Here is a 72,089-nt window from a genome sequence, read left to right as displayed (position 1 = left end):
AGAAAATCATATCTTTTAATCCGTAACTCGGATTAAAATATTTTCAACATGAAAGTTGCTCAGAACGACGAGACGAATCCAGATACGCAGTCCGTTCGTCCACCACACGTCCCTAGTATAGTGAACCTGCAACATTTCACCTCCGGTTCATCTGTCCGAAAACGTGAAACACCGGGGATATTTTCCCGGATGTTTCCCCCCTTCACCGGTATCGCTTACTACCGCGTTAGGGCATACCTAGCACCGCGTTTTGCCTCCTTATGTTTTGTGATGCTTTGTTTGCTCCGTATTTACTGTTTCTTCCCCCTCTTCTCTCCGGTAGACTATGAGACCGACACTGGTGCTGCCCAGTTCGACTACGGAGTTGACGACCCCTCCTACTTGCTAGAGCAACCAGGCAAGCCCCCCCCCTTGATCACCAGATATCGCCTATTCTTTCTCTATACTGCTTGCATTAGAGTAGTGTAGCATGTTACTGCTTTCCGTTAATCCCATCCTGATGCATAGCCTGTCATTGTTGCTACAGTTGTTACCCTTACCTGCTATCCTACTGCTTAGTATAGGATGCTAGTGTTCCATCAGTGGCCCTACACTCTTGTTCGTCTGCCATGCTATACTACTGGGCCGTGATCACTTCGGGAGGTGATCACAGGTATATATTATATACTATATACATGACACATGTGGTGACTAAAGTCGGGTCGGCTCGTTGAGTACCCGCAAGTGATTCTGAAGAGGGGGCTGAAAGGACAGGTGGCTCCATCCCGGTAGAGGTGGGCCTGGGTTCCTGACGGCCCCCGACTGTTACTTTATGGCGGAGCGACAGGGCAGGTTGAGACCACCTAGGAGAGAGGTGGGCCTGGCCCTGGTCGGCGTTCGCGGATACATAACACGCTTAACGAGTTCTTGGTATTTGATCTGAGTCTGGCCATTTGGTCTATACGCACTAACCATCTACGTGGGAGTAGTTATGGGTATCCCGACGTCGTGGTATCAGCCGAAGCTCTTTTGACGTCAGCAACTGAGTGGCGCGCGCCGCATTGGACCGTAAGCTCGCGCTTGTATTAAGGAGGCTAGGTCTGCTTCCGGCCGCGTACGCAACGTGCAGGTGTGCATAGGGCGATGGGCCCAGACCCCTGCGCGCATAGGATTAGACCGGCGTGCTGACCTCTCTGTTGAGCCTAGGTGGGGCTGCGACGTGTTGATCTTACGAGGCCGGGCATGACCCAGAAAAGTGTGTCCGGCCAAATGGGATCGAGCGTGTTGGGTTATGTGGTGCACCCCTGCAGGGAAGTTTATCTATTCGAATAGCCGTGTCCCTCGGTAAAAGGACGACCCGGAGTTGTACCTTGACCTTATGACAACTAGAACCGGATACTGAATAAAATACACCCTTCCAAGTGCCAGATACAACCCGGTGATCGCTCTCTAACAGGGCGACGAGGAGGGGATCGCCGGGTAGGATTATGCTATGCGATGCTACTTGGAGGACTTCAATCTACTCTCTTCTACATGCTGCAAGATGGAGATGTCTAGAAGCGTAGTCTTCGACAGGACTAGCTATCCCCCTTTTATTCTGGCATTCTGCAGTTCAGTCCACTGATATGGCCCTTTACACATATACCCATGCATATGTAGTGTAGCTCCTTGCTTGCGAGTACTTTGGATGAGTACTCACGGTTGCTTTTCTCCCTCTTTTCCCTTTTTCTATACCGGATTGTCGCAACCAGATGCTGGAGTCCAGGAGCTAGAGATCCCGAGGATGATTCTACATGGAGTTCGGCTTCGAGGAGTAGTTAGGAGGTCCCAGGCAGGAGGCCTTGCCTTTTCGATCGTTGCTACTTTTGTGCTAGCCTTCTTAAGGCAAACTTGTTTAACTTATGTCTGTTCTCAGATATTGTTGCTTCCGCTGACTCGTCTGTGATCGAGCACTTGTATTCGAGCCCTCGAGGCCCCTGGCTTGTATTATGATGCTTGTATGACTTATTTATGTTGTAGAGTTGTGTTGTGATATCTTCCCGTGAGTCCCTAATCTTGATCGTACACATTTGCGTGCATGATTAGTGTACGGTCAAATCGGGGGCGTCACAAGTTGGTATCAGAGGCGACTGCCTGTAGGAATCCCCCTTTCCAACTCCTTGGTCGAAGTCGAGTCTAGTCATTGAAAAACTTTTAATAACATGACTGTGTGGCTTACGGGCCCACGTCACCATTGGGTGGTATTAGGATCTTTTACTCCTTGTCTATGCTCTGGGACTCTGATCTCTCTTCTATTCGGGTTAAGTGAGTTTTGCTAAATCTAACATTAGGATCTCGTTATCGCTTTCACCCGAAGAGCCCCTTATTACTGATGATCGTCTGCTGCACGTGAAGACCCTGAAGATACTCTCCGCTGATAACCCGAGAACTTGTGTTCATCGCTTTTAGAATTCCCTTTCATCGATGAACTCCTATGGATAACCACGTATACTCGCAATTCATACAATGTTTCCCAGTTGATCTTGTTACTACAAGATACCCCGTAATGCTCTCTGTTGTTCCAAGAATCCTTTGAGCTTACTGCTATGCTGTTCTTTGACACCTGAATACCCCTACGGATAATTCTTGCACTTACCGAGTATCCGCTCATCCCCAGTTGAATTCAAGTATATCACAAAAGTGTTCAGAATACCATTCGATCTTCCGAAAATCCTCAGGAGCCTATTGCTCTTGAAATTCTTGCTTACTAGCATTATGATTAATCCCATAAGTCTCGAAATCTTATTGGCACCCTTTGTCATTATCTTTTTGAGTCCATTGATTCAATATGTTGCGAATGCTCGCAATCCTCAATCAGATCCTAGAATTCATCCTTCCGGCTCAGACATCATTTTTAACATGAGCTGGTATCGACCAATCGAATTGACATCAATTGTACCCCTAAGGCTATTCAACTTATCCATCCTTAATCAGAGCGTTTGCTTCTGATCCCTTGATTTGGAAATCATAATTCCTTTGCATTTGAACTTTGAGTTAGTCAGTTGTTTCTATAATCAGATCTCCTTGCATTCTTCTTCCTCTGGTTGAGTACCGATGCTCACATCAGATCCCTTGTGGACCATCGGTTCCTTTGTTGGATTTTATCCAACAGTGTCCTTCATATTGAATAACCTTGTGAGCCTTTCCATGGGTATATAATGCATTTGGTAAATTGTATCATCTGTTTTTGAACAATGCTCTTCTTTCGAGCTTGTAATATTTACTCCGAAGTTTGTGGTATATGTTCCTAAGATGCCTTGATGGGTTGAACCTATGCCTTTCATAATATGTGTGAACTCGAAAATTTTCATGAGTCATACTCTTCTGGTATTTTGCCAGATAAAATTTCAACACTACAACTTCTTTGAAAAATGAGAAGTGAATGAAAGGTTATGCATTGGAGAAGTGGGAGTCGACCTTGAACTTTGCGTTCATGCCCATGGACACGGTGTAGATCTTATCATTAAAGTTTTTCTTAAATTAATTATTCCCTTGGTATAAGTTCGTCTTATATATGGGATCTGACATTTTGCAATCGTGGTTCCAACCATGTTCTCTTTTAAATACCATTTCTCGTGCAAGTTTAAGCACTTGTCTTCTGCAGAGCAATACCCCAGTCCAACCTCTACTTTGGTTTGTCGTCGAGTATTACCCCCCTGGTATCTCGAGATTATCACGGAACTGCATAACTTATTATGAGTTCTCCATCAAGTATTACATTCTCATTGATTCCAATTTTTCACGGGCTCCGAGTTATTAAACACTCAAGGACATCGATAATTGAATCGAATCCGCACTACGGTTCAACAACTTTTAGTAATGTTCCTTACCTACGAGTTTGTACCCGATCGCGTCATTCCTAGCCTGTTTGGCTATATCATTATCTTGATGATTTTAACTGTGCTACCTGGTCCTTATTCCCGAAGCACCACTTTCGACGATGAGCTAAGCTTACGTCGATTTTCCTCGTCATATCGTTTCACCTCGAACAACAAACTTGCCCCGAGTTTGTGTAGTATCCGTGGCTCCAATAATCTTTTGTTGCATCAGTCCTTTTGCTTGATGCAGTCGCTGATCAATTGCTTCTTCGTGGATCCCCTCGACAACACAATGTCGTGATCACCATCAACATTCTGAGCTCTTCCAAGATATCTATCGAATTCTGGATGAGAAATACCATCCTTGCCCTCGATGATTTGTTTTATCATCGACCATTTTATTGCCTTCCATTCAACACAAACTTGTGCGTGTTTTGTGTTGTACCTTGATTTCCCTGCTATCTAGCTTATGATATGTTCTACCCTGGAGTATTACCAAATTTTACGTCAAGTATGTCGTAAGAATTTCACCACCTCGTATGACATCTCGGTACAGTGATACTTCTCCCCATCACCATTCTTTCTTGGTCCCCGTGTTGTTTCTAAAAGGAATACCGACCAATGGTCTGTGATGTGTAAATTCTAAACTTCTAGCAACCCTATTGCTTTGAAGTTATTGGTCCATAGCTTCATTCTACGTCTATGGCTTAATGAATCATCATTCGAACATTGATTGTGCTACCTAGCCCATATTTCGGGTGCACATTTCAACCAATGTTTAACTGTGTATGTTTTCCTCGAGCATACATCATTAAGTCATTCGATCTAGTTAATGTTATCTCCTTGTTCACCTAGCGATGGAAATCCACCTTTTGGAAATCTCAATGGATTGTCGCTGAGTCAATCAGTCACCTCCTCACCTCTCCTTGATTTAATGATGAACCTTTGTTCGGAACTCGCTTCCATAGTTCATCTCCCGAGAATCTTCGATGTCGTTTCGACAATTTGTGTTGCACCTTTCTTCTCAGGCATCCTGAGTCTGAGGTATCCAAACACCGCTCATATCTGAATCTCGGTCATATATGATGGTTGGAACATTTTTCCAAGAGTTATAACACTAGTCTATTATGACCCAGTAAGGTGGTGATACCCAGCACACCTGGCGGGAGGACCTATTGTTATAAGTTTTCCTTTTTAGCAAGGTTAGCTATTCTTCCATGAGGAAATTGTAAGACTTACTCTATAAGTTGTTCCTGATGGATCCCTTTTGTTTCCAAAGTCTGATCTTCACCTGTTGACCATGTCAATGCTATCTCGAAGCATGTCTATGGTACTCCGATTTTCAACAGGAACATTTGAAGCCCAATGCTAAATATTTCCTGCTCAATTATCCAAACACCGTTGTATGGGTAATGTCATGAAATTTCTCTCCCCTACCTAAAGAGTTTTCTACATTATATCCTGTCATGAATATCATGCTCAGCTTGTCCTTGGGAAGGATATACCCTTGAAATATGTGTTTAAACACATTTTCCTTTCCATTCTTCTGTTTAATCTGATAATCATAATTTCCTTTCCATTGTTTGGTTTAACCTTTCTGTTGATCTATATGATCTAAGCAGTAATATTCTCCTGCTTATGTAAGCACCTCGGTGTACAACTCTGTCAGTAAGACCCTGTTACTATTGTTGGTGACATTTCGGTAACCATCGATGGACGAGAACTTTGCCTAATGGTCCGCCTCGTTTCAACGAGCAGGAAAATGGTTCTCTTCTTCCCTCGCCCTTGGTACCGACGATGTGGCTGACATATAACTGACAGGCTACCCTCTGACATGCCTTGCTATCATGATCGTGCAAGATGTCACCGTCCTTCCTACTTTTAACCCACATGGTGTGCCCATAACCCACAGTTCCACAGGATCGAAACCTGACTCTTCTTTACAACCCGGATTCTAATGTATCCTGTGCACCTAGCTTCGTATGTGATTCAAGAGCTAAAATCTATATCATTATTCATCCTGGAATCAAACACCATGTTATTCTCGTTGCTCTGAACCCTTTTCACTCTTCGTTTCAGGCAACGAACGATTGCATGCCCGCTCGAAACTTCTCATGCTACCTTCATACTTTGCTCTCGATATTTTCTTAAGTTTCAATTCGAGAGTTACTTTCCACCTTCCCCCGATTTTATCAACCAGATAGTTAACCTTTCGGAGGTCCGTTTTTCCGAAGTTACCCCTTGTCCGTCATATGTACAATGAAAACTCCGAAGAAAGGATCACGACTTCATCATGATGACCTGAAGCAGAGAATTAAAGACATCAACAAAAGGGATCAACCTCTTCGAAAGGGCAGCCAAGACTGAGAAGACTCGTTAGGTTTTCGCTACCAACACTTTCCTCCCTTACTCCACCGCTTAAATCTCGGGACGAGATTTCTTGTAGTGGAGGAGAATTGTGACGCCCGGATAATCAAGCTACAGTAACCTCTGCTAATGATGCCACGTCACGTCGATTACTGTTGCTAATCTCGCGTTAGTTCAAAACCGATTCAAAATTCAAAATTCAAAAACAAGTCAAACAATTAAAGTTTTCAAAGGTCAAAACTAAAATATTCCAGGTGTGACAAATAATACCTAGATAATAATGGTGGAGAAACCAACATCCTTAAAAATGTTTGAATGTCCTAACATAAATAAAACAGTGGCAAAACAATTAATTAAATGCCTTTTATCATTTATAAAATATCAAACTATTTTAGTTAGGAGTGAGACTTTTTGTGGCAGTGGGTTAAACCATAACACTAATTTAGAAACTATTTTCCTAATTTATAAAACTAAGATAAATAGAAAACAAAATAGAAAACTACTAAAAAGAAAAGAAAATGCAACACAGAAAACAAAACAAAGCTATAAAAAAGAGAGAGCGAACCCCCCCACTGGGCTCCAGCCCAGCAGGCCACAGCCCCACTGGGCCAAACCACCAGGCCCAGCCGGCCACTCCCCCCCACTCCCCTTATCCACTCACCCGAAACCCTAAACTACCCCACGCACCCACTCCCCCCCCCACATCGGCCTCTCCTCCCCGATCTGGATAGGGATCGCCCCGATCCCGCCCCCCCCCCCCCCCCCGCGACCTCGACGACGGCGCCCGTCGCCGGCGCCACCTCGCCCCGACGCCGCCCCTTCGTCGTCCTCCTCCCCGAGCCCACAGACCCCGATCCCGCGTCGCCGCCCGGAGGCCCTCGCCGTCGCGCTCGCCCCGCCGCCCGGATCGCCGTCGCCACCGTAGCTCCCCGCCGGCCAGCATCCTCTACGCCGCCGTCCCCGCCATCCCCCTCGACCCCCGCTGCCACGAGCCCTACACCCCCCCCCCCCCGTGAGCGCTCCCCTCTCCTCTACCCCTGCCCCGGCTCGGCCGCTCCGCGCGCTCCTCCGTTGCGCCCCGCCGCGGCCAGCGCCCTCCTCCTCTCCCCTCTTCCCCTGTCACCGCGCGCCCGAGGCCGTGCTCGCTCGCGGCCTCCCCGCGCTCGTCGCGCCTCCTCTGGATGGCCATCGCGCCCGAGCCGTTCCCCGTCGTCGCCTCGCCGTACACGGCCGCCCGACCGCGCCCTGGCGCCCGTGCCTCGTCCCGGCCGTCTGGCTCGACCACGGCCACTCCCCTATGGCCCGCAGCCCCGCTCCGGCGCCGCCCTGCTTGTCTCCCGCCGGCGTCTCCCTCCGGTGACCGCCCGGCCTTGCTGGCCTCGACCGCCACGGTGCCCCTGGGCGTGCGCCCGATTGGGTCGCGCCCGAAACCGTCGCCCGCACCCATTAAGCCCTGGGCCACTGGACAACGGGGCCCAGCCCACTGGAACATTTTATAAAAATATATATATATATATAATAAATAAATAAACAATAATAATAATAATAAATAATTAATTAATTAATAAAAATTAATAAATAAAATAAAAATAAAATTAATTAAGTTAATTAATCTTATTTAAATTAATCTAATTAGATAATTAATTTAATTAAACAGTAATTATTTAGCTAAACCCTAATTAACCTAAACGGAGAATGACAGGTGGGTCCCACTGGACCCACATGTCAGTTTGACTTAGTCAACCCCAGTTGACTGCTGATGTCAACATGACATCATGCTGATGTCATAAATCCATTTTCGAATTAATTTAAATAATTAATTAAATTCCAGAAATTAATAAAATCTTTAGAAAATCATATCTTTTAATCCATAACTCGGATTAAAATATTTTCAACATGAAAGTTGCTCAGAACGACGAGACGAATCCAGATACGCAGTCCGTTCGTCCACCACACGTCCCTAGCATAGTGAACCTGCAACATTTCACCTCCGGTTCATCTGTCCGAAAACGTGAAACACCGGGGATATTTTCCCGGATGTTTCCCCCCTTCACCGGTATCGCTTACTACCACGTTAGGGCATACCTAGCACCGCGTTTTGCCTCCTTATGTTTTGTGATGCTTTGTTTGCTCCGTATTTACTGTTTCTTCCCCCTCTTCTCTCCGGTAGACTACGAGACCGACACTGGTGCTGCCCAGTTCGACTACGGAGTTGACGACCCCTCCTACTTGCTAGAGCAACCAGGCAAGCCCCCCCCCTTGATCACCAGATATCGCCTATTCTTTCTCTATACTGCTTGCATTAGAGTAGTGTAGCATGTTACTGCTTTCCGTTAATCCCATCCTGATGCATAGCCTGTCATTGTTGCTACAGTTGTTACCCTTACCTGCTATCCTACTGCTTAGTATAGGATGCTAGTGTTCCATCAGTGGCCCTACACTCTTGTTCGTCTGCCATGCTATACTACTGGGCCATGATCACTTCGGGAGGTGATCACGGGTATATATTATATACTATATACATGACACATGTGGTGACTAAAGTCGGGTCGGCTCGTTGAGTACCCGCAAGTGATTCTGAAGAGGGGGCTGAAAGGACAGGTGGCTCCATCCCGGTAGAGGTGGGCCTGGGTTCCTGACGGCCCCCGACTGTTACTTTATGGCGGAGCGACAGGGCAGGTTGAGACCACCTAGGAGAGAGGTGGGCCTGGCCCTGGTCGGCGTTCGCGGATACATAACACGCTTAACGAGTTCTTGGTATTTGATCTGAGTCTGGCCATTTGGTCTATACGCACTAACCATCTACGTGGGAGTAGTTATGGGTATCCCGACGTCGTGGTATCAGCCGAAGCTCTTTTGACGTCAGCAACTGAGTGGCGCGCGCCGCATTGGACCGTAAGCTCGCGCTTGTATTAAGGGGGCTAGGTCTGCTTCCGGCCGCGTACGCAACGTGCAGGTGTGCATAGGGCGATGGGCCCAGACCCCTGCGCGCATAGGATTAGACCGGCGTGCTGACCTCTCTGTTGAGCCTAGGTGGGGCTGCGACGTGTTGATCTTACGAGGCCGGGCATGACCCAGAAAAGTGTGTCCGGCCAAATGGGATCGAGCGTGTTGGGTTATGTGGTGCACCCCTGCAGGGAAGTTTATCTATTCGAATAGCCGTGTCCCTCGGTAAAAGGACGACCCGGAGTTGTACCTTGACCTTATGACAACTAGAACCGGATACTGAATAAAATACACCCTTCCAAGTGCCAGATACAACCCGGTGATCGCTCTCTAACAGGGCGACGAGGAGGGGATCGCCGGGTAGGATTATGCTATGCGATGCTACTTGGAGGACTTCAATCTACTCTCTTCTACATGCTGCAAGATGGAGATGTCTAGAAGCGTAGTCTTCGACAGGACTAGCTATCCCCCTTTTATTCTGGCATTCTGCAGTTCAGTCCACTGATATGGCCCTTTACACATATACCCATGCATATGTAGTGTAGCTCCTTGCTTGCGAGTACTTTGGATGAGTACTCACGGTTGCTTTTCTCCCTCTTTTCCCTTTTTCTATACCGGATTGTCGCAACCAGATGCTGGAGTCCAGGAGCTAGAGATCCCGAGGATGATTCTACATGGAGTTCGGCTTCGAGGAGTAGTTAGGAGGTCCCAGGCAGGAGGCCTTGCCTTTTCGATCGTTGCTACTTTTGTGCTAGCCTTCTTAAGGCAAACTTGTTTAACTTATGTCTGTTCTCAGATATTGTTGCTTCCGCTGACTCGTCTGTGATCGAGCACTTGTATTCGAGCCCTCGAGGCCCCTGGCTTGTATTATGATGCTTGTATGACTTATTTATGTTGTAGAGTTGTGTTGTGATATCTTCCCGTGAGTCCCTGATCTTGATCGTACACATTTGCGTGCATGATTAGTGTACGGTCAAATCGGGGGCGTCACACTATGTACCCCCAAACCATCAGAACAGGAGCCAAAACCCTATATCCACCGCCGCAACCTTCTGTACCCGTGATATCCCATCTTGGAGCCTTTTCTAGCACTCCGCCGGAGGGGGCATTGATCACGGAGGGCTTCTACATCAACACCATAGCCTCTCCGATGATGTGTGAGTAGTTTACCTCAGACCTTCCGGTCCATAGTTATTGGCTAGATGGCTTCTTCTCTCTCTTTGGATCTCAATACAAAGTTCTCCTCGATTCTCTTGGAGATCTATTTGATGTAACTCTTCTTTTGCGGTGTGTTTGTCGAGATCCGATGAATTGTGGGTTTATGATCAAGATTATCTATGAACAATATTTGAATCTCCTCTGAATTCTTTTATGTATGATTGGTTATCTTTGCAAGTCTCTTCGAATTATCAGTTTGGTTTGGCCTACTAGATTGATCTTTCTTGCAATGGGAGAAGTGCTTAGCTTTGGGTTCAATCTTGCGGTGCTCGATCCTAGTGACAGCAGGGGAAACGACACGTATTGTATTGTTGCCATCGAGGATAAAAAGATGGGGTTTATATCATATTGCATGAGTTTATCCCTCTACATCATGTCATCTTGCTTAAAGCGTTACTCCGTTCTTATGAACTTAATACTCTAGATGCATGCTGGATAGCGGTCGATGTGTGGAGTAATAGTAGTAGATGCAGGCAGGAGTCGGTCTACTTGTCACGGACGTGATGCCTATATACATGATCATACCTAGATATTCTCATAATTATGCTCAATTCTATCAATTGCTCGCCAGTAATTCGTTTACCCACCATAATACTTATGCTGTCTTGAGAGAAGCCGCTAGTGAAACCTATGGCCCCCGGGTCTATTTTCCATCATATTCATCTTCCGTCAACAAGCTATTTCCATCTTTATTTACTTTGCAATCTTTACTTTTACTCTTTATCATAAAAATACCAAAAATATTATCTTATCATCTCTATCAGATCTCACTCTCGTAAGTGACCGTGAAGGGATTGACAACCCCTTTATCACGTTGGTTGCGAGGTTCTTATTTGTTTGTGTAGGTGCGTGGGACTAGAGCGTGGTCTCCTACTGGATTGATACCTTGGTTCTCAAAAACTGAGTGAAATACTTACGCTACTTTACTGCATCACCCTTTCCTCTTCAAGGGAAAACCAACGCAGTGCTCAAGAGGTAGCAAGAAGGATTTCTGGCGCCGTTGCCGGGGATTCTACGCACAAGTCAAGACATACCAAGTACCCATCACAAACTCTTATCCCTCGCATTACATTATTTGCCATTTGCCTCTCGTTTTCCTCTCCCCCACTTCACCCTTGCCGTTTTATTCGCCCTCTCTTTCCGTTCGCCTCTTTTTCGCCTGCCTCTTGTTTGTTTGTGTGTCGGATTGCTTGTTTGTCACGATGGCTCTACCTAGATTTCGTGATCTTCACCTTAAAAGGTTAGAAGAGATTGAAAGCAACGTCAGAAGTTTTATGACTTTACAGTTTGAGCATAATAATTTCTTTAGAAACGAGCTTAAGGAATAAAAAGGCTTTATGCGATACATGAATAAAGAGCTCGATGATATGTCTAAGGAATTTTATGGTTTGAAATCTCAGATTGCTCATCTCGAAAAATTAATAGCTGAAATCTCGGATAAGCAGACCACCTTAGTTAATAAGATGGCCGCTAAACCAGAAATTTTTTATGAGAATAAAGATGAAGATGTAAAAGTTATTGATGTGTCTCCTATTAAATCTTTGTTTTGCAATATGAATCTTGATAACGATGGGACTGGAGATAAGTCAACTTTAGTTAGAAGGCGTCCCAAAATTTCGGAGTTTTTAGATCTTGATGCAAAAATTGGTAAAAGTGGGATTGAAGAGGTCAAAACTTTAGATATGAATGAACCCACTATTTTGGATTTCAAGGAATTTAATTATGATAATTGCTCTTTGATAGATTGTATTTCCTTGTTGCAATCTGTGCTAAATTCTCCTCATGCTTATAGTCAAAATAAAGCTTTTACCAAACATATCGTTGATGCTTTAATGCAATCTTATGAAGAAAAACTTGAGTTGGAAGTTTCTATCCCTAGAAAACATTATGATGAGTGGGAACCTACTATTAAAATTAAAATTAAAGATCATGAATGCTATGCTTTGTGTGATTTGGGTGCTAGTGTTTCCACAATTCCAAAAACTTTGTGTGATTTGTTAGGTTTCCGCGAATTTGATGATTGTTCTCTAAACTTGCATCTTGCGGATTCCACTATTAAGAAACCTATGGGAAGAATTAATGATGTTCTTATTGTTGCAAATAGGAACTATGTGCCCATAGATTTCATTGTTCTTGATATAGATTGCAATCCTTCATGTCCTATTATTCTTGGTAGACCCTTCCTTAGAACGACTGGTGCAATTATTGATATGAAGGAAGGAAATATTAGATTCCAATTTCCATTAAGGAAAGGCATGGAACACTTTCCTAGAAAGAAAATAAAATTACCTTATGAATCTATTATGAGAGCTACTTATGGATTGCCTACCAAAGATGGCAATACCTAGATCTATCCTTGTTTTTATGCCTAGCTAGGGGCGTTAAACGATAGCGCTTGTTGGGAGGCAACCCAATTTTTATTTTTAGTTTTTTGCTTTTTGCTTCTGTTTAGGAATAAATTTTTGATCTAGCCTCTGTCTAGATTTGTTTTTGTGTTTTAATTAGTGTTTGTGCCAAGTGAAACCTATAGGATCTTCTTGGATAATAGTTATTTGATCTTGCTGAAAATTCCAGAAACTTTCTGTTCACGAAAACAATTGTTAAACATTATCAGAACGTGATATAATACTGATTCCAATTGCAGCAGATCAATAAACAAATTATTTAGGTCATCCTATTTTGGTAGAAATTTTAGAGTTCCAGAAGTTTGCGTTAGTTAGAGATTACTACAGACTATTCTGTTTTTGACAGATTCTGTTTTTCGTGTGTTGTTTACTTATTTTGATGAAACTATGGCTAGTAAAATAGTTTATAAACCATAGAGAAGTTGGAATACAGTAAGTTTAACACCAATATAAATAAAGAATGAGTTCATTACAGTACCTTGAAGTGGTGTTTTCTTTTCTTTCGCTAACGGAGCTCACGAGATTTTCTGTTAAGTTTTGTGTTGTGAAGTTTCAAGTTTTGGCTAAAGATTTGATGGATTATGGAACAAGGAGTGGCAAGAGCGTAAGCTTGGGGATGCCCCTGAAGGCATCCCCTCTTTCGTCTTCGTCCATCGGTAACTTTACTTGGAGCTATATTTTTATTCACCACATGATAAGTGTTTTGCTTGGAGCGTCTTGTATGATTTGAGTCTTTTCTTTTAGTTTACCACAATCATCCTCGCTGAATACAATTTTGAGAGAGACACACATGATTCAGAATTTATTGGAATACTCTATGTACTTCACTTATATCTTTTGAGCTATATAGTTTTTGCTCTAGTGCTTCACTTATATCTTTTAGAGCATGGCGGTGGTTTGTTTTATAGAAACTATTGTTCTCTCATGCTTCACTTATATTATTTTGAGAGTCCTGCAAAACAGCATGGTAATTTGCTTTAATTGTGAAATTAGTCCTAATAAGATAGGCATCCAAGATTAGTAAAAAACTTTCTTATAAGTGCGTTGAATACTAAGAGAAGTTTGATACTTGATAATTGTTTTGAGATATGAAGATGGTGATATTAGAGTCATGCTAGTTGAGTGGTCATGAATTTGAGAAATACTTGTTTTAAAGTTTGTGATTCCCGTAGCATGCACGTACGGTGAACCGTTATGTGATGAAGTCGGAGCATGATTTATTTATTGATTGTCTTCCTTATGAGTGGCGGTCGGGGACGAGCGATGGTCTTTTACTACCAATCTATCCCCCTAGGAGCTTGCGCGTAATACTTTACTTTGATAACTAATAGATTTTTGCAACAAGTATATGAGTTCTTTATGACTAATGTTGAGTCCATGGATTATATGCACTCTTATCCTTCCACCATTGCTAGCCTCTCTAATACCGCGCACTTTTCGCCGGTATCATACACCCACCATATAACTTCCTCAAAACAGCCACCATGCCTACCTATCATGGCATTTCCATAGCCATTCCGAGATATATTGCCATGCAACTTACCACCGTTCCGTTTGCTATGACACGCTCCATCATTGTCATATTGCTTTGCATGATCGTGTAGTTGACATCGTATTTGTGGCAAAGCCACCGTTCATTATCTTTATACATGTCACTCTTGATTCATTACATATCCCGGTACACCGCCGGAGGCATTCATATAGAGTCATATTTTGTTCTAAGTATTGAGTTGTTATACTTGAGTTGTAAGTAAATAAAAGTGTGATGATCATCATTACTAGAGCATTGTCCCAAGTGACGAAAGGATGATGGATACTATGATTCCCCCACAAGTCGGGATGAGACTCCGGACTAAATAAAAAAAAGAGGCCATAAAAAAAAGAGAAAAGGCCCAACCAAAAAAAATGATGAGAGAAAAGAGAGAAGGGACAATGCTACTATCCTTTTTCCACACTTGTGCTTCAAAGTAGCACCATGATCTTTATGATAGAGAGTCTATTGTTTTGTCACTTTTATATACTAGTGGGAATTTTTCATTATAGAACTTGGCTTGTATATTCCAATGATGGGCTTCCTCAAATTGCCCTAGGTCTTCGTGAGCAAGCAAGTTGGATGCACACCCACTTAGTTTTCATTATTGAGCTTTCATACACTTATAGCTCTAGTGCATCCGTTTCATGGCAATCCCTACTCACTCACATTTATATCTATTAATGGGCATCTCCATAGCCCGTTGATACGCCTAGTTGATGTGAGACTATCTTCTCCTTTTTGTCTTCTCCACAACCACCGTTCTATTCCACCTATAGTGCTATATCCATGGCTCACGCTCATGTATTGCGTGAAGATTGAAAAGGTTTGAGAACACCAAAAGTATGAAACAATTGCTTGGCTTGTCATCGGGGTTGTGCATGATTTAAATACTTTGTGTGGTGAAGATAGAGCATAGCCAGACTATATGATTTTGTAGGGATAACTTTCTTTGGCCATGTTATTTTTTAGAACACATGATTGCTTCATTAGTATGCTTGAAGTATTATTACTTTTATATCAATATTAAACTTTTATCTTGAATCTTTAGGATCTGAATATTCATACCACAAATAAGAGAACTACATTGAAAATTATGCTAAGTAGCATTCCACATCAAAAATTCTGTTTTTATCATTTACCTACTCGAGGACGAGCAGGAATTAAGCTTGGGGATGCTTGATACGTCTCCAACGTATCTATAATTTTTGATTGCTCCATGCTATTATATATTCTGTTTTGGATGTTTAAAGGGCTTTATTATACACTTTTATATTATTTTTGGGACTAACCTATTAACCGGAGGCCCAGCCCGAATTGCTGTTTTTTTGCCTATTTCAGTGTTTCGCAGAAAAGGAATATCAAACGGACTCCAAACGGAATGAAACCTTCGGGAACGTGATTTTCGGAACAAACGTGATCCAGAGGACTTGGAGTGGACGTCAAGAAACGAATGAGGAGGCCACGAGGCAGGGGGCGCGCCCTCCACCCTCGTGGGCCCCTCGTAGCTCCACCGACCTATTTCTTCCTCCTATATATATCTACGTACCCCCAAACCATCAGAATAGGAGCCAAAACCCTATTTCCACCACCGCAACCTTCTGTACCCGTGAGATCCCATCTTGGAGCCTTTTCCGGCACTCCGCCGGAGGGGGCATTGATCACGGAGGGCTTCTACATCAACACCATAGCCTCTCCGATGATGTGTGAGTAGTTTACCTCAGACCCTCGGGTCCATAGTTATTAGCTAGATGGCTTCTTCTCTCTCTTTGGATCTCAATACAAAGTTCTCCTCGATTCTCTTGGAGATCTATTTGATGTAACTCTTCTTTTGCGGTGTGTTTGTCGAGATCCGATGAATTGTGGGTTTATGATCAAGATTATCTATGAACAATATTTGAATCTCCTCTGAATTCTTTTATGTATGATTGGTTATCTTTGCAAGTCTCTTCGAATTATCAGTTTGGTTTGGCCTACTAGATTGATCTTTCTTGCAATGGGAGAAGTGCTTAGCTTTGGGTTCAATCTTGCGGTGCTCGATCCCAGTGACAGCAGGGGAACCGACACGTATTGTATTGTTGCCATCGAGGATAAAAAGATGGGTTTTATATCATATTGCATGAGTTTATCCCTCTACATCATGTCATCTTGCTTAAAGCATTACTCCGTTCTTATGAACTTAATACTCTAGATGCATGCTGGATAGCGGTCAATGTGTGGAGTAATAGTAGTAGATGCAGGCAGGAGTCGGTCTACTTGTCACAGACGTGATGCCTATATGCATGATCATACCTAGATATTCTCATAACTATGCTCAATTCTATCAATTTCTCGCCAGTAATTCGTTTACCCACCGTAATACTTATGTTATCTTGAGAGAAGCCACTAGTGAAACCTATGGCCCCGGGGTCTATTTTCCATCATATTCATCTTCCGTCAACAAGCTATTTCCATCTTTATTTACTTTGCAATCTTTACTTTTACTCTTTATCATAAAAATACCAAAAATATTATCTTATCATCTCTATCAGATCTCACTCTCGTAAGTGACCGTGAAGGGATTGACAACCCCTTTATCGCGTTGGTTGCGAGGTTCTTATTTGTTTGTGTAGGTGCGTGGGACTCGAGCGTGGTCTCCTACTGGATTGATACCTTGGTTCTCAAAAACTAAGGGAAATACTAACGCTACTTTACTACATCACCCTTTCCTCTTCAAGGGAAAACCAACGCAGTGCTCAAGAGGTAGCACATACCATGGAGCAGTGCGAGAAGCATTTATGACAGCTAATTGTTCATCAGGAAAGCTATCATCAATAGGTAGTGGGTCATCAAGAACATTCTCTAACCTAGACAAGTTGGCTGCAACGGGGTTCTCAGCTCCCTTTCTATCAATAATATGCAAGTCAAATTCTTGTAGCAAGAGAACCCATCTAATAAGTCTAGGTTTAGCATCTTTCTTTTCCATAAGATATTTAATAGCAGCATGATTAGTGTGAACAGTTACTTTGGAATCAACAATATAAGGTCGGAACTTATCACAAGCAAATACAACCGCTAAAAATTCTTTTTCAGTAGTAGCATAATTTCTCTGGGCATTGTCTAGAGTTTTACTAGCATAATGTATAATATTTAATTTCTTATCAACTCTTTGTCCTAGAGCAGCACCTACAGCATAATCACTAGCATCACACATAATTTCAAAGGGTAAATTCCAATCAGGTGGCTGAACAATAGGTGCAGAAATCAAGGCTTTCTAAATATTTCAAATGCTTCTACACAATCATCATCAAAGACAAAAGGAATATCTTTTTGTAAGAGATTAGTCAGAGGCCTAGAAATTTTTGAGAAGTCCTTAATGAACCTCCTATAAAAACCGGCATGACCAAGGAAACTTCTTATACCTTTAATGTCCTTGGGACACGACATCTTTTCAATAGCATCAACTTTAGCTTTGTCAACTTCAATACCTTTTTCAGAAATTTTATGTCCCAAGACAATACCTTCATTAACCATAAAGTGGCACTTCTCCCAATTCAATACAAGATTAGTTTCTTCACATATGTGCAAAACTCGGTCAAGGTTACTCAAGCAATCATCAAAAGAAGTTCCATATACGGAGAAATCATCCATGAAAACCTCAACAATCTTTTCACAAAAATCAGAGAATATAGCCATCATGCATCTTTGAAAGGTAGCAGGTGCATTGCATAAACCAAAAGGCATACGTCTATAAGCAAAGGTACCGAAAGGGCAAGTAAAAGTGGTCTTTTCTTAATCCTCTTTTGACACAGGTATTTGAGAGAAACCGGAATAACCATCTAGAAAGCAAAAATGTGTATGTTTGGATAATCTTTCTAGCATTTGATCAATAAAAGGTAAAGGGTAATGATCCTTTTTAGTAGCTTTATTTAATTTGCGGAAATCAATTACCATTCTATAACCTGTAATAATTCTTTGTGGGATCAATTCATCTTTATCATTAGGAACAACAGTAATACCTCCCTTCTTAGGGACACAATGGATAGGACTTACCCACTGACTATCAGCAATGGGATAAATTATACCTGCCACCAGAAGCTTCAGTATTTCTTTCTTACCACTTCTTTCATCTTAGGATTTAACCGTCGTTGGTGATCAACAACTGGTTTAGCGTCTTTCTCCAATTTTATTTTGTGCTGGCATAGAGTGGGACTAATGCCCTTAAGATCATCAAGAGTATATCCAATAGTAGCACGGTGCTTCTTCAGAGTTTTCAATAATTTCTTTTCTTCATGCCCTGAAAGGTTAGCACTAATAATAACAGGATATATCTTCTTTTCATCAAGATAAGCATATTTAAGAGTATCGGGTAATGGTTTAAGCTCGAACAAGGGATCACCCTTGGGTGGAGGGGGATCCCCTAGTATTTCAACATGCAAGTTGTGTTTCAAAATAGGTCCCTGTTTAAAGAATACCTCATCTATCTCCCTTCTTTCATTCATAAACATATCATTTTCATGGTCTAGCAAATATTGTTCTAAAGGGTCATTAGGAGGCACGACAATAGAAGCAAGACCAATAATTTCATCTTTACTAGGCAATTCCTCGTCATGGGGTTGTCTACGAAATTTAGCAAAATTAAACTCATGAGACATATCCCCCAAACCAATAGTAACAACATCCTTTTCGAGTCTATCCTAGCATTAACAGTATTCAAGAAGGGTCTACCAAATATAATGGGACAAAAGTTATCTTGTGGGGAACCAAGAACAAGAAAGTCAGCAGGATATTTAACTTTCCCACACAAGACTTCAGCATCTCTAGCAACCCCAACTGGTGAAATAGTGTCTCTATTGGCAAGCTTAATTATAACATCAATTTCTTCTATCTCAGCAGGTGCAATATCATGCATAATTTCTTTGTATAAGGAATGAGGTATTGCACTTGCACTAGCACCCATATCACATAAGCCATGATAACAATGATCTCCTATTTTAACAGAAATAATAGGCATGCCTACAACAGGTCTATGTTTACTTTTAGTATCAGGTCTGGCAATTCTAGCAGTTTCCTCGCAGAAGTAAATAACATGCCCATCAATATTATCAGCCAAGAGATCTTTAACCATAGCAATACTAGGTTCAACTTTAATTTGCTTAGGGGGTTTAGGTGTCTTAATATTACTTTTATTGACCACAGTTGAAGCTTTAGCATGATCCTTTATTCTAATGGGGAAAGGTGGTTTCTCAATATAAGCAGTAGGAACGACAGGATCATTATAAGTGATAGTCTTTTCTTCAACTTTAATAGGTGCAACAACTTTTACTTCAATGGGAGGATTATATTTCAACCACTCTCCTTAGTAGGGAGATCAACATGAGTAGCAAAGGATTCACAGAAAGAGGCTACTATCTCAGAGTCAAGTCCATTTTGGTGCTAAATTCACGGAAAACATCGGTATCCATAAAATATTTAACACAATCAAACTTAGGTGTTATACCTGACTCCTTACCTTCGCCGAGATCCCAATCTTTAGATTTGCGTTTAATTCTTTCCAATAAATCCCATTTGAATTCAATAGTCTTCATCATAAAGAACCAGTACAAGAGGTATCGAGCATGGAGCGATTATTGAGAGAAAGCCGAGCATAAAATTTTTGAATAATCATTTCTCTTAAGAGCTCATGATTGGGGCATGAATATAACATTGACTTAAGCCTCCCCCAAGCTTGAGCGATGCTTTCTCCTTCGCGAGGCCAAAAATTATATATATAATTACGATCACGATGAACAAGATGCATAGGATAAAACTTCTGATGAAATTTCAATCGGTTGTAGTTCCATGATCCCATATCATCACATAGCCTAAATCATGTCAATGCCTCTCCCTTCGAAGATAAAGGGAAGACCTTCTTCTTGACAACATCCTCGAGCATACCTGCAAGCTTAAATAATCCACAAACTTCTTCCACATAGATTAGGTGCAAATCGGGATGTAATGTTCCATCTCCTGTAAAAGGATCAGCTAGTAGTTTCTCTATCATACCCGAAGGAATTTCAAAGTAAACATTTTCAGTAGGTTCAATAGGTTGAGGAGCAACTCTTTGCTCTACTGGTCGGGGTGAAGATACCCCAAACAAGCCCCTCAGAGGATTACTTTCCATAGTAACAAGTGACAGTAAATTTCAGCACACTATATAAATTTTTCCTTACCAAATTCCACCTACCAAAGGCGCTTCACTCCCCGGCAACGGCACCAGAAAAGAGTCTTGATGACCCACAAGTATAGGGGATCTACCGTAGTCCTTTCGATAAGTAAGAGTGTCGAGCCCAACGAGGAGCAGAAGGAAATGATAAGCGGTTTTCAGCAAGGTATTCTCTGCAAGCACTGAAATTATCGGTAACATATAGTTTTGTGATGAGGTAATTTGTAACGGGTAACAAGTAATGAAAGTAAAAAAGGTGCAGCAAGATGGCCCAGTAGCAAAGGACAAGCCTGGACAAACTCTTATATAGAGAAAAGCGCTCCCGAGGACACATGGGAATTATCGTCAAGCTAGGTTTCATCACGCTCATATGATTCGCGTTCGTTACTTTGATAATTTGGTATGTGGGTGGACCGGTGCTTGGGTGTTGCCCTTTATTGGACAAACATCCCACTTATGATTAACCCCTATTGCAAGCATCTGCAACTACAAAAGGAGTATTAAGGTAAACCTAACCATAGCATGAAACATATGGATCCAAATCAGCCCCTTACGAAGCAACTCATAAACTAGGGTTTAAGCTTCTGTCCCTCTAGCAACCCATCATCTACTTATTACTTCCCAATGCCTTCCTCTAGGCCCAAACAATGGTGAAGTGTCATGTAGTCGACGTTCACATAACACCACTAGAGATAAAGACAACATACATCTCATCAAAATATCGAACGAATACCAAATTCACATGACTACTTATAGCAAGACTTCTCCCATGTCCTCGGGAACAAACGTAACTACTCACAAATCATATTCATGTTCATAATCAGAGGGGTATTAATATGCATAAAGGATCTGAACATATGATCTTCCACCAAATAAACCAACTAGCATCAACTACAAGGAGTAATCAACACTACTAGCAACCCACAGGTACCAATCTGAGGCTTTGGGACAAAGATTGGATACAAAGATGAACTAGGGTTTTAGAGGAGATGGTGCTGGTGAAGATGTTGATGGAGATTGACCCCCTCCTGAAGAGAGGATCGTTGGTGATGACGATGGTGATGATTTCCCCCTCCCGGAGAGAAGTTTCCCCGGCAGAACAGCTCTGTCGGAGCCCTAGATTGGTTCCGCCAAGGTTCCGCCTCGTGGCGGCGGAGTTTCTTCCCGAAAGCTTGCTTATGATTTTTTCCAGGGTAAAAAACTTCATATAGCAGAAGATGGGCACCGGAGGCCTGCCAGGGGGCCCACGAGGCAGGGGGCGCGCCCAGGGGGTAGGACGCGCCCCCCACCCTCGCGGCCAGGGTGTGGGCCCCCTCTGGTGGATTCTTTCGCCAGTATTTTTATTAATTCCAAAAATAACTTCCGTGAAGTTTCAGGACTTTTGGAGCTGTGCAGAATAGGTCTCTAATATTTGCTCCTTTTCTAGCCCAGAATTCCAGCTGTCGGCATTCTCCCTCTTCATGTAAACCTTGTAAAATAAGAGAGAATAGGCATAAGTATTGTGACATAATGTGTAATAACAACCCATAATGCAATAAATATCGATATAAAAGCATGATGCAAAATGGACGTATCAAGGGGCTATTTTGTTCAGTTCATCTGACTATAGATGTGGTGGAACTGTACAACGTACTTAAAATTAGCTAGTATATATAGTTGAACTAGCTATTTCAGTACGTGGTTGGCAACAATTGGGGAAAAGTTTGGTCGGTTCAGCTGTCGAGCTGAACTGTTTGTATAAATTAAGAACGACTACTTAATCTATGAATGAAATCTATGCTTAATTACTGAATTTTAGTTGCAAAAATTAGATACTATTAGTGATTTTTAGCTTCATATTTTGACAAATCGCAGTGTTACAAGGATTGACAAATCTTACCAAATTGTTTGTACGTGGTTGCACACAGGTCATCCAAAACAACCGTTTGCGTTGAAGGGATGCACAAATCCTGCGCTGCTCTCACCTTGCATACGGGTGTTCTATCTAAAACGTTTGCGATCAAAAGCTGCAGAAATCCTGCTCGGCACATTTTCTCTTGTCTTCCTGGGGAAGCTGTCGGTTTGTATACGGGTGTTCTAACTAAAACGTTTGCGATGAGTGTTTTATATTTAAAAAGCGAATTAAACTGTGGCTTGGGCGCCAATAATGGAGAGGATGTGAGCAAGGCGTGCGACCATGGAAGTCAAATGGCTCGCTTCCCAGTGAGCCTGCGCAGCGTACAGCTCGCATGCTTCCCGGTGAGCCTGCGCACTCGAGGACAGCTTGCACGCCTCTCGGTCAGCCTGCGCACCGGACGGCGCTTGCACGCCTCCCATTCAGTCAAGGTCAAGCAGCTGTCCGCACGGCACCTCCTACAACCATTAAAACCAAGACACGTGGCGTCACGTGAATGGTTAACAGAACGCACATGATTTGAATTATACAAACGTTTGAGATATTAAAGTAGTAGATATTCTTTTAAAATGTCTTTGTTGGCTGTCATTATTCGAGTGCACCTTCCCTCAAAATGGACACGAAAAATACCACAGCATGTCGGGTCCCATTTCATGATAGCATGCCAAGTTTCATGAATTTCAGACGAGTTTTGGATTTACTAGAATTTAAAAATCAGGCATCTCAATGTTTTGTCGGTAATCAACTGTGCCCTGGTGTTTGAAATTCATTCCCATTTCTTGCATGGGACCTAAGCATGCACCCAAGGACACATATTTGATTTTCAACCAATTTATATGCACTGGAGCATGTGCATGTAGTTCAAATTTGAATTATGCACATGAATGCATTGAAAACTTAGTTAATGCATAAAAATGTCCAAACGAACCCCAAAAAAACACAAAAATTCACACAACACTCCTGTTGTTCTATGTTGACACAGGAAAAAAAATTGAAAGCAATAAGAGGCAATGGATATTGTTTCGTCCCCAAAGGTGGGACGTTCCCTACCGAAAACCATCATGCTTGTTGTGAGAAGCTCCGGTTTGTGAGAAGCATATACACAAACCTGCCCCAAATGGGACAAAATTTGTACCACGGCATGTTGATGCCGCTCCATGATAGCATGCCAAGTTTCATGAATTTCAGACGAGTTTTGGATTTACTAGAATTTAAAAACTAGGCATCTCAATGTTTTGCCGGCAATCAACGGTGCCCTGGTGTTTGAAATTCATTCTCATTTCTTGCATGGGACCTAAGCATGCACCCAAGGACACATATTTGATTTTTCAACCAATTTATATGCACTAGAGCATGTGCATGTAGTTTAATTTTGAATTGTTCACCTGAAATGGCTAGAAAACCAATTTAGTGTATAATGTTCAAACGAACCCTGAATAATTCCAATTCTTTTACGACACACATATAGTTGCATGTTCACTCCAGATAAAAGGTCTAACAATTCAAACACCGTCCATTGCCGTTGTGACCCCGTTATGTAATTCAAATCAAGATGAAAAATCAAGTAGATCGCACACAGTTTATTATCAGCAACCATGTGAGATGCAGCACAAAATATCCTGGAGCACCGTCGGTGTATAGTACGCCTATGGCTTACGCGAGAAGGTGTGTCGGCTACAGTCCACAGTCGGCGTCTCAAGCACACTAGCTCGCTCCCCAAATATCATTTCACTATTCAATCATCGCCAATGAAAGATGGGCACGTGGACCCGCGTCGTGAGGGCAACTTCGGTGGCCCACTCCGGCGAGAGCGCGGCCGCAGCCGCCATGATAACAAGGTGCATGAGCGCGGCCACAATCTGCGACCGGGCGGCAAAGGCAACCCAAACGGCCGATGTTGCTTCTCAGGTGGCGGCAGCAACATCTGCCTCGGGGATATCAACTGGCGAGAGCGGCACAAAAGTTGTCCGTTCCGCAGCGACGGCCTTAGCCCTGATGGAGGCCTCCCACGACCATGTTGAGGCCGCCCACGCCCAGCTCCTGGCGGTCACCGCACAAATCGAACGAAGCTTCTCCGACAACGGTCAGCAACCCACGGCCAAAGAGCTAGTAATCGCCGAGAGCGTTCGAGCAGCCCTCCGTTCCTCCGCCGCATACCTTGCAACGACGGAGCCCGTCCAAGCCCAGATCGCGTCCGCCCACGCCCCAGCTCGTGGCGGCCTTTTCCAAAGAGATGGCGGACACGGATGGCGAGATGCTTGCCGAGTATGGTGCGATGGATGCCATGGAGCCCCTTCCCCAGGAAACCATCGGGCGCGAGCTGGACATGGAGGCGGCGGCGGAGATCGACGAGCACCAGTCGTAGTATTACTCTTTGTTTTGTTTAATTAAGAGCGTCGACCTTTAATTTGTTAGAGTAATGTTCAGGTCAGCTAGCTCTGTTAAATTGCTGAACTTGCTCGATTAAGAAGTGTGGGTGTGCTGTAGTCTTCTTTGTGTACCCAAATTATGCAATGACGTGGATAACCACTGTAACCATGGAAATTCGAACCAAAACTTTTGACGTTCAAACTCATCACACACGGGTTAAGCTATCTGAATCGTTTGTGATGTCCACATATCGTACACAGTTCTGAATAATGGACCGTGTCTGATGACATTTTGCGCACCAGTTTTTTTGCTGAAGCGATTCCAAATTTTCGGCTTCCATGGAAATGTCTACCTCCCCGCCCCTTCCCCCTTACCAAAAGCCACATTTCCCCTCTTTCCGCCTTCCTTTCCAAGTTGAAACCTTCACTCCTTGCTTGCAGCGCCGCCTCCTCGTCGGCGACCCTCCTTCACGCTGCTCGGCCTCGTCTATCCAGGCAGGTAATCCACACCCGACCCCCATCCTCCTCCTCCTTCCACATCCCACATGCCCCGACCGCCGGCGCGAGCGCGACACCTTCCACCCAAATCACCGACCCCTCCACCAAATAAGCGTCGCCATTCGTGCCGACCCCCAGATCTTGGAGGAGCACCTTGCCATTTGCTAGCTACACCGGTTAAGCATGCTCGGTTTATCCGTTGCGTGTGCTATTCCTGCCTTTCCTTCACAAATTCTAGTGAATTGTGCTATCTAATTTTACCATGCAATCTGTTGCTCTAGTGTATATGTTCTATATGTCGTGCAGTGTGGTGCTCACTTATTAACTGTTTTGTTAATTAGTTGTCATCTTCAGTTAATTGTTTGGTTCAGTTCTGCAAATGTGATGTTCAATTCTTCAGGCTGCAATTTTGTATTGTCTTTCATGTGAGAAAGAAATCGAATTTATCTTTACAAAATTGTGGGTGCATTCTGTTATTGTATACCATGTGAGGAATAAATTGAATTTGGTTGTAGTAAATACATGAGAAACAAATACAATTGCTACAATTGGCTGTAGTTAACTGTTTGGTTAACTGTCTGATCTTCTATTAGGAGTACGTTATATTGTGCAATGTGGTGCTCAGTTAATATTTGGTTCATTTGTTGTGGTGTTTAGTTAACTGCTTGGTTCAATTCTGCAATGCGATGTCCAATTGTCGTGGGTAGAATTTTGTATTGTTGTGCATGTGAGGAATAAATCGAATTTGGCTGCACTTAATACATGAGAAACATATATAAGTGCTATATTTCCTAGTTCTTAATCATGCTTGGTTTGGGTAAATGGGTTTTCCGTGTGGCTTGAATTAATCTGATGAATCTGCAATGTGCTTATTTTTCATCAACATATTTTACTGATAGCATGCGAACCCTTACTTAACCTGATGACTAACTACCTTATATGTGTTCCAGGAAAACAATGGGAAGCACCGAGGTTTACAATCAAGGTTAGCACGTGCATGGTCCGTTGTCTAATAGCACATTATTTGCAATTGCAGGAACCATTCTAATATTTTGGTTTTTAACAATTTGGTCTTGCACATGTAGGTCTTGCTGTCAGAGGTTTTGACCCACTGTTCGACCCTTTTTGCATATGGGGAAATGAGTTGTCCATGAATATCAATCAAATCAAGAAACTCAGAAAGATTGTTAGGATAAAGAAATTAGCGACAAAACACAACAAGATCTTTGTCTGCACAATGAAGAAGACATCAGTTCACTACAAGATGGTACTAACTATTATACCTTACCTTTTTCATTCCTTTGCCCCATTTCCAATATAGAAAAGATATTTATGCACATCCTTGTTGTCCGACCTTTCCAAAGCAGTTCACTGATGATTACCTCTCAAATCACCTCTATGGTCTTGAGGCGAGGAAGGTTTTCATACAACACCCATGGTTCAATATTGAAGTGTTCCTGAAGACGACGAAGGACGGACGGTCAATCATCCACAGGCACTGGCCTAAAGTTGTAAAGACCTTCAACATGAATGAAGGCTCAATATTCGCCTTCCGCTTCAGCAGTTTTCCAGATGAGATGCATCTGTCTATATACCGTCTATGATGCTAATTTTGAAAGGTTCTACATGTTTCATGTGGAACTTGCTGCTGGTGCAGTTGTGTAATGGGGTAGCTAAGTGCTGAAGCTATATCATGTTGTACCCTGATGTATTTCAATTATGAAATTCTGCTTCCTTAATATGGAAATGAAATATATTGTGTGCTTAATATGAAATGTCAATTAGATTAATAAATGGATTATGAATAATCGGATAATTAGCCTGCTAATGGCAAATTAGCCTGCTAATTGGGTTTTGCTATTGCAATCGGTTGTTGAAAAAATACCGTGGGCGATGACCTCAGGCAACGCACACAGTTTCTAGGAATAAACTGTGTTGGATCAATGAACAATCACACATGACTTTCTTTTGAAAACTGTTTGCGTTAGACCACCTTGCGCAAACGTTTACCACATAAAGACTGTGTGTGATGGACAACCTTTGCCACACAGTTTCTTATATGAACCGTGTGTGATACATTCAATAACGCAAACGATTTAACGAGAAAAATTGTGTGTGATGTACCTGTGAACGGAAACGTTTTCCTTGTAGCCACTGTGTGGGATGTACATACGAACGGAAACATTTAGCGGAGTGTGGGATGTACTTGCGATCGGAAACAATTTCGCCGTATAATTGTTTTTTAGCTCTACTGTACGTATTTCCGTATTTGAGCGCTCGCCGGTCGCACACGACCTCATTTTGCCGAACATGTGTGCCAGGAGGGCATATCCCCGACGGTTTCTGGGTCGTGTGGGAAGGACCCCCTATCGTCCACACTCACTTGGCGCCGGTTCCAAATGTCGTCGCGGAAAGCGGTTAAAAACCGTTTGTTTAGGACTGACGCGTACCAGTGCGATCTCCTTCTATGGCTAACCAAACTTGTTGTTTTGCTAGGGATTGAGGGAGAAGACCTAGATCTACACTTTCACCAAAGGAAATTTGATTCCCCCATACTTTTCTCTTCTGGATCTTGTTACTATTGGGTGTTTGGACATGCTAGACGGAAGATGTCACCTCGGAGCCACATTACATTATGGTGAAGCTCCATTGTGGTGTTAGGAGCCTCCAATTAAGTTGTGGCGAGAGTCCCAACCTTGTCTGTAAAGGTCCTGGTTTTGTTGCCGCCTTCAAGGGCACCACTAGTGGATTCATGGCACCTTGCATCTTGCGAGGGCGTGAGGAAAATAGGGCGAGTCCTTGGACGCTTGGGGAGCATCGTGCCTCCACACCCCTCCAAATGGAGACGTACCTCCCCCAAAGGAGGAAACTTCGTAAACACATCTTCGTCTCCATCGACTCCACTTGCGGTTATTTCGGTCCTTTACTCTATGCAAGTTTATTTCTTGTGTTTACTTATGTTTGCACTTGTTACCTGTGTTGCTTGTCATACAGGTTGTCCACCTAGTTGCATATCTAGACAACCTACTTTTTTGTTGAGCCTAAATTTGCAAACGAGGATAAAATTTTGTTAGTCATCTAATCACCCCCTTCCAGTCGACCATATCGATCCTTTCATCCATGCAAACCATTGCAATATATGCATGACAGGGAAGTAATATATTTGCTGTAGGGCCAATGATAGAAGAAGTGAAGCCATTGCTGAGGACGAGAGAGGATTTTAAAGTATGTTGGGTAAGGCGTTTGGTGAATTCAGTTTCTCATCAGTTAGCTAAGGTAGGTGTTAGTCGGGAGGTGTGCAATGTGTATTTTTAATAAAGAATGGATTTTATTAACTCAAAATGAAGCATCAAGAGGATACAAAAACGACGAGCACACACTCGACCTAGCTGCATAGCTAGGATGCACACAACCCACACACAGAACATGCTAGCAAATAGCAAAGTCATATAAGACCAAAACTATGCATAAGCGGGACAAAATAAAGAAAAAAGCCCAAAGTGATCAGATCCGTGACAAGCAAACTACAGACCAACCATCTCATAACAACACAAGTAGGACGAGGTTCTTCAACAAAACGCCTTCAGGAATGAAGCGATACTTAAGCGCTGCCGTCATCAGATCCAAACACTAAAGGACATAATTTAGGTTTTCACCCTGAAGAAACAGTTCGAGCATATTCGAGCACTGCCTTCAACAAGGTAACGTCGTACGAATTCGCCATTGCCAAGTATAATCAACTCAGGTCAGACTTGGGCTTTCACACCGGAGCTCAAAACCGGGTGCTCGAGAAACACCACCATTGTAGTCACTCATGTGATGCCGCCATCACTTTTCCATGGTCCCAGCAGCTACACGCGATGCGGCCGATGCAGCTGCACAACCATCCCTCCGCGTCAAGCCTTCGTCAAAGTTTGCATCCCATCGCCGAAGCACTAGATTTGAAGAGTAGCCTGCGTGGAACCGTATGAGGTTCGGAAGCCAGTGTGGAGCTGTAGGAGGTCGGTGCAGTGCAATCTTCAACCACCACCAATAGTTCGATCCGAATCCGGATCACCACCACCGGACGAGGCCCCGCGCGCCAGCGAGAGAAGGCCGGTACGACATCTAGCAAGGCATGACGCCCCAAGCGCCCCTGGAGGATGCATGCACTCGTAGGGACAAATCCACACGTGGCCCGTCCGAGAACGCATCCACGTTCTGCTGGAACAAGTCCTTTCCTGAACTGCGGGCACTACTCCGGCCAGCGCACGCCTGCACGCACCCATCATCACCGCCAAGGAAAGCTACCACCATGCATCCAACCACTTAGCCCGCCGTCGATCACTAGGACCTCGCATCCCAGTGCGTCGATGCACCGCCCGCATTTGTGCCCCAGATTCGGGTGTTGCCGCGGGAGGACGGCCTGCCGCTGCCGTTGGCCGCACTGGCATCGCCCGGCGGCGTCCTCTAGTTGCGGTGTGGCAGAGGGGGGGGAGGGAGAAGGTTGGCGGCGTTAGGGTTAGGCGATGGACGCCTGCTAATTACATATTACATATTGTATCATATGAAATCCCATACTAGCTTAAGTAATGAAGTGATTATTCTCAAAGAAAAAAGCAGATTTGAGACGATCGAAACTACAGTGTATATCTGATGCGCATCTCTTGAAATAAAAAACGTCTCTAAACTACATTTTGGTTCAGTTCAATTCATTCTGTGAAAAAACTCTGCAAATCTCGAAATTAAATGGGATATTTTGGGGGCTTCTGCTACACCGCACTCCCGTCTCATCTTCCCTGGTCACCGTCCCACCGCCTGTACCAAGGTCCCCGCCAGCCCGCCTAGACCCTACGGCCTACGCAGTGATATCACACGAACACGGCAAGCACACACCGTCTTTAGTCCGATCCGGCGGACCATTGGAGGATGGCAATGATGAGAAGTACGCGGGATCTGCTGATGGAGGGTTTCGAGGGGCTCGTGCGGGACGGGTCTTTCAAGTGGCCCGTCCCCCGCCGCGGCGTGGACGACGACGACGACCCCTACCGCTCGCCCTCGGCCTGCAAGAGCACGTCCGTTGCCGGCCTCTCCCCCATGGTCAGCGCCGTCGTCTCTCGCTGCTCCCGGTAATATCTTAAAGAACTGGGCGTTGGTTTTCTTCAGTTTGGAAAGAGGAAATGTTGCTCTCGGATGTTATAATTTTCGTTTATCACTTAGGCCTTGAGATTAAGAGATGCTGATTCCCGAAGCTTCTGTAGACTGTTTAATTCACGAGCCTCTTTCTTTTTGTAATGGAATTAGATCATCGCATAATCCTGGATAGTACCTCTGCTCTCTAAACTGCAGACATGGCGACGTAGGTGAAAATTCTCAGAAAATCTTGAAACGATATTAGCTTGCATATTATTATTCTTTACATGAGTCCAGGGTACTGTGTTTGAGGAACAAATAGCGTAGTCTGGTCTGAGGGAGTTCATCTTGGATCTGAAAATGGGTTTAAGGTCTCTTTGATTCAAATGATTTCCAAAGGAATTTTGGAGGATTCTAATCCTTAGGATTTTTCCCTACAATGGTTGTTTCATGCATAGGAATTTTTCCTTAGGATTCCTTTGTACTAGTTTTTATAAGAAAATTTCCATCCACTCCAACCTCATGTAAAGAATCCAATGTTTTTCCTGTGTGAATCAAACGTCCATACTGATCCTATAGCATTGAAGATGACATGCCATTCCATTCTCTGTCGAAGGGTCTTTCGTGAACCATAAGATTCAGTTGGTTGAAATCGAAACTACATTGCAATGCATGTAACTGGACAATTCGAGAAATAGCGTTCTTATGGACAGTTAAGTGTCAAAAAGAGTTTGAGTTTCTCATGAATTGGACAATTAGTTTTATTTTAATATTTGGGTGCATACCATTTTAGAGTCAAAGGAACATGTTGTGTGACCTAATATAGTTTAACTCGGTTGAAAGATCTGTAGTCCAGTGGTTGGCTTGACTGGGAACCTGTTGAGCTTCCCATGTTTCGTGGAGCTGTCATAATGTTTTTCTTTAGTTTTGACTTGATTTGTGGAGCACAGTTAGCCAGGATGACTGTGCAGTGTCGTACTTTATTATAATAAGTTAGTAATACCATATAACAAATTTGCCTTTTCTTAGTTACGTAATGCCTATTTTGTGTCCATTGGATGTTGAACAGCCTTTTTTGGCGCTAATTACCTTTCAGAGTTCTCGACGTATCCATTGAAGACCTGCAATATGACTTTGATATGCAAGCATCTGACTCTATAAAGCATCCAAGAAACTATGCGAGAAACTTTTTGGAATATTGTTGCTTTAGGGCACTTGCACAGGTCTCACAAGTTGCGGGATATCTTGCTGACAAAAGCCTTCGTCGCCTGACATTTGATATGATGTTAGCTTGGGAAGTTCCCTCTTCTTCAAGCCAGCTCACTGTTAAGGTAGAAGCTTTCTTTTGATTGCTTTCCCGAAATAATTTGTTGGTCATACAGAATGAGCTGGGCCTGCATTACAATCATCTGTACAAGGTCTTTTCTTGCATTAAAGTTTTGTAATAACATCCCTTTTATACTGAATTTCATCTCTCCTCATTTGTAGGTTGAGGTTGAAAGCACAGTTAGTTTGGAGGCTTTCTCAAGAATAGCACCTGCCATTCCAACAATCGCTGATGTAGTAACTTCTTCAAATCTCTTTGATGTGCTTTCATCAACAAGTGGAGGCCGTCTTCCATTTCCTGTATATGATAAGTATCTTGCAGGATTGGACAGGTCACCTTCTGTACTGTAATGTTTTCATAGTAATCATATACGTTTCCTTGTTCAAATACCCGAGTACTTACAATTTTTTCTTTTGTATACCCTCTTATTCTTTAAAACATTAAATTTTGTTCCTTGTCTTGGATGAAATCATTATTAGTTCTTAAATAAACTAAACTAAATGTAAGACAATTTTCCTAGATATCTGGTCTTAGAGTACACAATCTGAAATTTTTGTTTGGCGTTCATGACATTGTCTTTCCTTCTGCTATAAAGTATTTCTTGCAGAGTTTAGATATGACGTCATTCTGTTTGGCGTTCATGACATTGTCTTTCCTTGTGCTATTACCTCCGTCCCAAATTACTTCTCTTAGATTTGTCTAGATACATATGTATCTAAGACTAAAACGTGTCTAGATACATCCGTATCTAGACAAATTTAAGACAAGTAATTCGGGATGGAGGGAGTATTTCTTGCAGAGTTTAGATATGACGTCATTCAGTACTTCTTATAATGGATGTGCATGTGTAGTACTACATATTTTTTTTCTCATTTCTTACAAGATATTGTAACTCGATCAGTTTAAGCAATTATGCTGATGCATTGTTACAACTGGTCATCGCTTTATCGGTATAAATACAGAAATGGAGATATATCATGTACTGTTGTCAATGTCAGCTAATTTTCTTGCGCACCCTTGATGTGTATGTCTGTTCTTAATTGTTTCCCAAATGAATAAAAACACATAATTGCATCACACATCTGATGTCTTCTGTTCTTGCTGCTTATTCTCAACAAACAGAGGCTACCTTCATATACAAAGATGGAGTTTTTTTGGGCAATCACTAACTAGGTTTTGTCTCTTAAAAGTCTTGCTTGTACGACATTTTATTACTCCCTCTGTTCCTAAATATAAGTCTTTGTAGAGATTTCATTATGAACCACATACGAATGTATATAGATGCATTTTAGATTGTAGATTCACTCATTTTGCTCCGTATGTAGTCCAAAGTGAAATCTCTACAAAGACTTATATTTAGGAACGGAGGGAGTAGATTCCATTATATAGTGATTCACTACCTCATTCATGCTGAGTTATAGACTCCTGGCATGTATTGAAAAGGTTGTATGTGTTAAGGAGTATTAGTATATATAGGTCTAGGTCTAAATTTCCTTCGTTGTACCCCGAGTCTATTGTACTCCCTCCGTAAACTAATATAAGAGTGTTTAGAATACTAAAATAGTGATCTAAACGCTCTTATATTAGTTTACAGAGGGAGTACTACATATTTACCCCATGGGCTATGCAATACAATCAAGTTGCATCCATAACATGGTATCACGAGCCAGTTTTTTCTCGCACGTGTAACTCATGCTCCTCTAGATCGATTCCTTCGGTCTCCAGCCCACCCTCCCAGTCGATTTATCCGTCTCCACCTTTCCCCATCGATCTCCGGATCAGATTGGTCCCGTCCTCTCACCTGTGTCTCGTTGGCTGCATCGTTCCCAGGTTGTCTGCTCCCTCGACAGATCATGCCAGATCGGACCCAAGCTGGACCTTCAAATGCAATGCTATTGCGTACACTTTGCATTTGGTGGTTGTGTGTGTGCGCGCGCGCGGGGGGGGGGGGGTGGGGGGGGGGGGGGTGGGTGTGTTAAGGAGTATATAGGTCTAAGGTCTCTTTGCGTAGTTGTATTAGTATAGGTTTCCTTGTACCCCAAGTATATTGTACAAGATATTTGCTCCATGGGTTGTGCAATACAATCAAGTTTTGCATCCATAACAGTATGACGAGCAAATAACAACTATACATTTTCTTGCTTCTGTAGGTGTACAGTAATGTAACATTGAGGCTGTAGAGCGAAGCCATAGTTTAAAAGCCATGTTCGTAATGTCCTTGATATCAAAGGATCGTAGTGTATAGTGTACCATGGTACAAACATGGACATGGCTTCCTTCTCCCAAATGCCATTGTGGGAAGCAGATTTTGTCATTGTTAACGATATATAACTTGTTCATATAGGCATTTAAGTGTCAATGCATATTCTGAAGTGTTATCACTATCTGAAATAGGATGGTAATTGACATTCCTTCACTATCTGAAATAAGATGGTAGTTGACATTCCTTCACTATCTGAAATAGGATGGTAGTTGACATTCCTTTTTAATTTTAAATTATTCGCCAATTATATACTCCTTTTTTAAAGTTGAATGCATCAGAAACATGTCTATAAACTTTTATTTTCAAATAAAGTTCAGTTATGCTATTTCGTTTCCTCTTAATATAGGATATGTAAGTATGAATTTCTGTTGGTTCCTTTTTGGTAAAGGTGACTCTGAATGTGTTTTGTCCATATAGAGCATTTAAGAAAATGAAGACACAGTCTGAGTCATCGCTTCTATCGGGCTTCCGATCACAGAGAGGAGAAAGGGTTCTAGAAGTCGATGGAACATTGACAACTCAACCAGTACTTGAGCATGTTGGGATTTCAACATGGCCAGGTTTGTCTGGTTTACTGATGGGGCTGATCAAGTTGATGGCATGTTTGATTACTTACAGCTTAATTTATGTTTTCACCTTGTTCCTTTTGTTATATTTATATCACTGGTTTCAACCTTTGGTGATGCAGGAAGATTGACACTTACGGATCATGCCCTTTACTTTGAAGCTGTAAAGGTTGTGACATTTGATAAGCCCAAATCTTATGAACTTGCAGAAGATGCAAAGCAGATTGTTAAACCTGAGCTGACTGGCCCATGGGGTTCACGGCTGTTTGACAAAGCTGTTATGTATAAATCAACAACCTTGTAAGTTTAAAACAAAGCAAATACTCAATATTACATTAAATGAACATAGGTTGTGCTTTACAGCGGTCTTTTACTAATTATTTAACACACAACTGATTGCTATTTATCTTGAGAAAAAGTCTGTTCTGTTAAGACTGGTGTTCTACTTACGATTAGCATATATATATTATATATATATATATATATATATATATATATATATATATATATATATTTGTTCTACTTATGATTACTCATCTCTGACTATATAATATTGAATGCAGAGCTGAACCAGTGATCATAGAATTTCCAGAGCTGGCCGGGCACTCTCGCCGTGATTACTGGTTGGCAATTATATCTGAAGTTCTTTATGTTCACAGGTTTGTTAGGAAGTTCGACATAAGTGGAGTCGATAAAGAGGAAATAATTCTGAAGGCCTCGCTTGGTATCTTGCGGTTGCAAGCCATCGAAGAATTAGCTTTTCCAGCTTCCAATCGATACGAATCTCTTTTGTTGTTCAATCTTTGTGACAAACTTCCTGGAGGAGATGTAATACTTGAAACACTAGCCAGTACTATATCATCAAGAAGTTCAGCTCATGCCAATCAACCAGGCATGAGCATTGGAATGCGTTCCATGTCTGCCTTCGCTGTCCTGTCAAACCTGGGCATGGTATCACCAGGTAATAATAGTGAGAGACTCTTTGTTGGTGAGATAGTCGTTGGGGAAATGAGTTCCTTGCAGAAGGCAGTTACTGAGTCAATGAACAACTACAAGAAAGTTGAACTGGCCCAAGCCACAGTTGATGGAGTCAAAGTTGATGGGCTTGATACAAACCTGGTAGTGATGAAGGTAAACTAAGAACAACATAATCTCTTCATCTTTTCAATTACTTTAGGTTGTTTGGCCTTTTCGAGCATTATCGCCCGTTCAATCTGGTCACTTAATTTTACTGCACTTTGGACTTGTATTTCTGGAGCCAGGTTCTTGTTTCAGTCCCTATTGTAACATTGGTTTAATTAAAGTTCTCGAAACTGGAAATATAGAGGCATATATGTTGTCTCATGGAAGTCCAGATGAGAGCGGGGAGTGTTCAGGGTTGCAATCATTCTGTCATCCTCTTTATGTTCAAAACATATTGTTTTGAGGACTTGCATGACACAGAGCAGATTGTTGTGTCAATGGGATGTGAAGAAAAAAGAAAGAGCAGGAGTAGTCTTATCCTTAGTATAATATGCGGTGGCCGGCAGCGGGGGTGCGGCCAGCAGAAATAGGGGATCTACAGCAGGTTAAGGCAGCAGCAGTACGTAAGGGGAGGCAGCAGCGGCTGTGTGTAGAGTAATGTGCCCTGCTCTTGTCCAAGGCTGCTCATCTGGCTGGACGAGATGCGTGCCCAGGAGCTGCTGCTGTGTTGCACAGCAGGAAAAAAAGTGCATCCACTTGCTCTGTACGGAAGATGAGATAGCTGCAGAGGAGTATAAGTGGTCAGGCAGGCAGTGCAGCCAGGAGTGTGCGTGTACTGCAGTGGACGAGCAGTTTGGGTGTCTGGTGCTCGTGCATTTTGCCTGTGAGGAGAAGAGTGCGTGTGGCCCGGACATTGGGAGCAGCATGCTGGATTCTCGGCTTTGGCGTGTGCCAGGGAGAAGATTGGTTTCTTGTGCTCTTCCATTTAGCAGCTGCTTGGGGTTCAGCTGTAGTGCTGTACTTGTTAGCTGCGCAAGAGAACTTGTGTTGTGCTGCTTCGAGGCTCTGTTTGTTAGTCGCCGACTAATCACCGAGCCGGTACTGGAAGACAGAAAATCACCAATTATGTCCAACTAATCGCTGAGGCGGAGGCATGGTGACTCGACTTGACTTGTTGACTCAGAAACCTTACTCTGAGGTGATCCGTAATCATGGAGGAAAATCGAAGAATTGAGAAGCTACTTGAGAAATTGACTCAATTGAGGGTGGAGAAAAATAAGGCTAATCTAATTTAACCCCGGAAGGACTGTTGTTTTTCCACTTTCTGAATTTCTGCACTCATTAACTGTCTCAATTTTTCGACGACGCCCATCGAGCACCATTCGTGGGATTGTGAACAACCGGATAACCACGACTTCCATGAAGAGCAACCGAAGGAGATAGAGCATGGAAGGCACGGCACCACACGAATTCTTGAGGAAAACAGAGGTCACAATGATGGGAGAAGTCGCGATGTGCTTGCACAAGGAGCGGGCGAAACGATCGCCGCTCCCTGCCACCTAGCGACGAAGACCAGAAGGAAGGCGTGGACGAGCGGGGACATGGCCCACCCGAGGTAACAACAATAAGAGAAGCAAACGATCCTGTCGAGACTCACCTGGTCCACCATCTAACGATAACAGTGATGACCCAGAGGCGACTAGGTCGCCCGCACATCGAAGGCCATCACACCTACCCAATGAACGTGTCGACCAGGCGTGATTGCCGACCTTCAAGTTTGGCAACGATACTATGGGATGTCGAGCCCTCTCCCACGAAATCACCAGCATGAGGGTGCCACGCCATGTACAGACTCACAACTTAGAGAGTGACTCACTAACCCTGTCGCCTTATGAAGTTTCCCAGACGTTACGGGTCATGGGCGGCAATACCTCTGACATGGCAAACATCCTACCACCCATCTACAAGGCAACACCCTTGCATGTCTTAGGAACCTACTTTTTTACCGAAAAAGTCTTTCGCCCCGCTTTACATATAAAGCAACAACCTCATATGGCCGAGCAAACCACAACACAACACACCCACAACCACACTCACCCAAGGCCAGATACAAAGGTGCTAGAAGCTACAACAACCACACACTGAACGACTCGAAGTAGACTACAAGATGACAGTAAGCATCACTACGAAGCCGCCGGAGCACTCCCAGGAGATACCAAGAAGAGGTGAAGTTGAGGGTCGACGACATCGTGAGCTCCAAGACGGTGCCTTCAGGAAGGATACGACACCGAAGTGCCGACGCCGCCCGATCCAAGGATCTAGATTTTCATCCGGAGCACGACGAAGAGAAAGGAGCAACCTTAACGGAGACTTCAGGAAGATGACGACGCCCACGGGCGCCGCTTTCGTCGGCTTGGCCGAAGCCTGACAGGGTTTTCACCTCGGCATGCATGCTCCTTCGCCCAGTGTGTGGCCAGGCATGAGTACCCTAGCGGAACACCTACACGGAACGTCAAAACGCCATCCACCACACAGCCCATGCGGCCATGGCCGCTAGCTGCACGCACCTGAGCTGCGAGCTTAGCCCACGAGCACCGCAGCTCCCACTACTGAGCCGCTGCCTAGGAAACACGACGCCCAATAGGGCCTCCATGGCTGCAAGCGATGAATCGACGGGCAAGCTCCGACCGCCGATAGAGCCGCCAGCAACCGAGACAATCAGATTGATCGGGGAGCCACCAGGTCGGAGAAGAAGTGACACGGGAGCGGACCACGTCGACGACAGGCGCCCCTGCCGGTGACGGGTGGCCCGATTGCATCGGCGCCACCCATCACTCCCAACTCCTCTCCATACGCCACCTCCTGTGGTGCCTGACCATAGCTCCCGGCCTGGATCCGCATCTGGCTTGTCCCTGCCGCCCGCTCCACGACGCGAGGTGACGGACCGGCCACACCAGCAACCGCGAAGGACCCCAGTGACCTCCACCAAGACCCCGCGCCAACGGACCGACACCGGAGGAAGTCCAGCTGTCGCCGCGACGCGACCCGCACTGCCACCATGGGTTGCCACCACGCCGTCGCACCCCATAACCAAGCCACGACCAGGGTGAGCGCGACCACCACCCTGAGCCGCCAGCGGCGACCAGGGGGCAAATCTGGGCGGATGACCGGCAACCACCGCACCCAGCAGTAGCTGCCGGCGTGCTGCCGTGGGCCACGGCCAAAGTCGAACCCGTCAATCGCTGCCCGCCCCGTGCCGCCCGCCGCCAGGAACCCATCATAATGGATCTGACCTGGGCCGCCGCCGCCAAGCACGCCCCGCCTCCGCCAGACACGCGCAGCCGCCACCACCGCGAGCACGAGCCACCGCCGCTGACAAGCAGTCCTCCACACCAAGGCACAGCTGTCGGCGCCGCCGCGCCCCACACGTAGCGCCACTCCCCCGCTCGAAGAAGGCGTCCTCGCCGCCCGCGCCCCCACGGAGAGGAGAGGAGGCCCCGTCGCCGCCGCTGCCAAGCGGGCTTTGCCCGTCAGCGTGCGGCGGCGGCGGCGGCGAAGTGGGATCTAGAGGAGGAGGTGGCGGCTAGGGTTCCCCCTGTCATTCACGGGAGTGACGCGGGGGGGGGGGGGGGGGGGAGGAGAGCTTCGGATTAGGAACCTATTGCCCTATCGACTGTTGGAACACCTTTTGTGAACCTCTTCATTAGAAGCCTTTCTACCACGGGGGACAACAAGGAGATAAAAGAGGATTTTAAGCTCATCAAGATGGCAAGCAATGAAAAGCTACATGACTACCTCCACCATACCGCTTGGAATGGCACAAAGTCCCTTACCTCCCGGACAAAGAAGTAACCGAAACACTGAAGGTTGCGGTCCACAAGGATCGAGGCACCACCTCCATATATGAAGGAGACCCTACCACATGAACCAACTTGTCAAAATTGTCAGAAAAGCAATGGCTATCGATGTTGCCATCACACGGAAGGCCGAAGATGGTAGGGACTGAAGTCCAAATGACCCGAACATGAGAAAGAACACCAGCAGAAATGATGGAGGAGCGACTCGAACGTCATGGTTGGATGCATTAGCAATGACTTTGAACGTTGAGGTGAGCCACATGTGCAGCGCAAAGTGTGCCCCAAGAAGCGTCAATTGCAGTCAAAATCCAAGTTCTAGGGCTCAAAGGATAAATGCACCCCTTTTTGATTTGAAGAAGGACAGAGGTAAATGCTAGGAAATATGCAACTTGTATTCCCTTGGGGCCATAGGCCAGTATATATACATGTACAGGTGGATGAAATATGCAAAAAAAACCTTATAGAATGGAACAAATAAAAGGGTACATGGCTAAAATATATAACTCAACCCCATCCCCTGTAAAAATCATGGTGGATCAACAACATTGAGTTTGGAGAGATACTCTGCTATATTTTGGGCCTGCGTAAAGAAATCCGCCAACTATAACTTGGAAGCCACATACTGAAGAGAATAACCTTATCCCACGCACCCGAGTGCACAAAAGAAGCCTCGACACCATTATGCTTGGTGAGCTCATGCTTCACAGGGTTGCGCGCAGTATTGATAGCACATGTACTGGTTGATGAGAGGAGTAGGTGTAGTGACAAACACCAAGATCTTCAAGCAGCCATCGTAGCCAAGCCTCCTCTACTATTAAAAGAACCATAGCTTGCAACTCAGTCTCCGAACTCGAATAGGAAACTACAAACTGCAGTCAGTCTTTTTGTCTTCTAGGCAATGAGAGAACCATCAAGAAAAACACAGTAAGCAGAAAGGGGCCGTCAATCTAAAGGATCACTAGCCGAATAGCATTCAAATAGGCCTGAAGCTGGAATGAACTGGATCGTGGGAAGAAGAGATGGCGAGAGATAGGCCCACGAAGATACCGTAGAACACGCAGGAGGTGACTGTAGTGGACCAAAGTGGGAGCAGAGACAAATTGACTTAGAATTTGAATGGGATAGGAAATATCTGGACGAGTGATGACTAGATAGACAAGACTTACAACAAGATGACGACAACGCGTAGGATCAGACAAAGGCTCATTGTTAGAAGCACAAAAGTGGACTTTGAGCTCCATCAAATCAACAGTGTGCTCAAGCAAGAAGATCTGGATATACTTCCCTTGGGAAGTAAAGAAGCCGACAGAGGTAGAAGAAACCTCAATGCTAAGGAAGTAGCGAAGAGCACCAAAATCAGACATAAGAAATTGCTCACTAAGACGAGCCATCACAAACACAATGTACGTAGAGTCGTTGCCAGTGATGATCATGTCGTCGACATATAGAAGAAGAGTCTGTCAGCGAGCTGAAAGGTGGGCAAAAACACTGGATCATGAGCACTCATCGGAAAACCAGCCACAATCACCACTAAGGCGAAGCACTCAAACCAGGCACGAGGGGCTTGCTTAAGGCCATATAGAGAGCGACGAAGATTACAGACCATGCCATCAGGAACATGACGTGCGGGAAGACTAAGACCTAAACCTAAGCTCTAATACCATGTTAGGAATATGCAACTTGTATTCCTATGTGGCCATAGGCCATATATATACACATGCAAGTGCGCTACAATATGCAGAAAGTCCCTTATAGATCGGGGAAAACGCAAAGGGTACACAACTAAATATATATAACTCAAATATATTATCACAATTGGTGCGAAGTTGCATATGACGGGATCCCATGGAAGAGCTTAGTGCAGGACCCTCTCAAACTACATGGAAGAAGAACAAAGGCTGAGATCAATGTAGAGGTCGTAGGACAATGACGATGACCCCCCCCCCCCCCCCCCCAATGTACTTATGCGGGTAAACCATCTATGCATAGTTCAAAAAAGCGGTAGGCGTTAATTGTGTGTTTTGCCACCGCCTTGCGCTTTTCTGACCAAAGCGCATGCTTATCCGCAATTATGCGCAGATTAAGCGCAGCTATGCACTAGGCATTTTGCTATCGCCTAGAACCTAGGCGCGCCTTTTTTAACTATGTCTACAGGGAGTATTAGTGACTTACAAGTCGGAGGTTGAAACGAAGAAGATAGCAAGGGATGTCCTTGTTTGACAACGCTTGACCTGCGGCTAGAATGAAATAGGCAGAAGTACCCATCATGCTCAACGAGAAAGACTGCCCACCAGGATGCCAACGCCCATGCCGACTTCCTCTAGTCGTATCCCCTATCATAGGGAGCGCGTGAGTTCATCGCGTACTAATTGATGGGGGAGTTCCTTTAGCATGATTTCGTTGAAAACATTGGACCAGATGTAGGTATCCCACAGAGAGAGAGAGCAGGACTTGAGGGAGTTCCATGGAATTATCCCGGTGATGTCACACTTGTCGTCATCTTTGAGAAATCAGATGATTTCCGCAAGCTGTGCACCTTCGAGGTTGTTGACTTCAAGATGGTCTACATGGCCATGATAGTCCGCCACATGTTTGCACAATTCATGGCTATATTGAATCACATCTACATGATGGTAAAGCTGCCAGGGCTGAAAGACAGCATCAGGGTCCAAGGCTGCCTTGAACACAGGTTGAATGTGATGGGCGGAACTATGAAATGAACGCCACCACTTGGGTCCTCAACGAGCGGGTGCCTCCTATGATCTTCCTGTTAGAGTACTATATATATAGCCGTGTAGCCTTTTCTATTTTCCCCATTTTATAAGAGGTTTTCTGCATATTTCCTGCACCTGTCCATGTATATATACTGCCCTATGCCCCCATGGGAATACAAGTTGCATATTTCCTAACATGGTTAGAGCCTAGGTCAATTTTTTCGCACACGCAACTCTTGCTGTGATCCCTTCGCCGCGATGTCGTCATCTTCTTGCCGGTCGTCCCTGCTCTCTTTCCCTCCGCCGCCGCCGTACCTCTCGGTTGCCGCATTGGACCACCCCGCTTCCGATCCACGCCACCCCGCCTCTGATTCATGTCCTGGACACTGCGCTGTCTGCCTCCTAATCGAATCGTCCCACCTCTCGCACGTCTCTAGGTCACGGATGTACTCTCGCACCAGGTCCTTTCGGTCGCTGCCGCCATCTTTCTCAAGTTGGTTCCCTGTGCCAGGCCCGTGTTGCCCCTCCGCCCTCTGCCATTTAGGTCGACGCCTCCCTGGTCGTTGCTGCCCAGCTGCGCATGCACGCATTTACAAGGCTGCCGCCAAGCTGCGCACGCGTGCATTTACAAGGCTGCTGCCCAGCTGCGCACCCACACATCTACAAGGCTGCTGCTTCCCCCGCGCGTGCACACAATCTCCTTTGCTGGTCGTGCTTCCTCCCTGCCCGCCGAATCTTGGCGGTGTTCCTTACATTGACTTTGTCTCGCACACCTCGGTGCTCGTACACTTGCGATGTCGTCTCCTTCGACGTCTTTCATAGGCAGTGGTGGTCGCTCTTTAGTAGCGCCTCTCGCAACCTCCGCACATGGTGATTGTTGCTCTACACCCTCTGCCCTCGCGACTTTCACCGTTAGTGTTGGTGCATATTGCTCCATCAGCCGCGCCTCACACACGCGCCTTCTCTTGGCACTTGGTGCTTGTCTGCATGCGCCCTCGTCTCCTTCATCGGCTTCTGCAGATGATTCTGGTCATGCTACACCATCTTCTGTAGGGGCTTCCATAGGTGGTGGTGGTTGCTCCTCTCGTGGTGCTGCTACATCCACTACTTCATCTGTGTCCTTCATTGAGCAGGAGAGTGCGCAACTTCGCGACCCGCTTCTCCCTCGGACTCCTTTGCCGGGTGCATCTACGTCCACCTCTTCAGTTGAGCCTCTGACTAAGCAGGAGATTATGCGACTTCGATGCCTACGAGGTACGACTTTTGGTTCTAAATCAACAACTTTTGCTACTGGTTCTTTTGGCACTGTTAGACTATCTACTACGCTAGCCCATACATCTCCATGGATTCTTGATACTGGAGCATCTTTTCATATGACTCATGATTCATCCACTTCGTCCTCCATTCTATCTCTCAATTTTCCTATTCATGTTCTTGATCCTGATGGTGCCATCCTTCTGGTTAATGGCCGAGGCGTTCTTACTTTGTCTTTTCATGTTCCTGATGTTACTCATGTTCCCGGACATACCATGCAGCTCATTTCTAGTTGTCAGATTGTTGACTCTGCTTGTAGGGTCATTCTCGAATTTGACTCATGTTCTGTTTAGGATCTTCACACTGGTGCTCTCCTTGGTGCTGGCCCCCGACGCCGTGACTCCAAGGGCCTCTGGGAGGTTGATTGATGTCACCTTCCCTCCGTGCTATTGTTGCACTCTCTCCACCTCTGTTGCCTTGTCTCCCAACTCTTTTCAGCAATGGCATCATTGCCTTTGTCACTTGTGTGGCTCTCATCTCTCATCCTTAGTTCGAAGTGGTTTTCTTGGATCCGTCTCTGGTGGTGTATTTAGATGTCAGGGTTGACGGCTTGGTAAACAGGCCAGTTACCTTATCCATATAGTGAGACCGTGTCTCAGCGTCCTTTTGACCTTGTTCACTTATGTATGGTGTCTAGCTCCCTTTGCCTCGGAAAGAGGCTGTCACTACTATATTATATTTATAAATGATTTCTCTCCACACGTGGATATATCTTATGTCTTCTCGTAGTGAGGTCTTGTTTATATATAAGCGTCTTGCTACGATGGTTCACACTCATATGTATATTGGTGTGTTCCGTGTTGACCCTGTTGGAGAGTATATCTCCAAGATGTTGTGTGGAGTCCTTGCTAAGCAGGCTACTCTTGCTCAGTTCTCTTGTCCTGGTGCTCATGCTTAGAATGGCGTGGCTGAGCGCAAGCATCATGACCTTCTCGAGATGGCTCGTGTGTTGATGACCGCTACCTCTCTTCCGCCTCACTTTTGGGTTGGGGCTGTCTCCACTTCCACCTATCTCAGCAACATTCGGCCATTCACTGCTCGCCTTTGACCGCTCTCCTGATTATTGGGCGCTTCATTTGTTTGGTTGTGTTTGCTGTGCGCTTCTTGCCCCCCATGAGCGCACCAAACTTACCGCTTAGCCCGTCGAGTGTCTTCTTAGGGTACAATGATGAGCATAAGAGCCGTGGTTGTTGGGATCCTGTCGGTCGTCAAATGCTTATTTTCAACACACCTATCACTCCTGTTGAGCCCTTGTCTACCCATCCCACCTGCTTCTTAGACTGCCGCAGATCCGCCGCCGCCATCTCTTATGGTTTCCTCATAGTTGTAGATCCTGTTGAACCCAAGCAAAAGGGAATTTTTTTAGTACGAGCCAGCTTGATGCAAGGAGGGAGGCCTACCCCCTTTCTCCCATATTGACCAATGCCCGGGGAGCATTGCAGAACCCCCCTCGCTACCCCCTTTGGAACTAACCATATCGTCTACCAGCGCCGGCAGTGTCCTCCGGCACCTTGATGGGATCTACCCGAGACAGAAAGCCCTAAGCGAAAATAGGTCATCGAAAATTGGAAGGCTCGCGACTGGGTCAAGAAACTCACCTCCGCCGTCCTGACTAGGACCAAGCACCAAACCATATACCCATGCTGGTTCATCTTGTTCCTTAAACAGGAAATTCTTTGGCGGAAGAAGCCGCCCACAACATGGACATCCGTGCATTGCCCGTCCCACAAGTCTTTGATGGCCGCCACCATTGGAGTAAGGAAACTATAGTTCGCCGGATACGAGTCCCATTTGACTAGTCGGGCGTTAACAAACTTGGGGGCACCAGTCTCACTAGACACGATAACCCACCACTTCGCCGGGCCGGCCTTGTCATGACTCCAAGAATTGTGGGGCTGCATCTCGATGAAGGCCCAACCTTTGCCAGTGCGTATCAAGGACTGACAGGAACATGGGACCTCATTGGGCGCCAGGTTCGCATTCACCTTAAGCAAGAAGTTATGGAAGAGATTCGGATCTTAGCGGATCCCGATGAAGCGCTCACAAAGATGCATGAAGGCGGATAAGACCACCGATCAGGGCTAGTGATAAAGCTAGATTCCGCAGAAATGGATCATAGAGTAGAGGAAAGTGGACAAGGGGAAATTTACACCACCTAGGCAAGAACCATCATCGCGGCCCCGCCGGGTGTCGAGGAGTCACCCAGGGAGAAAGCGGTGCCACAAAGCCTCAGATGCTCCTTTGTTGGAGATATTTGCATTGTGCACACTTGCAATTTCAAGTTCAAGTGTATCTATGCACCACTTCAAAGTTGGAAAATTGTTACATCTGCTCTATTAATCATCCACGGACTGGAATGTACCATCTATATCCATTTTTGAACATGTGAATTTAGTCAATTACTCTTCCAGTTGAAATTCCAAATGAAGGCAATTTAGTTCGCCAGAACTCAAAAGGTAGGGTTTGGTGAGATCTGCCATTTAGGAGTGTAATGTAGATTACAATAAATGTTCATACTTTTTTTCACGTGCCGCTCATGTGCTCCCCATGCAATGGTCATGAATAGACATTCCACGCCACTTGTCATGTACCCAAGCTGGCATGCTCATGATCTACACTGCAATTTGTAACTTCTATGGCCTAGTTTAAGTAACCAGAGTTCAGTAACCTGCAATTCAATTGTCTCTTATCTACATGTGTACTTTCTTTGATGGTTTATGTTTTCAATACAATTGCACCAACCATGTATGTCAAATGCCAAATTTGTGTTTCCTATGGGCAGTTATGAATATAATGATTTAATTGTATCTAGGAATTGTTATCACCGGTAAGTGACGTTTGGAGGTTTTTGGTATCGTTGGCATTGTGGGACGAGCCTTTGAAGTCATTCGTCTTTTGCTTGTTATCTTCTTCTATTATCATAAGGTATGCTGCTTTGCCCATATATATTTTTATTTTCTTTATGCAATGGTTGGTTATTGTGTACTATTGGACATACTAACAAATAAAGGCAAGGATCATGTTCTGCTACATCTCATGGAAGGAGGCTGCCAACATAAACTTGTGGGGACTTGCATGTGTTAATATTTGTGTAAGAATGCGCTGCTGGTTGTTTTAGGTAGTACTTTTTTTGGTGGATAATGGAAGTCCATTTGGTCGTAACACCATTCGAGTTTGAGCACCATGACAAGATAACTAAGCAAGTGTGCCCTACTTAGCTAGGAATCCGCCCGACAAATGGGAGATATACTCACCAGCAGAGTCTACATGAAAGACATGAATAGGGGTAGATAACTGGGCATGTACGGTGGTAGCGAACTGCTGATATACAGGAAGAACCTCATTGTGAGAAGACATAAATATTTCCAAGTTTAGTGAGAAATCATGTATATCGAGACCCCCTTTCGAGATGAAGGGAGCTTTGACCCCAAACATCTGAATGAACAAGATCAAAAGAATGCTAAGACATTAACTCCCTATGAGGGTAAGGTAACCGAATCTTTTTACCAAGCTTACAACCCTGACAATCTAAAGGCACATCTCCTAAGATAGACCCCATAAAAACACAATGAACTAAATACGAAAGATGAGAGTCGCACAGATGATCGAGACGCTGATGGAAAGAGCTCCTAGACAAGGTAATGGGGGCAGAGAGACTGGCGGCCATGGCAATGGAAGGAATATGAAGCCAGTAAAGCTCGAAAAAGGGCCCAAGAAGCGCTCACCCACCAGCCACCTCCATCGAGCGTCGTGAGAAAGACCGAGTTAGACCGACTATAAACTAGCTTGACGATGGTGCTCGCACACGTAGGTTGCGTCGCTGCCATCTCCAGGAGACCGTCGCCACAGGAAGCCACTCACTAGGCTGCCGCCGCCACCAGTCACACCCACCAGGACAATGGTCTGTCAACTTTCTAGAGCCGGCGCATAGCAACGCTGCGTCCTGCCAAGCCGGCAGCCTATGAGAGGGAGCTAATGACGGGAACATGCATTCATCGACTTCACTGACCACTATGGTTTGAATTTCACCCTGGAGCAGCGGCTCAGATAATCTCACAACATCAATTGGTGAACAAGTTGTTCGGCTACGATTTCATGGTGGAACACCGTCGTGGGCATCTGAAGATACCAAGCGTTGTGCTCTCGAAAAAAAAAGATACCAAGAGTTGCTTAGTAAAAGTACTAGTGTAGATGCTACTAGTAATCTGAACTCAGCAGAAGTTCATGGATACGATGAATCTTAATATCAGCTTGTCAACTAATTGATGATTTTTCATCCCTTCATATTAGTGATGTTCCTATGCTTCTATGCTGAGACAGGGGATGGGTAGTCTATTTTCTTGTTATGGTCATACTGTTATCAGCAACGGTCATGCTGCTGACAAGACTAACTAGTCAAGGAAAGCCAATGACTGAGGTCAAGGTGACATCTCCACCTTCAATGAACACTATGGAGCAGCTCTTAGCTGTTCAAAATGCTATTTCCAAAGTTGAAGAGCTTGTCCAGGATGCAAATATTGTTCTTCTGAAGATAAGAGCTCTACTGCTGGCTTTTCCATCTCAGGTGATTATATCTTCTTAGTTTTCACCATTCCATCTTAAAATTTATTTTGATTTGCAGTTTTGCTTATGTGCTGTCTATGCTATATGGGTAATGTTGTAGTAAGAAGGTATCATGCACTGTAGATTGTGGCAGATGTATTGTCCAAGGGGATGTCTAAGTTACACTTTAATTTGCAAATTTATACTTAATTTGGTGCAGAAATAATGAAACCACATACAACTACGTGCTTTGTTTCATGAAATTATTATGAAGTACTGATGATTAACCTGGAAGCGTGTGCAAACTAATTTACCTGCATGGGGTTTTTCTTTCCTATGGAATTAGCAGATGAAATACACCAGGCAGATATGCCCTTTTGTTGTTTCCCATTATTCAAATGATTGAATCTGTAATTGCTAGTAACTGATCAATTAGCATACTGAGCCGTGGAACCCCATGGATTCACTCCTCGTATACGTAACTACACATTTATCTTTGCAACCAAGGGGAGGTACACCACTGTTCTCCTGCCACTGAGCTTGCTACCCCTTTAATTTCTACCAATGAACTTTCCCTGAAGACATGTAACAGGATACAAGTGAATTTGGGTATCGGAGGGGATAAGGACTTGGGGAAGAAGTAGAGCGAGTAGTTGGGGGAGGATCAAATTTCACTATTCATTCGATAATTCTCCTGTTACAGCTCATGGCATATAAATAACGCGCCCAAGGGACACCCTGGCCCACACACAACTACTACGCCACCACTAAACACCACCCCTTAAGGAACACGCCTGATGAGCTAACACACCTGTAGCTGGGCCTGGTGTGACATCCCCTCTGCAGCAGTTGGAAGCCACGCTTGAACATTGGCATAGTCTACCCAAGTCGTCTTCTCTGGCAGCGAAAGACCGCTTGATGAGCACCTGAAGCAGAGCAGTGTTGCCTTCAAGAGGCGACGATCCAGGATTGCCGCCAGAGAAACTTCAGAGATATCAAGCTCCGCAGCTGAAGGAAGTTTGGAGAAAACGGTCGAATGGTCAGGCACATGCTGCTTCAACTGCGACACATGGGCCACAGGATGTAGAAGGCAGTTCTACTAAATAAGCCACTAGACCAATTTTGTGAAGTATTTTGTAGGGCCCAAAACACTTGACAGAGATCTTCGGATAGGGTCTGGCAGGCACAGACTGTTGAGCATAGGGATGCAGCTTGTCATAAACTTGCCCCCCTTTTGGAAGTTCCTATCAGTGTGATTTTCATCAGCATAGTGTTTCATATGTAACCGAGCCTTGTGATGTTGCCACTGGAGAAAATCATTGCAACAACTCGCCCTGGAGCAAGGCTTCTGCATCTTCAGAAGTAAGATCAGTCAGAGAAGAAAGAGAGAAGTCCACATTACAACCTCGAATTAACAACTTGGTTTAATTTGCAACCTTGAACTTCGAAACCGGTCGCACAATACCCCAAACTAACCACGTGGTGCAAAACTCAACCCTCCTCTCGGTTTTGACTCGGTCAAGTGGTTTTGACCGCGTTGACTGCTGACTGGGCAGCGCCATGTCAGCAGTCATGCCAACTCAGCTAGGACTGAACTGAATCTGTTTTTTTTTCAACATTTTTTTACAAAGTTGTCCCTAAACATTTGCAAAAACACCCCTAGACTATATTCTTAAAGTGCAATCGGGTCCTCATGCCCGCACTGCCGCACCGCACGCTGGCAGGCTGCGAGCTGCTCACGCTGGAGGTGTGGACTGCAGCGACCGTCCGCCGGCGTGGACATCACTGGTTGACGGTGGTGCAGTGGGTGGCAGACTGCAGTGTGGTGGGGTGTGCACGTGAGCCGGCATTCAGGTGGAGTCCTCTCCTTCTCACCTCTGGTCGCTGTTAAAATATGTGCTGAATATGTGTACCGGTTGTGCTACAGTTGGATTTGTAATTAGCGGAAGGTTAGGTGTTTGAGTCAAACACGTTTAGCCCAGGCCTATTATATAAGGGCACCGTGGGGTAGTCAAATAGGCTAGACATAAGCTTGTAGGTTAAACAAAGATCACGAGAGGGACGGTCCGGCACCAATCTGAGTTAATCAATGCTTGGAGAATACATGCAGTGCTTAGTGCATGACAGCTGGTGAAGTGGAAAAAAATATCAAAAAATGGCTTCCATTGCCGGAATTTTGGTATAACTCTTACTACAACATATCGCTGGGCTGCACCCCATTCAAAGCTCTATATGGAATAGATCCAAATTTTTGTACAATGCCTGCTTTGGAGGATGGACTACACTCTTCGCTGGCAGAGCTTGCAGCTGATCATGCTGATTTTTTTGCATTACTGCGGGAACACCTCCGCCGCGCACAGGAGCGCGTCAAGGCTCAGGACGACAAGCACCACCAGGATTGTTAGTTCGCTGTCGATGAAGATGTGCTCCTCAAGCTTCAACCATACGCGCACTCGTCGCTCGTCAGTCAGACTGTGCTCCAAGCTTGCTCACAAATTCTACAGCCCATTCAAAGTCCTGGAACGAATTGGAGCTGCAGCTTATTGTTTGGATCTTCCGCCCTCAAGTCTCATACATCCAGGGTTCCACATGTCGCAACTGAAGCCATTCACCGCCAACTATTCACCGTTCTTCATGGAGCTGCCAGATCTCTCCACTGTGCTGTTGCAATTGCTGGCTATCCGGGAGCGACTTATGGTCACGAAGGGCAGCATGACAATTCTGCAAGTCAAGGTACGCTGGAACATGCGACTTGGGAAGATTACTACATCTTGTGCTCGTGTTTTCTAGTGGCCGCTTGACTGGGTTGCAGGTGGTGATGGGCGACTAAACAGGTGGACATGAGCCCACCCGTCAGGGACCTCAAGTGGCTGGTTGACCCATCAAGTGTGGCATGTGTGCCATCACGATGTCTGAGTGTATATTTAAGCCCTAGGTTTCTTCAGCAAACTGGTGAAGGGCTTAGCCAAAATTCCATAGGCCTGTTCAAACTTTATGTAGTATCCAGTCAATCCCAAAAATTCTCTGAGCTCTTCTTGCAAGTATCAGCAGGTCAGAATGCCAAATAAGAGTTTCTTGTGGTTGAAATCAAATGGTAACCTGTTTCTATTAATCTCAAAAGCTTACAAAAAGAATCAAATTCATTTGAAAAATACTCTCCACCATGATCGGGCCTAAGCCTCTTGATTTTATGATCAAGTTGGTTTTCCACTTCAGCTTTATAGATCTTGAAAAAGTTCAAAGCCTCATCTTTTGAGTTCAAAAGATACACATGGCAGTATCTAGTGGAGTCATCAATTAAGGTCATGAAATATTTCTTTCCACCTTTTGTCAAAACACCATTCATTTCACAAAGATCTGAATGAACGAGCTCTAGTAGTGCAAGATTTCTTGTTTTTGCAGTTGTATTTGCTTAGCTTGCACACAAACTTGACACTTAGATCCCTTTACAACGGTGAAATTAGGGATTAAGCTCAACTTGGCTAACTGTGTCATGCAACCAAAGTTAATATGACAGAGACGTGAATGCCAGACATTTGATTCACTATTGTTGCACACATGATTAACAACTTTATTACAAACATCTGACAATGATAGTCTGAACAAGCCTCCTGATTGATAACCTTTACCAACAAAAGTTCCATGCTTGGACACTACAAATTTATTGGACTCGAAGACAAGCTTGTAGCCATCTCTACACAGAAGAGACCCGCTAACAAGATTTTTATTGACAGAGGGGACATAATGCACGTTCTTCAGCCGCACGATCTTCCCCGAAGTGAACTTCAGATCGACCGTGCCAACACCACGAACAGAAGCACTTGAACCGTTGCCCATCAGCATGGTGGAAGTCCCTGAGGTCTGATAAGAAGAAAACATGGAAATGTCATCGCATACATGTACATTAGCACCCGTGTCAATCAACAGATCAGGAGAATGACATACTGAAAAAATAGTGGAAAATATACCATACCCAGCAACCTTCATGTCAATGTCCCCAATGACAACATTAGCGGTCTTGCCGCCTTTCTCATGTTGACGCTTGTAATAACGGTTAGGGCAACTAGGAGCCCAATGATCAGGATCTCCGTACACATGACAAACTCCTTTCTTCTTGTCGGTCTTCTTCTTGAAGTTGGTGTGCTGCGAAGCATTGTTCTTCCCATCAAACTTGCCCTTGTTCTTGAACTTGTGGGGCTGGAAGTTTTTCTTCTGTACCAGATTGGCACTAGAACCTCCCTCAATACCTCGAGCACGTATGTCTTTTGCTCTCGCCTCTTCTTCCACATCAAGAGTACCAATGAGATCTGTGTCAGGACCCCGATTCTAAGTCACACCGATCTAGCCTGTAACACCTCATTTCACTTTGCGGCCTCACGCACGGTATTCCTACGGGTGTCGCCTTACCATGGCCCGGGACCGTTTGCGCCTTTTGGCTCACGTATATGATAGTGTCGCTAGCATCCATATGACAGAGAACCCGGGCCGACATGGCTAGTTGTGAACCCAAAGCGGCGCTAACTTACGGGGACAGGCATACATGAATCAACATCGAGCATGTCGGTCAGCAGCGTGTGAATCCGGGCTGTAGCACTGGGCTAACAGGACTCCGGGAACCCGGGCTGTAGCAGGCTAGGCAGGACTCCGGATGTCGCCGCGTGACATTTCCCCGAAGGGACAGACACAGGAACGAAGTGAAACACATGCCGGCCAGTCTAAGTGTTCCGGAGCAGTAGTGCTGGGCTAGCAGGACTCCGGTAAACCGGGCTGTAGCGGACTACCAAGGCTCAGTGGAGACACCAGACTACATTTCCCCATAAGAGAGGCTGCCAAGGATAAACAACTAGATTGTCGGATCCCACACATACCAAGCATTTCAATCATACACACAATATACTCGATATGTGTAAATACAACATGACATCACAACAAAACTCTACAACTCAAAGTACTTTATTTAAAGGCTCCGGAGAGCCATACATAACACGTTCATACAGATAGGGGTCACACGACCTGACACTCAAGTCATACAAACATACAAGCACATGCGGAAGCAAACTTGTTTGAGTACAGACAACTAAAAAGAAAGAAGGCTTGACGAAGCCTGTCTATCTACAAAGGCCCTTCACAAGCTCAGATCACCACCTGGGTGGCAAGTCACTCGTCAACGTCGAGATCTACATAGAACCCATCGGAGGGGCGGTGTTGTCGTCTGAAAACAGTAATTAAAGCAACATGAGTACAAAGGTACTCAGCAAGTCTTACAACAGATCCTACTATACATGCACATTCTCAAGAAGGTAGTGGAGTTATTGCAGCAAGCCAGCTTTGACTCTTGGCTAAGCTATCCTACGAGACACCACTTGTAAAATAGTTTTTGCACACGAGTCCACTAATCACCATCACAATACTCCACCGTGGATCCTCCCTCGTCATCCTAGGAGAGGGCCATCCGCAGTACTCACACTTATCTTGAGTCTTTTAGTAGTAACCATTAACTTGTCTATGAACTGCATAGGCGACCAAGTAGTCCTTTACCGCGGACGCGGCTATTCGAATAGTTTTATACCCTGCAGGGGTGTACTTCGTCACACATGTTTCCACCACTTAGCGTCTGCACACGACATGTGCTCGGCAGACTTCAAGCGAAAGCCGACGTGGGTGTAGACCACGACCTGACTAATCACACAAGTCTCTAGTCCAGGTTTATCGCCTATTCGGGTTCCATCCGCAAGGAAATCTGGCCGGGGTGTCCTCAACGGCCCCAAACGATGTGTGCAGGGTTCCCGAGACACCAAACGGGCGACTCGGTACACCGTGCCACGTGCCTACCGCATCACAGCCCACCCCTAAGGTCAGCGCTGCGCACGGCCTCCAGCAACTACAAACACCAGAAACTACTTGCAACTCCTGGACAGAGGACGAGAGGGGTCAGTAAGTCGAGCGGGGTCATATTTCAGGGCCCAATGTGTGGTAGTAGCTGAATCTTAAATCACGCATACAGATCTCAGTTCTTAAGGACGGCCTCAATGAAACAACCCACCATGTACTCCTACATGGCCTCTCATCGATACCTTTACCAAATCATGTTCAACATTTCACTCTCATTACCGACACAACCATTCACTCTAGTTCATCACCCTGATGAGCCAGACCTGACACGACTCTAAGCATAGCAAGCATAGCATGGTAGGAAACACAAACATGGCTCAATCAACTCCTACACATGCTAGTGGGTTTCATCTAGTTACTGTGGCAATGACAGGTCATGCAGAGGATATGGGTTCAACTACCACAACACACAGCAGTTTGAAATGCGTTGTCTTAATGCAGTAAACGAGAGCAGAAGCGAGAAGCTGGGTTTGTATCGAAATGATCAATGGGTTGCTTGCCTGACAGAGTGGTAGTGGGATGCTGCCCTTCAGTTGGATACTCGTGAATATCCTCGGAGGCAGAACCTACCACGAAGAACACATCGAAACACAATCATCACATGGCAATATGCAACAATATGATGCATGCAATGACATGGCAAAATGAGTGTGTTTTGGCTAATGCAACTTAGAACAGATTGGTTTGAGTTCATTTGAATCAAGGATTCAAATGCTAACCCAAAATAAGAGGTGATATTAGTGCATTAACTTGTTTCATCTAAACAGCAAGGTTAAAGTGTTCTGACATGCATGAAACCAGTATAGATGGAAAGATTGGATTTTTCTGATCAAATTTCATATATAAATCTTTGCATTTGGAGTTACAAATTAATTTCTATGAATTTTTGAAGTTTGTAGCATTTTCTGGAATTTCCTGTATAAGAATAAATCCAGTAAATACTTATTGCGTCAGCAGTGCGTCATGGTGACGTCAGCAGTCAACGGGGACGGTCCAGGTCAAACCTGGCCAGTGGGTCCCGCGTGTCAGTGTCATTAGTCTAACTAATTTTTAGTTAGTCCTAATCCTAAGTTAATTAGCAGGCGGGTCTCACTTGTCATAGACCCAGGGGGTCAAACTGGGGCCCACCCGGGGTTAAACTGGGTCAGCGGGGTCAAACTCGCCGGCGTTTAGCCGCCGGCGAGGCCAGAAGCGGCGGGGCAGTGCGGGTTTCCTCCTCCGGCGACCAAATGGACGGCGGAGGGCATCTACGTGACGCGGGGAGTGAGCCGCGTCGAGTGGTGGTGGCGGTTGGGCTCGGGGTCGCCGGAAACGACGCCGGCGACGACCTTGGCGGTCGCCGGAGTTCGGGTGAGCTCGGGCTCGTCGCTAGGGGGCACGGCGAGGTGCGTGGAGTGGTGCTACGGGCTCCTGGGGATGCGGTGAGTGCGGTGGACATGGTGGTGCGGCCGTTGCGTGGCCGGAGTCACGTCGGCGACGAGCTCGGCAGCGGCGCGTGCGGTGAAGCTTCATGCGGTCGCTACGGTGCTCGAAAGCGAGAACGGAAAGGATTGGGAGGTAGCTGAGCTCACGGCGGTTACGGAGGAGCAGACGGCGAGGTCGGGGACGAGCTGGTGCGGCGGTGACGGCGAAGGGGATCTCCGGCGGTGGCGGAGTCGGGCGTGTTCGTTGCGGTGGCTTCGGGGCAAGCGAGCGCTCGGGGCTCGGCCTGCTCGACGGAGAGGAGGGCGGCGGTGCTTCTGGACACGGTGGGCGCGTCTACGTCGGCCATGGTGGGAGAGGGCGAGGGAGAGGCGTTGGGGGAGAATGGGGGTGTCCAGGCGGTCGGGGCGGCACCGAGGAGGCGTTTCGAGGCGTCGCGCTGGCGCGGGCACGGGCAGGCAGGGAGGTGGCGTGGCGAGCTCGGCGGCGTCGCCGTGTCCCTCCTCTGCCTACTGGCAGAGGTAGGTGATGACTGGCACGGGCCAGATGGACCGGGCCAGCCAGGTAAGTGGCCTCTGGCCTTTCTCTCTCTCTCTTTTCTGAATTGTTTTCTGTTTTCTAATTTTCTGCAACTGTTGGGCTTTATTAAAAATACTAAAACGTTTCCAAAAATCCTGAAAATAATTGTGGGCTCTGTTTAGATTATTCCCAACAGCCCACACTTAATTCCAGAATTATTTGGGCATTTAAAATATTTTATAGCATTTAAATGCCCAAATGCAAATAGGTAGTGATTTAATCCAGTGACCTTAGGATGACCTAGAAAATTGTGCACCATTTTTGGCAGAGGTTTAAGGCCAAGGCAAAGATGATGAACATTTTAGAAGGGCATTTCAGGTTCATTGAAAATAATTTTAGTAAACCCTAGTTGGTTTCGGGGGGGGGGGGGGTGTTGGGGGTTCTGTCATCCCCATTTCCAAGTTTCTGCTTAAAGTAAACATGATGCAAACACTCTAATGCTTGAACTAGCTAGGGTGTGACAATCTGGAACGGAAAACTCCTGCCTCTTATGCTTCAGAGAGGTAGCAAAGTTCCTCCACGAGAGAGGAAGCTTAGTGATGATGCCTTCGGCAACAAACTTGTCCGGTTACATACAATTGAAGTGCTCAAGTTCTCTAGCAAATGACTGTATCTCGTGAGCTTGCTAAACCACGGAGCGCTCATTGTCATCTTGTAGTCATAGAATTGTTCCATGATATACAACTCAGTGCCGGCATCCAAGACCCCAAACTTGGCCTCGAGTGCGTCCCAAATATCTTATCCATTATCAATTGACACATAAGCATCAACTATGTTCTCACCAAAAACACTCATGAGAGCAGCCTTAAACAAGGTATCAATTTTCTGAAAAGCTTGTTCCTGCTGAGGATCAAGAACTCCTTCAGGTTTTGCCAAGAGTGGCGTCATAGCAGCTCATGGTTTGAAACCATAGAACGGCTCTCACATGCCACCTCTTATAGTGCACACCCTCAAACATAGGAGGCCTCATGGAAGCAGCAAAACCACTCGGGGTAAATTGCCTATAATAAGGTTTTTGGATTGTTGGAAATATGAGCAATTTACCATATGATTTTATTAACAAAAACAGTAGATAAAACATGACTATCATAGCAGATATGAGACAAGTCATGCAATCTGACAGAGAGTATGCAAATGGCATCTGAGGTACTGAATATGAACAGAACATATGTAGAACAGAAGCTAGAACAAGAAACCATGGCAGGATCTTAAACAGAAAGAACACAAGGACGTACGAAGCAGCAGCAGAAGTATTGGAGTTGGGGTGGACTTCCTCGCCGGCCATGTCATCGAAGAGGTTGTCGACGTCGGGGAAGAAGTCGTCGTTTGGGAAGTGCTCGTGGGCGTCCGTGGCTTCCGTGATGAAGAAGTCAGTAGTCGCGCAGAGGCTCCCCAAAAACCTTATCATCCTTCTTCTGTACAGGACCCGAAGTGGCGGTGTTTCGGAGGCCTACTATCCTGGCCTGCGGTGCACGAGACCTTACAGTAGCTCAGAGCTTGGAACTCGATGGCGAGAGGAAGATGATGTTCTGGTGTGTCTCTCTGGAGAGGATCAACCTCTCTTTTATAGCACAGGAGAAGGAAGCGAACAGGCAGCGACAGGAGGCGAAGGAAAAGAGGGAGACGAAACGAACAGCCAGCAGCCGAAGGGTGCAGCGTTTTCAAACTCCACTACAGCAAAACTTTTCAGCTCCCGTGTGACCTTTCGTATGCCAGTCGTGCGTGGCAAAAATTTAGACATCGGCTCATTCCCGCAACCCACGGCGCGTCGTGACGAGGCGTGGCGAGGCGGGCAGCAGAGGAGGAGCGCCCGTGAATGTCTCTTGTTCTCATGCTCATACATGTGGGAAAACATCCTCTCTTTATAAGGAGGTCCAACTCCTACCAAACTAGCAATGTGGGACTAAACTTTAATCCCACCTCCCTTGCATGAATGGGCTAAGTGGGCCTCTGGGATTTATTAAGAATTTCTGAAAAAGCTATTGGTCTGGCCTAAAACTAGACTAAATTCCAGCAGTTTGCATGTCATGTTTTTGGCCAAGCAACATATGTGAATGGGCAGAGGCAAGGTTTGATACTAGAGAAGCCATTTTGCTTATGGGATAAGTTCCTCAGATTTTCGGCACATCAAAATACCGTATCGGATATCGAGGCTGAGATCAAGTTGGCTTTTGACTCCTGAAGGCATTTTTCTGCTTTTGGGATGGCATGATCAAAACTCCTATGAGGAGGCAATGCAGCTAGTTCCTGAAAAATATCATTATATTGGAGAAATAGTTCGTGAACCATGGCGTAAGAGCTCTATGTATCTCTGTCATTGTATGAGCCGCTTCCTTTTTGTGTATGGCACCCCAACTCCCTTCGGCAGCATCTACTAATTAAGAACTTAACTTGAAAGCTACATTTCGACCCGGATGCTTCTAATAACCTTCTCATCTCACTTTTTGGGGACATCAGGCAGAGGGATGTGGCCTTCTGGCCAAGAGTATATCAGAACCATGAGTAGTTTGCATGCAGTTTTAGGGAATGTTTTGGTGGGTTTCCGGCATGTACCTGTTTTAAAACATGCCAACATGTATATATTTCCCTCTTCTAGATGAAAAGGCAGCGCTCCTGCCGGTTGCTAAAAAAAAGTTAGTTCGTGAACTACAACAGGAGTTATAGTGTGTTGTTAGACGAGCAACCTTATTTTATTGCATAGCCCATAGGGCAAATATATAGTAAAATAGACTTGGGGTACAAGGAAAGAAATCTGGACTAATACGACTATGAAAAGTAGATTGGACCAATATAATACGGAAATGCCTAATGGAGCTCGAGCTCCATGTAGACCTTTATTTGGAAACTTTAGAATTCAAATTTTAATGTTTCAAAAAAATCTGAAAAATATACGCATATACATATGGATGTATAGTACTTGTCTGTGAAGTTCCATGACAAAATATTTTTTTATGCGAGCTACACAAAAATAACAAAATCACGTATTTTTTCTGGCGAGGATCATGAGGTGCTCTTCGTCGTCGGTGTCGGCCTTGGCTTCCTCCATCAGAGTCGCGGACGCCTCCTCGTCGTCGAAGTCCATTGCCGAACATGCAAATCGCCGACACCTGGCGGGTGTGGTGGGTGGGTATCCGCCGGTATCCCCGCTTGCGTGGTCGGAGCCTTGGAAAGCTCGCCTAGGAGCGGGATGGAGGCTGTCGCGGCGAAACCCTCTCTTTCCGGCGAGGAAATGACCTTTCTAGCAGGGAAGCAGTGGTTGTGGGCAGGTGGGCGGCGCCGGGATCGGCATGGCGGCGAAAGGGGAAGGGTTGAATCTGGGCGGGGAAAAGGCGTTTCTCGCCTGACAGTGGTGGCCCATGCGCCACTTTTCCTTCCGTCGGAGCCTCCAAGTGCCCCCCAGTGCGCTGGGTTCGGCCTGGGATCGCCGGGCCAAAAAATGGGCCGAACCGACGCCTGGAGGAGGGGGGGCACTGGGTTTTTATTTGGCGCTGGCGGAAAAAATGGCTTGGGGGGGTCTGTTGGGGGTGCGCTGGAGAGCAAATGCACTGCCCTATTTGGCCTCCCTCGGACAATGGCTAAGTATTACGTGGTCATGAAAACAAACATTCCTCGTGGATAGCAGCCGCAGAGCCGATGGAGCTACTACCCTGTTGCATCACCTCCATGACTTCCATACAATCAGACTCGACCATGATTCTGTTGCAACCCACCTGTCCTGCAAGAATTAATCTGTTCAGGAGAGCCTGTGCCTCAGTTGTGGCATAATCAACAATTGGAACGTCACAGTTTCCCGTTGCCAAAAAGAGACCACGGTCATTCCTTATAATCGTGCCCGTCCCCTCTGAACTGCTATTCTCATGAAAACAACCCCGGTCAATCTCAGTCTAGCTCCACCTCTACCATTACTGGTGCTCTGGTCCATGTGTAAGATTTGATAAAGTGTCGTACCCTCCAGAGGAGAGCGCCCACAGTTATATTGAGCAGAGGAGAGCCTCTCGTGAGGATTACAGTGTTTGGGTTACAGAAGACTAGATAGAAAAACTTAAAAGGAGACCAACTCTATCTGTCTCTAACCCAATCTATTTCCAACTCTATGAGAATAACTTGTAGTACAAGAGAGAGAGAAAGAGACGGACATAACAGGACGCATTACAACGTTTAACACTCTCCCTTAATCACAACTGCGCAAGTTGAGATTATGCTTAAACTCCTCCAAGCCTTTGACTGGTAATGCTTTTGTGAACCCATCTGCAAGCTGGTCCTTGGAGGGAATGAATTTGATCTCTAGTTGTTTATTTGCAACCCTTTCTTTGACAAAATGAAAATCTATCTCAATGTGTTTAGTCCTGGCTTGAAACACTGGATTAGCAGATAAGTATGCAGCACGAAGGTTATCACACCAAAGACAGGGAGGCAGAGTTTGCGGAACTCCAAGTTCCTTAAACACAGATTGTACCCAAATAATTTCAGCTGTAGCATTTGCCAATGCTTTATGTTCTGCCTCAGTACTTGACCTGGAAACAGTAGCTTGTTTCTTTGCACACCATGAGATTAAATTAGGTCCATAGAAAACAGCAAACCCACCAGTTGATCTTCTATCATCAAGGCAACCAGCCCAATCAACATCAGAGAATGCACTCACACGAGTAGGAGAGGATTTGCTGAAAGTTAAACCAAGATCAACTGTGTGCTTTATATACCTCAGAATACGCTTTGTAGCAGTCCAATGAGCAATGGTGGGTGCATGCAAAAACTGACAAACTTTATTTACTGCAAAGGAGATATCAGACCGAGTGAGAGTTAAATACTGCAATGCACCAACTGTACTCCTGTAACTGGTGCCGTCCTCCTGATTCAGGAGTTCTCCCTGAGTTAAGGTCCATGATTCTGAGCTAGATAATGGTGTTGGTGAAGGCTTGCAATCCTTCATACCAACTCTGTTCAAAAAATCATTTGCATACTTCCCTTGTGACAACTAAATGCCATCTCTGATTTTCTTAACTTCAATGCCTAAAAAGAAATGCAAGTCTCCTAGATTCTTTAGAGCAAACTCTGAACTCAGATCCTTTAACAACCTTGTTATTGCTTTATTGGATGAACTAGTGACAATGATATCATCAACATATATAAGGACAAAAATGGAGGTTTTGAACTTGTTATAAATGAACAATGATGTATCAGACTTGGATGGAACAAACCCTAATGTTTGCATCTTTGTTCTCAACCGAGAATACCATGCTCTGGGGGCTTGCTTTAATCCATATAAGGCCTTGTCAAGCTTACAGACATGAAAAGGTGCATTTTTATCCTCAAACCCAGGAGGTTGTTTCATATACACCTCCTCTTCCAGAACACCATGAAGAAACGCGTTCTGCACATCTAGCTGTCTGAGACTCCATCCCCTGAAAACAACAATGGATAACATAAAACGAATGGATGCTGCTTTGACAACCGGACTAAAAGTGTCCTCATAATCAATCCCGTATCTTTGCTTAAATCCCTTTGCGACGAGCCTTGCTTTATAACGATCAACCGTGTCATCTGATTTTCTCTTAGTCCTATAGACCCATTTGCAATCGATCAAGTTTTTACGTGGCTGACGAGGAGCCAAATGCCAGGTCTTATTTTTCTGCAGGGCAGAATATTCCTCCTCCATTGCTTGTTTCCAGCGAGCATCACCAAGGGCTTCACGAAAATTAGTAGGTTCACCAGATAAACAGGCAAGACCAAACTTGGAAATATTCTTGTAATTAATACGATTGATTACTCCCCTCTGCAGCCGTGTGCGTGGTGGTATGACGATGGCAGTAGGAGCAGAGGGATGATCAAATCCAGGCGGAACAACAGGGTAGTCAGGTGCTGATGGAGCCACAGAAGATCCAGCAAGTGTTGCTGGCGAGGCGGCTGGCGATCCGGAGGCCGATTCGCTGGTCACGCCTCGCGTGCCAGGAGACAGACGCCCAGATGGGCCAGGTGAGAGGGCCGAGCGGCCGACAGCCGGCCTGCTCCTAATTGGGTGGTCGGCCACCCGGGCACGAGCCGCACACGAGGCAGGTGGGGAGGCGGCCTCCACACGATCTGTGGGCCCAGCTGGCTGGCGTGGGGAGGCGGTGTTGGACGCGACGCGGGTGGCGTCTGGTGGCGCGGAGTCCAGAGAGGATTGCCCTGGTGCGGCTGCTGCAACAGCTGTCACGGATCCCGTGGCAGATCTTGGTGCAGTCTGCTGCCGCAAGGACCCCAAGGCAGATTCGGTGCTGTTTTCTGTGGCAGCACTAGAACACGTAAAATGACGCCCAAAGACACTGTTTGGCACCAAATTGGCCCTGTTTTGAGCTGGATTTTCTGCTGTGTTTAGACCTGCATCATCGCACTCAGCCATAGGATTAGAGGGATTACTCAAAATCGGTTCATTGCAATTATTATCACCCTCAGAATCGACGCCGGAAAGATGAGAAGTAAAAGAATTTCTTTGTGAAGGAGTGCACCAGCATTAGGATGAAGTTTTTCGAAGGGAAACTGATTTCATTAAAGACAACATCACGAGAGATGTAAACTCGTCCACTTGACACATCAAGACACTTGACCCCTTTGTGTTTCGCACTATAGCCAAGAAAAATGCATTGGATTGAACGAAACATAAGCTTGCGTTGGTTGTAAGGACAAAGATTTGGCCACCAAGCGCAACCAAAAACACGAAGGGAATTGTAGTCAGGCTTGATATGTAAAAGTAGGAGTGTCATTATTAATAACACGACTATGCAAGATGTTGATGAGATGAACGGCAGTAAGAAAAGCTTCATCCCAAAACTTGAGTGGCATAGAAGCAACAGCAAGCAAAGCGAGGCCGACTTCAACAATGTGCCTATGTTTTCGTTCTGTAGAACCATTCTGTTGATGAGCATGAGGACAGGAAACATGATGAGAGATTCCTATTTGCTGGAAAAAAGAATCTAATTTTTCGTATTCACCACCCCAATCAGATTGCACTGCAACGATTTTGCTATTAAATTGTCGTTCAACAAGAGCTTGAAAATTGTGAAAGACTTGAAACACATCGGACCGTTTCTTAAGAAGATAGATCCAAGTATATTTGCTATAGTCATCAATAAAGCTAACATAATAGGCGTGTCTTCCAACAGAGGAAGGAGCTAGACCCCAAACATCAGAAAAAAAAGTTGCAATGGTTTAACAGAAACATAGTAGAGACAGGATATGGCAATTGATGACTTTTCGCTTTCTGACATGAATCACAAATAGTTTCAGAACTATGCTCACCGACAGCTGGGAGCTTATTTCTGCCAAGTACTTGATGAACGATAGAAAAAGCGGGGTGGCCTAAACGGTGATGCCATCTATTCAATGAAAGTTTGATAACACCGAGCACTTGTTTATTGAGTCTCCTAAACTTAGGAATCAACGGGTAGAGTCCGTCCACGCATCTACCTGGTAAATGATTTTCTTTGTGGCCTGGTCCTTAATCAAAAAGAAGTATGGGTGAAACTCTAGAAAAACATGATTGTCAAGTGCAATGCGATGGATACAAACTAGGAGCATGTAGAACATTGTTTAGATGAATATCTCGAAGTGGGGTTTTAATAATTGAATGACCAATATGACTAATCTCCATACCTGTACCGTCGGTGTTGTGAACTTGATCATGGCCATGATACCTCTCATGCATGGTGATCTTCTCCAATTCACCGGTTATGTGATCCGTAGCACCCGTGTCGGCATGTACCAGTTGGTATGTACTCCATAGGAAGTGTCCACCATAGCAGCAACTTTCTTCTTCCTGCAGTTATCTTCGGCATTGCGCCACTTGCAGTCTTTTGCAATATGATTATCTTTCTTGCAAATTTGACAAATTCCATCAAACCCTTGGGGAAAGGAGGAGGCGCCACCACGACTCTGGTTGTTGTAGTAGGGGCGCTGCTGGTTGTTGTTGGAGCCTCCACCGTAGCCACCATAGCCACCACCTTGACCATGGCCATAGCCTCCAGGTTGGCCACGGTAGAAGCCACCACCACCCTGGTTTGGTGGCCTGCCACCATAGCTACCATAGCCGCCAGATCCCGCCCTGACCGTTGTTGTTGCTGCGGTAGCCACCGCCGCCGCTGCCCTGGCGAGGGTAGCTGCCTAGGATGGATCCGCCGCCGCTGTTTTGTCCTTGAGGGAAGCCCCCGCCACCATCTCCTTTTCGTTGACGCCCCTTCGAGAAGCCACGGCCGCGCCCAGCCAAGTATGCAGAGGACTTGAATCCACCGGCGCCCGTACCATGGAAGAGTTCTACTGGTTGATCAAAGTTGCTCACCATGGAAAAAAGCTCGTCAACGGAGACGTCGTCGGTGCGGACATCAAGTGCAGACGAGGGGCTGGTAGTCCATGTCCAAACCAGCGATGATGAAGGAGATGAGCTGATTGGGAGTGATGGGATCGCCGGCCATGGCCAGCTCGTCCGCGAGGGATCTCATGTGGCCGAAGTAGGCAGCTGCAGATTGGCTCCCCTTCTGCGCGTTCATCAGGTTGATGCGGATATTGTTGATGCGGGACCTTGATGTGGAGGTGAACATGCTTATCAGGGCATCCCAGATCGCATGAGCCTTCTCGTGAGAGGCGACTTGAATCAGGACCTCCTTGGAGAGATTATTGAGCAAGTATGCGAGCACCTGCTGGTCCTCCCTTGCCCAGACGGTGTACTCAGGGTTGATGACGACTTGATCCTTGCCGGCGCTGTCTTTGGTGGTGATTGTTTTGGGTGGTTCGGGATAGGTTTTGTCTAGGTAGCCATACATGCCCGCAGCTCGAATCTGCGATAGCACTTGAGCACGCCATAGGATGAAGTTGGTTCTAGTGAGTTTTTCTGAAACTTGGGAGTTGAGGGAAAAGTTTATGGTGGAGCTAGAGGAGGACGCCATGGCAGGAGGTTGAGGAAGGTAAGCTAGATGTGTTGGAAGAGAGGGGCTCTGATACCATGTAAGATTTGATGAAGCGTCGTACCCTCCAGAGGAGAGCGCCCGCAGCTATATTGAAAGAACGAGAGGAGAGCCTCTCTTGAGGATTACAGAGTTTGGGTTACAGAAGACTAGATAGAAAAACTTAAAAGGAGACCACTCTATCTATCTCTAACCCAATCTATTTCCAGCTCTATGAGAATAACTTGTACTCCCTCCGTTCCATATTACTTGTTGCTGATTTAGTACAAAGTTGTACTAAATCAGCGACGAGTAATATGGAACGGAGGGAGTAGTACAAGAGAGAGAGAGAGAGAGAAAGAGACGGACATAACAGGGACATAACAGGACGCATTACAATGTTTAACACCATGCATCTATTTGTGCTGCCTAGCCAAAAAGCCATAGGTAAACATGTTCCCCTCAAGCCCCCTCAAACTGGGATGGGCATGACTTTTGGTTGCTGTCCTCAATGTTGAACTTATACAGTCTATCCAGCTTCCAAAAGTACATTTTGCTCCTATACAAATTTCTATTCATCAGTTTGATCCTAAACAAATTGAATTTTATGGGCAGTGCCACAATTTTAACCACCACTCGAGTAAACGAATTCGATACCAGAGTTCGATCGGATATTTGACTTGCTCTTGTAATTTGCAGGCCACAGACAAAGCTATCCTTGCGTTGTTATTGATGGCTCTTGTCCTTGCCTTGCTGCCCACAAGATTGCTTATCCTGGCGATGTTTCTGGAGGTGTTCACCAACCACTCTCCGCTAAGAAGAGCAAGCACAGAGAGATGCACCAGAAGGTTGAGAGAGTGGTGGTTCAGCATACCTGCAGCGCCAGTAGTGGTGGAGAAGGATAACAAAGAAGATAAGAAGACAAAATGAATTTGTGTGTATAAATTGTGATTCCGTGTCTAGTTTGGCTGATGTGGTGATGGATCACAAGCGCACCGCTGTGTACAATGTCTGAGGATATGATAAATGAACTGCAGTTAGTATTTCAATAAGAATGTTAGCTCCTTTTCCCTCCTTTCTGTGCTCTACCCTGATATCTCAAAACTAGTCTATTTCATGGGAATGTATTATGCATGTGCATGTGTTTGAGTTTCAGTGTTTATTTCTCGTGTTTTGTGTATCCTTTTGGTGTTTGATCACACTTTTAATGATAGTTTTCAAAATCTACTTTCATCATTATATTCTCTTGCATCAACCCACCACCAATGCCATTATCACTAGCATCACAATGCACTTCAAACGTTTATTAAAGTTTGGTAATGCAAGCAATGAGCATGCGTGAGCAATTCTTAGACTCATAAACGTGGCATCTTGTGAGGGTCCCATATGAAGGGCGCATTCTTCTTACTCAAAGCATGTAATTGTCACAACCCTAGAATAATGCTTTTAATTAGTTGCATCAGTGAGCATGATGCATCATGTTAATCTCAAGAAACTTGAGTTGAGGGGATTTTCAAGCCTTAGAAAAATTTAAATAAAAGAAGAGCAAGAACCCTAAAAATTTCATTCAAAGAATTCTTTTATGTTTGATAATTTTAGAGGGTTTTGATCCAAACCAAAAATAGTGAACATTTTTAAGGAATTATTTTGGGACTTTGAGTTAAATCAGAGCTAATTGAATTTGAGTTATATTCATATAATTAGAGTATAATTTCAAATAACTCTGAAATGATTTATTTGTCTTTGGATAATTCCATTGTGCAACATAAAAATATTCAGGGGAATTTTGTCACTGGTTTTGAATTTGTATAATTTGAAAATAGTGGCAAAAGGAATAAATAGAAACAAAACAAAATAGAAATAATAAGAGAGAGAGAGAGAGAGAGAGAGAGAGATAGATAGATAGATAGAGATAGAGATAGAGAAGTGCTTACCTGTGGCCCAGTTACTATGCATCCCATCAGACGCCGTCTTCAACCTCTGCGAGTAGGCAGAGGCGTGTCGACGCGCGCGTGCCCGAGCCTCCCCTTCTGGCCTACTTGCGCCAGAGACACCCCCGCAACCTCCTCTACCTCTTTCCCGTCTCTCTGGTCAGTCTCCCTCTCCATAGGCCTCAAACTCGAGCTCATCGTAAGTACCGAGACCAAGCCATCGTCGTTCGCATGGTCGCCGTCGTCCTCTCGCTGCGCCAGCATGTCCAGGAACATCGCCGAGCTCTGTAGCATCTCCACGCAGACGCACGCAAGTCCGGGAGCTCTGAACCCTTGTCATCGACCCGTCTTCCCCGCGCTCGGCCGCCGGACGCCGCCCTTCGATCCGCCGTCTCCAGAGCATCCCCGACCTCGCCCTCATGCCAGTTAGACTCACTGTGAGCTTCCGCGATGAACCACTCTCATATTTCTCTCGTTTAAGTCGCCTAGTTGGCCTCCCCACCATGGCCGTGAGCTCGCCCCCACTGACCCTGTCACACCGTAGCCGCAGCGCACACACTTCTCCCCCGAGCGCGTCATCGTGCTCACCGCATCTGCAGGAGCCTAGCAAGCCGTTAGCCAACACGTTTGCTTGTTGTGGGAGCGCGCACGGCCGAACCCGAGCTCCGGCCGCCGTCGTGGTCGACGCCATACTTGACTCCGGCCGCCCCAACACCCGCCACCACCACCACCATCGAACGCCCCTCGCCACGGCCGTTCCAACGCGCCTAGCCGCGCATCCTCCCGACGGCGGAGTTGGCCAGATGGCGAACGCCGCCGTGTTCTGCTTACGCCGACGATTAGTCGCTGGCTAAACGCGTCATTAGCCGCTAATTAAACACCCCCCTTGCCACTGATAGTGGGTCCTGCAGGTTTAATTAATTGGCTAACAACTAATTAGTGTAAGTTAATCGAGTGAACCCCACATGTCAGTTTGACCATGCTGACGTCACCGTTGTCCCGGCCCCGCCTGTCAGTTTTGACCCTGCTGAGTCAGCAGTTGACCGGGCCCCACACGTGAGCAACTGTGTCGGCCTCCGCTAACGTTAGCCGACGCAATAAAGTTTTCCAGATTTAGAATAAATCAGAAATGGTTTATTAAATTTCAAAAAATATTGCAAACTTTGAAAATTCATAGAAAATAAACGTAACTCCAGTGAGAATAATTTATATATGAAAAATGATCATAAAAATATGAAGAATCTGTTTATGCCATGATCATGCATGTTTGAACAAGTTAACCTCACTGAATAGGACAAATGATGATTAAAGCAATTTATGGAATAACATTTGTAGTTCGAATTTGAGCGTGTTTGAATTCCACTTCAATTAACTTGGCTAACTATTGCATTAGGTGAATTCAATACCTTAACATGACATGTCATTCATGTGAATGTGCATTGCATTGATTGTGTTCCTTCTATGCTAGTCGGTGTTGCTCCTTCTCGGTAGTTGATGTTTCCGACGTTGTGATCGTTGTCATTGATGAAGAGCAGTACTATCTTCAGAAGTGCCAAGCAAGCAACCCCCCTTGATCACTCTGATACAATCCCACACTCTATCTTGCTCTCTTTTACTGCATTAGGGCAACAATGATTCAACTGTTACATGCTACAGTAGTTGAACCCATTCCTCTGCATCACCTGTCCAAACACGACACATGGAGCAGAGACTCTTCGACCAAACTGTGCGTGATGCATTAATCGCAAACGGTGTTCTAATAAAACCGTCGCCAATAAGACAAACTCTGTGCAATGGCGGAGACATCAAGCACGATTCAGATTAGAGTTGCGTGTGTGATACGTGGCATATAATTGATCCATATGAACTGTTTGCGATAACCACAACAACAGAAACGGTCAGCCGGATAAAGGTGTGTGTAATATACGACATACAGTTCAATCAGATGAACCGTTTTTTATTAGGTAACACAGCAAAATGATCAGCCAGATCAAGGTGTGTGCGATATACAACATACAGTTCACTTGGTTGAACTGTTTACAATGAGCCAACACAATAGGAACGGTCATCCAGATCAAGGTGTGTGCGATAGACGACATATAGTTCACTCGAACGCACTATTTGTGATGAGCCAAAACAACATAAACGGTTTAACTTTACAAGATGTGTGTGATACGCGGCAAACAGGTGAGTAATAAAAATGTGTGGGAAGACCGATAACGACGCAGACGATTCCTGTTAACAAGCCGTGTGTGTTGTGGGCAAACGCTTGCTAGTATAGTGATTGGTGAAATTATCATCGACGGGTTCCCTAGTTTAGTCCGTGTGCGATGTGATTTGCTCTGTCCGCACAACATTTATGCTCTATCTACAGAACATCAACGTGTATACTTATAAGAACATGATTGCATAACCAAATTAAACATACTGTTACATAAGTGACTACACACATAACATTTGCAGACACCAAAGTAAACAATTACATGCATACTAAACTAGGAGAAACGACCATCTAATCATCTACTTCTTGTTGTGACGATGCTTGCCATTGCTCTGCTTCCGGCCGGATCATTGTCCGTTTTGGGGAAGGAGGCACTTCCTCATGTCAACGATTCGCATGTACATCTCGTAGCTCATGTACGCCTCCTTGGCCACGTACAAGTCGTGAGCTTCATCGAGTTTCTCCATCCAGGCCGAGTGCCAGACACGCTCGTCCTTGTTGCAGGAATCCTTCACGTCTCTGTAGTAGGGGTTGACGATGGCCTCCGTGAGGTGACTAGTGAGTCCTTCTCATGCTTCTTGCCGCCCCAGATCTTGTATTGGCCCTAGATGTTGACAAGATTTTGGCAGGCGATGCCCGAATTCTTGAGCACCTTTACATCGTTGGTGATGTCCACCGTAGCGAACATGTAGTGGGGACTGTTGACAAACCTGGCGAAACACTCACAAGGCCTTGTGGCCAGGCAGTAGTGGTAGACGAGGACATGATTGCACACACACATTTGGGCGACGCGACCTTGTGACAAGACCCGACAGGAGCGCGAGTGTACTCGAGGTTGAACCCGACCACCTTGTACTTCTCCGCAGTATACAATAACTCCATAGTGTGGATGGAGTTCTCCACCCAGATCGGGTTGTTGGTGTACACCACCGAGAGCTGTGTGAACCTTCTGTGGGTGTCCACTACGGCATGCATGGTTAACTGCCGCTCGTCTTCGACAGCCGCTGGGAGCGCCATTGGAGCCACGCAGGATAACCTCTCAGAAATTGTCATCGTGGGCATGCTTCTTGCAATACTGGGGCGCGATCGAAAGGTTGAAGAGACACAAGGGTTAAATGACCACTGTAATAAATGGGGGTCGGCCGGCCTGTAATCGTCACGTCTTGTCACCGTGTTCCTAGCGGAGGATTCTAGTGCACGCTTGAGCACCCCACATGCGTTTCATTTGACCACGCGTGGGCTCGAAGAGGCGCCAAATGTATCGTTGGTGAGCCTGTTTGCGCGCAACCGCGCAAGCTTCCCGCCAGGCTAATTTGGCCACGCGTCGGCTAGAGGGGGGGCAAATCGTGGGCGTTTATTGGCAAAAAGCTTTGAAAAAACAAAGCGTGTGGAATGACTTAGAGCAGCGCACATGTTCGACAATAAGTTTACCCATGGGTGATGAGGTCAAAGTTAAACATAAGGGTAATGATGGACACTCGAGTGCGATAATTCTGTGCTCTACAGGGCACATAGTTGAAGAAACCAACTGTGTGCAATAATGTTGAAGATCACTGTCGAGTCCGCTATATAGATTATTTGCAATGAGATCGGCATGGGAAACACATTCCACAATGGTAAATAAAATCTAAGTCCATTGCATATTAAGGTCAAAATAGTACTACCAATATACGAGTTTCATACGATGCCATTTCAAAGATTGTACCACAAAAGCCCAAAATATTATAAGGTTCAAATTCCAGAGTTATATGGCTCAAATTCGAAGATGACAAGGTTCAAACTGATATTAGAAATGAAATTCAGCTCATGGAGCTATAGACGCCCGCGCTGATCAGCTGAATATGGACATAAGAGAGCTTCAAACTGATATTACCACTTGTAATGCTTATTTCGAAACCTCATCATTTCTGCAAAGGGATCAACTACCGACAAGACATGTATGGGCTTGACATAATGACTTCTTATTACTCTGTCTACTGAAGTTCCAAAATGAAATCCAGCTTCTTCAGAGTCTTTTCCATTCTGCTATAGCAGCCGGCGCAGATCAACAAACCATTCATTTTTGCAAAGTAAATATAGGGCAAACCTTATTACCTTTAGCACCCTTGCTCTGACAACAAAGAACCCGGCGAATAAAATCTTCGGCAAGGTCCCTTGGTAGGAGTTCAAAGTAATTTCCGAGAGATGCAGATCAAGGCATTCAATGTGTTGTTACATTGTATCACATTATCCACTACGGGGCCTAATATTATCTGCAAAAGAAGAGAATGTACTAGTGCCTACATGCAGTTTTGAACACTACTTCTGGCCTATTTAGTTTGCAGCATTTCTAAAATACACTAATAGAGTGACGTGCCATCTTCGATCCTACATGATTAACGTGGGCATTTGATTACAATCTAGAAAAATGTAGGCTTCTTCACAAGAGGTTGGAGTGGATGGAAATTTCCCTATGAAAACTTGTATAGATGAGTCCAAAATGCTTATGGATTGTAACCATATGAATCAAGCAACAAATATAGGGGAAAAAGATGTATGTACTGAAATCCTCCAAAATTCCTTCAAAAATCGTGGTACATTGTCATTGTAAACTTGGGAAAAGGTACCAAAAATTAAACTCCCTTATGGTTAACATTTAACAAGAAAGGAGCATCACCTCGATATATAGCTTCTCCAAGCACAGAAAGCATCTCAGGAAACTAACAACTTGGTCCAGGTTAGGGGCCGATAGGTTCTAGTGCCAAGACCTTCACCGTGCGCAGATTCAGGGTCAAGCTTGTTAGAATCACTTTCTGGATGACAGACGAACATACATCTTCAAAATTAGAAATAATGTTAATTTCAAGAAGGAGAAGAAGAAGTCGACTGTTGTACCTGAACGGGTGTGAATCCAATAACAAGTTCGGAGTATTTGATAGACGAGTAGCCTGTCACTGTCAATTTCGGCACAGAAATGACATTGATTCTTGTTGGACCTTGTTGATCAACTACAAGTAATCTCTCAAGTGAAGGTGTGTCCTCAATGGCCATACTGTGATACACCTTATGTGATCTCTTGTTGCAGCCCCAGCAACACACATAAATAGTCTGGAGAGTCATGGAGGTGATGTGGAAGCTACACAACCCATTGATTGCCTGAAGACAAAGGTACTCGAGTGCAGTACAGCAGTGGAGCAGGCGCTCCATGTCATCCTTTGGGATGCAGACGTGGACGAGTGATAACCCA

The 72,089-nt window shown here is 45.2% G+C and overlaps 1 protein-coding gene across 1 annotated transcript; it reads left to right on the top strand.

Moving 5' to 3' along the window:
- Positions 1-29,931: 29,931 nt before the first annotated feature.
- On the top strand, positions 29,932-65,934 carry LOC109764150 (uncharacterized). Its single transcript, XM_020323004.4, has 9 exons — positions 29,932-30,356; positions 31,457-31,691; positions 31,849-32,018; positions 34,368-34,510; positions 34,639-34,816; positions 35,080-35,647; positions 46,177-46,289; positions 47,685-47,928; positions 65,411-65,934. The coding sequence occupies exons 1-9, from the start codon at positions 30,157-30,159 to the stop codon at positions 65,639-65,641; spliced, it is 2,082 nt and encodes a 693-aa protein (XP_020178593.1). The 5' UTR covers positions 29,932-30,156; the 3' UTR covers positions 65,642-65,934.
- The last annotated feature ends 6,155 nt before the right edge of the window (positions 65,935-72,089 follow it).

Source organism: Aegilops tauschii, chromosome 6 (assembly GCF_002575655.3).
Source record: "Aegilops tauschii subsp. strangulata cultivar AL8/78 chromosome 6, Aet v6.0, whole genome shotgun sequence".
NCBI classification, from domain to species: Eukaryota; Viridiplantae; Streptophyta; class Magnoliopsida; order Poales; family Poaceae; genus Aegilops; species Aegilops tauschii.
Note: the sequence above shows the minus strand (reverse complement) of the source record. Positions and strands in the feature narration are given on the sequence as shown.

Excerpts from the sequence above, each read along its gene's own strand:
- LOC109764150 (XM_020323004.4), top strand. The coding sequence starts at position 30,157 with ATGGCAATGATGAGAAGTACGCGGGATCTGCTGATGGAGGGTTTCGAG. Across the intron at positions 34,511-34,638 it reads TGGGATTTCAACATGGCCAG|GAAGATTGACACTTACGGAT; the intron begins GTTTGTCTGGTT and ends TTGGTGATGCAG. Across the intron at positions 35,648-46,176 it reads CAAACCTGGTAGTGATGAAG|GAATTGTTATCACCGGTAAG; the intron begins GTAAACTAAGAA and ends AATTGTATCTAG.